This window comes from Hyperoodon ampullatus (assembly GCF_949752795.1).
Source record: "Hyperoodon ampullatus genome assembly, chromosome: 15".
NCBI classification, from domain to species: Eukaryota; Metazoa; Chordata; class Mammalia; order Artiodactyla; family Ziphiidae; genus Hyperoodon; species Hyperoodon ampullatus.
The window spans coordinates 68,345,672-68,409,481 of NC_136928.1; the positions used below are offsets into that span (position 1 = coordinate 68,345,672).

At 40.9% G+C, this 63,810-nt stretch overlaps 2 protein-coding genes across 2 annotated transcripts in view; both read right to left on the reverse strand.

Moving 5' to 3' along the window:
• The window catches only part of DRC1 (dynein regulatory complex subunit 1), a gene marked incomplete at both ends in the record, with an annotated part of 43,453 nt that extends 38,849 nt beyond the window's left edge, over positions 1-4,604 (reverse strand). Inside the window, one exon of the mRNA XM_079720726.1 lies at positions 4,450-4,604. Within this exon, the coding sequence (XP_079576852.1) occupies positions 4,450-4,604 (155 nt within the window). The remainder of the gene's footprint in view (positions 1-4,449) is intronic.
• A 10,015-nt stretch (positions 4,605-14,619) lies between these two features.
• On the reverse strand, positions 14,620-53,149 carry SELENOI (selenoprotein I; the record flags this gene model as incomplete). Its single annotated transcript, XM_079721362.1, has 10 exons — positions 14,620-14,718; positions 16,725-16,907; positions 18,106-18,286; positions 19,949-19,997; positions 25,344-25,452; positions 26,386-26,648; positions 31,898-31,972; positions 34,129-34,237; positions 34,708-34,776; positions 53,093-53,149. The coding sequence occupies 10 exons, from the start codon at positions 53,147-53,149 to the stop codon at positions 14,620-14,622; spliced, it is 1,194 nt and encodes a 397-aa protein (XP_079577488.1).
• Positions 53,150-63,810: the final 10,661 nt, after the last annotated feature.

Genomic DNA, 63,810 nt, shown 5'->3' on the forward strand with positions numbered 1-63,810 from the left:
TACGGGGAGATCCCACATGCCGCGGAGCGGCTGGGCCCGTGTGCCATGGCCGCTGGGCCTGCGTGTCCGGAGCCTGTGCTCCGCAATGGGAGAGGCCACAGCAGTGAGGGGCCCGCGTACCGCAAAAAAAAAAAAAAAAAAAAAGAAGTGACATCTCTCAGGAATTTGAAACGTCAACTGAAAAACTAGAGATTGAGAGTTTTGGGTACTTTAGCCATTAATCTTATTCTTTATCTTCATATGACATTTAATTCTGTTAACAGCTTCCCCTCTAAAACTACACCTCAATGACCCACCAAGGCCTAGGCAGTTAGGGCAGTGGGCACCATAGGCAATCAAGGAGCCCAAGGCTAATTTTAAAACAACACAACTGACTAAAGTCAGTCTGTTTTTTATTATCACCCTGTGCCAGCAACAAAACAATTCATAAAACACTCCTTTCTGAAAAATCTTTTGTTAATCTAAGTTCCAAACGATTGCTGCAGTACTGTTGATTTTTAAATCTTTTTTTTTTTAATTTATGTGGGTTTAAAATTTTTATTTATTTATTTTTGGCTGCGTTGGGTCTTAGTTGCTGCATTCGGGCTTTCTCTAGTTGCGGCGAGCAGTGGTTTCTCTTGTTGCAGGGCACAGGCTTTAGAAGTGCGGGCTTCAGTAGTTGTGGCATGTGGGCTCAGTAGTTGCAGCAAGTGGGCTCTAGAGCACAGGCCCAGTAGTTGTGGCACACGGGCTTAGCTACTCTGCCGCATGTGGGATCATCGCGGACCAGGGATTGAACCCGTGTCCCCTGCATTGGCAGGCGGATTCTTAACCACTGTGCCACCAGGGAAATCCCTACTATTGTTTTTTAATAATATATATGTAAGCGTCAATATAGCACCTTTCTATTTCTTATCCTTGAAGAAGGAAGTTAATTTGTAGAACTTGCAATTATACAGTTGGTCTCTGACACAGAGACTCAGCTACACGCATGTGTTTTGAGAGCACATTTGAAATGGTTCAGAACTGTCCCAGCTCACTTCAGCGCAGGGCACGTCCACAACCCCCCAGCTACTCTATATCCCAGCAGATTAGGGATTTGACATAAACAACACTAGCCAAGTTATTAGAAACATGAAGAAACTGAACCTGAGTTACCTCTATTCTGTCATTCTATCCACAACTCGTTCTCTAAGTCTTGCGAATTCACTCCTTTGGGAACATTTCTTCATATGCCTTTTTCTTCCTTTTTTTCCCCAAAACACATGTAATTTTTCTTTTGGCCACGTTGTGGGATCTTAGTTCCCCAACCAGGGATCGAACCCAGGCCCTCGGCAGTGAAAGCGCAGAGTCTTAACCACTGGACCACCAGGGAATTCCCCACATGTAATTTAAAAGTATTCATTGGGACTTCCCTGGTGGCGCAGTGGTTAAGAATCCACCTGCCAATGCAGGGGACACGGATTCGAGCCCTGGTCCGGGATGATCCCACATGCCACGGAGCAACTAAGCCTGTGCGCCATAACTACTGAGCCTGCACTCTAGAGCCCACGAGCCACAACTACTGAAGCCCCCACACCTAGAGCCCGAGATCCACAACAAGAGAAGTCACCACAATGAGAAGCCTGCGCACCGCAATGAAGACCCAACGCAGCCAAAAATAAATAAATAATTTTTAAAAACATATATAAAAGTATTCATCCATTACTTCTTTCTCATTTTGTATTGTAAATTTTATTTTTATTTTTAAAAAAATTACCGGCATGGTAATATAACAAAGTTCAATAAAAGAAAATGTTCATTGTCTGCTTTTCTTTTCAGGCTATTGTTATTATCTGTGTGTTAGAAATTATCTGCTCCAGGCGTCAAATTCATTAGGTACGCTACTGCACCTCACTTATTTGTTTTTCTACCAGCCTCAACTGGCCATTCTTTTGTGTGTGTGTGTGCGGTACGCGGGTCTCTCACTGATGTGGCCTCTCCCGCCACGGAGCACAGGCTCTGGACACGCAGGCCCAGCGGCCATGGCTCATGGGCCCAGCCACTCCGCGGCATGTGGGATCTTCCTGGACCGAGGCACGAACCCATGTCCCCTGCATCGGCAGGCGGACTCTCAACCACTGTGCCACCAGGGAAGCCCTGGCCATTCTATCTTATTCTCCTTGTCAGCGTTTCCTCTTCCATCAACTTCTAAATGCTGGGCTTTCTTAGGACTTTCTCATCCCTTTTTAATCCTCTTTCCCAGTGTAATTTAATTCATTCCTATGGTTTAAAATACAATCATAATGCTGCTGACTCTTTGTACTGGTCCCTCTAATCCAGATCTCTTCTGAGTTTAAGACCCATACCCAACTGCCTAGTGGACATCTCAATTTTAATGTCTTACAAAATTCGACTTCCCTTAATATGGACAAAACCAAACCTTTGATTTTCAACTCCTGCCTTACTGCCCCCATCACTGTCTTTACCATCTCAATAAAAGGTACTACCATCTATCTACCCAGCTGTTCAAGCCATTCTAGCTTTTCCCCTGCGTTTCATCAGCATGTCCAATCAATCAGTAAATCCAGTCAATTTCAGTTCCAAAATATGTCTGGAGTGCATCTGCTTTATCTCCAAACCACTGCCACTAACTAGTTCAGACCAACTTCATCTCTCACCTGGACAAATACAACTGCTTCCTAACTGGACTCCTTACTTTCACTTCTGGCTCCTCCAAACCATTCCCCAAAGAGCAACCAGAGTGATCTTAACATACTTAGAAATTTGAGAAATTCTCACACTAGGTCCTTGGCCTGTGGGTAAGAGCTATCACCATGTGGAAGGTCAAATGGACACTCCGAAACTTCACCCGAGTGCCTAAAAAAGCACTATTGTCAACAGGGGGAGATTAGTGTCACCCTTAGGGATCTCAAGGATTTGGGAGTGGTGGTGCCTATCAAATCTCCATTTAATTCACTGGTCTGGTCCTTGCAAAAACTGGATGGATCCAAGATAATAACTGTCAATTACTGCAAGCTCAACCAAGCAGCAGTCCTAATTGCAGCTGACATGCAGGTCGGGTGTCTTTGCTAGAGCAGGTTACTGTGGCCTTAGGGACATGGAATGTAGCCACTGATTGGGCCAAATGCATTATTTTCTACCTCAATCAGGAAAAAGGATCAGGAAGTTCACATTTACATGGAACAGATAATGTATACTCACATAGGCCTCTCACTCACAGAGCCATGTTAACTCTCCTGATCTGTCAAAATATAGTCTGAATAGATCAGGACCATCTGAATATCCCACAGAACATCACATTGATCTATACATCAGGGTTGGCACACATTGGCCTATGGGTCAAATCTGACCCATCTGTTTTTGTAGGGCTCACAAGTGAAGAATGATTTTTACATTTTCAAAAAAAATTTTTTTTAAGATCAAGAGGAATAGGCGGAGCGCAGAGGATTTTTAGGGCACCGAAACTATTCTGTACAATACTGTAATGGTGGAAACATGTCATTATATATCTATCAAGATCCATCAGTTGTAGCAAATGTACCACTCTGGTGGGGAAGGTTGATAGTGGAGGCGGTTATACATGTGTAGGGCTGGGGGTATATGGGAAATCTCTGTACTTCCACTCAATTTTTCCGTGAACCTAACACTGCTCTAAACTATGAAATTTATTAATTTAGAAAAAAAGATCTAAATATGAGGGATATTTTGTGACACATGAACATTATATGAAATTCAGATTTCAGTGTTCTTTAGTAAAGTTTTATTGGAACCCAGGCACATCACTTTAGGGCCCTTGTGTCCAAAGGCCAGCAGACAAGAAGAGAAGCACCATCTTGGCAGGGCAGCTGACCCTGACCAGCAGGACAAGGTATAAGTGCTGTCACACTGAGAGGGTGTTCAGGGGGTCACGCAGGTTCCCCTTTGTACCCCCTTAAGACAAGGCCACTCCGTCTGTGCATGGACAGGTGCGGCAACCCCGGCCTGAGAACGGTGTGGTTTATCAGCCTCAGAGCCTGCAGGAAAAGGGGTTTGTGTCACACACCCAGATAAGCCACTGAGACCAGCAGAAGTGATAGCCGAGGTCCACTCCATAACTACTTGTGGAAGGAAGGCAGGCTGGGAGGCACGGAGGAAAGAAAGACCTCGGCGGGCAGGTCATGGAGGCCGCCTCTTCAGCGTATGGCCCACAATGCCTGGCGCAGCAGGCTCTCAATGAACATGCCGGAGGGATTATGATTTCCGTCTTTGACTTTACTAGTGTGTTCAATGTTTTAATATCCCATGCTTTGTTTGAACCTTCTGGTAGAAATGTTTTCTATCTTATCAAGAAACAAGGCCGGCTCACACGTAGGGCAGGCCGCCCCCTCACCGCAGGGGCTCCGGCCCGGAGAAGTCACCCCTTCATCCCCGCACCGCCTCACCGCACCCTGGGCGCTCCTTGGCGGGACCCGCCCAAACCCAGCTCACCGCCTCCGAGCTTCCAGGCGCGCCGCGATGCGGAGGCGCCGGGCCTGGATCCGCTCCTGAGGGTTATCAGAATGTATCGAGGGTCCGAGAATCGGAGTGGCTAAATGCTCCTTCTCCTTCTCCTCCAGGACCCTCAGGGATCCCGGCGGATTCATGGCAGGTGCCTCCCGCCCCCAGGCAGCTCTGCCTGGACCACCGCCGGACTACCGCCTTGCTGCTATCAACAAGCCGTTGCTAACAAGCCGTTGCCAGGGAAAAACAGCCACCTAATCCGCATCTGGCGTGGTTGCGCGCGCATCCCCTCAGGCTCCGCCCACTGGTGTTCTGAAAGCTATATCCCAGCTTGGGGATTTATTCCTTTCTCCTGCAATTAGGGTAATCCCCACGAAGGCCCGGGGGTATTAACGGAGGCTGGAAGATTTAAGAGCTGCACCAAATTGTGATTCGTCACTTACTGACCCTGATGATTGATTCTTCATTCATCAAATAAATATTCCTCAAAATCATATTCATCAAATATAATCGAGTGCCTACTCTATGCCAATCACTGTGCTAGCGCTGAGGATACAAGCGTTGTCCTTTCCTCATGGAGCGGATAGAATAGTACGATCGCTCGGAAAGTTTGAACTAAAGTATACTGTATCCATCTACGCGTCGTCCATTCATTTTTGAGCTCCTATTGATACTTTGTGCATTCGGCCCCTATGTTCTCTAGAATGTATCCATCGAGGAATTGTCTTCTGTAGCGGTTTTCAGTGGGGCTGAAACCTAGGACAATCCCACCATCACCACCTGCAATCACATACTTACAGAAAGAGGAAAATGGTACGGAATGCAGGGGTAGGGGGGAGGGAAAGTTAAGAGCACAGAAGCACAATTAAACTTTTGAGGAGTCCCTTGAGAGGCACTATTTCCTGGGCGTTTTTGTGTGTGTGTCGCATTGCCAACGAAAAATTCATAGTGTTCTTACTGAGAATTAAACTCCTTTCGAAAACAAGCTGGATAACATTTGGCAGAACCCTATCCCACTGGCCTGAGGTTAACTCGGGAAAGGGCACTGGAGTAGTAAGAAAACGCAGGTCCTAAGCCTAGACCGGCCCTGCAACCTTAGGTATGCCGCAACTCCTTGCCCGTTTTCTCAGCTATACTGCCTGCCTACTCAAATCACAGGCAATTGTGAGGCCAAAGAAGATAACCGCGTTGTGAATAAGACCTACCCAGAGGCAAATGGAGTTTTCTTTTTTGCTTTCTTCATGAGCCTTTACTGGGTGTTCTGGGGGCAAGGGAGAGGTCCAGCCTCATAGAAATGAGGGGGGGTGGGTCTCAGGATGAACTGCTGGACTCCGTGATGCTCTTGGAATAAGTCACATCTTTACGTAGCCGCTGGGGGGGGGTCCTCTCTGGGTCTCTGGAGGTTCTGATTCCTCTCCCCACTTCAAGGAACCCTCTTGGCCTTGGCTGCCCAGAGGAGCCTGGTCCAGGAGGGACTCCAACTGCAGAGATGGGGTGACTGGGCCTGGGGCTGGGGCAAGATTTGGGAGCCAGATGCCGCTTGGGGGTGGGGAGCCGGGGGAAAGAGATCGAATAGAAGCTTTGGCCCTTCTGATTCTTGCTGGGGATGTCCAGCACCTTCCCCTCCACAGGCCATGCCTCACTCTTCCTTGGGGCCCTCCGGGGCTGGTATAGGGCATTGCTGTGGAGTGGATTCCCTGCGTCTCTGTTCCGGCAGGGGCGGCGGTCCCAGATCCGGGCGCCCAGAGCAAAAGCAGCCATGGCCACGGCCCCCGGTCACCAGCAGCGCGGAGAGTCCTGGGGAGGCTGTGGTGGTTTGTGGTCGGTCTGACTGGGGGCGGGGCACGGTGGGGGGGAGGGCGGGGCTGGAGGTGGGATCGGAATTTTCAATTAATTTTTCCAAGTATACAAGTGGTAGGGAGATTTAGGAGTGCCAAAATCTTGGAGCAGTCAAGAGCCCAACACCTGCCTGGATCCTTGTCCCATATCTAGCTGGGCTGAGGAGTCTGGAGGGCAGGGGAGGGGAACGAGTTTTCTTCGGGCCTCAATCTCTCTCTCCTTTAGTTGTGACCTCCAGCTTTAACCTTCCCTAGGGGCTGAGGAATCAGGGGCAAGATATATTTCTGACCCCTAACTCCTCTAGGTCCTGGCTCATGTCTCCACCACCTGTGAGAAGAGACACAGGTACATGCGTGTGTGCCTGTCTACAGCTGGGAGTAGGATACCACGAGAAAGTCAGTGGGAATAGGCTGTCACACAAGAGATGGGAGAGAGCAAAGGTACCATAAAGACTCATAAAGAGCGATCAATAAGCTGCTTGGCCTAAAGCCAGACATTTTTTGTGATAAGGGATCTGACTCCCTTTTTCGCTGTTTGAGCTTTTTAAGCCTCATACCTTTTTTCCCCTTTGCTCCACATCTGGGCAGCTGACTTAAAAAAAAAAAAAAAAAAAACCCTGGGTGCTCTCTCCTTTGGTGGGAGGTTCTTACTGTGTGTGCTGGGTACCCTCATCCTGGCCCTACCTCCCAACCATAATAATACCTCAGGCCAGCCTCCTTTCCTGGCTCTCTCCAGACATTTCCCAGCCAGCTGGGAGGTCTTTGCTGCTGTCACAGACAGCCTCAATTATATAAATAACAAACCTTTTTCATAGGTGTGGAAAAAAAGACACTCTCATTCACTGCTGGAAAGACACCTTTTAAAAAGACAGTTTGACAGTCGCAATAGTTAAATAAGCATATGCACTGAGTAGGCAATCCTACTTAAAAGAATTATCCTTGAGAGATAATAGGTCTAGGCTATAGACCTATTTGGCCCCCATGGGGTCAAAATTACATCAGTAATTTTTTAAGTTTATCAGTAACTAAACCCAAGCTGGTTACCCCTGCTGAGTGTCAGGCCGGTGCTAGGTGTCTGAGGTTTGCATTTAGAAGGGAGGGGATAACTGCTACTGCGACCAAGAAGTCCAAGAAGTTCGGAGAGCAGCGGATTAAGAGCACATAAGCCAGAGAATTAGCCTGGGTTAAAATATGGGACATTTCCTCCCTCACCTTCTTTAAACCTGTTACAGAAAAAAATTTTAAATGACCACTGCCAGAACTGGGAGATCAATTCTGATGTTAAAAAAACAGGAAGTATTCTCCTCAGAAGCCATGTTAGAAAATATGAGTTTTTATAAGAGCTTATGGTTTGTTCATATACTAAAGTTTAGGTGTATTAAGTGTGGGTTATTAAGTTCTTGTGGAATTAGCCTGGAAAATTAACAGCATACATTAACACTCTTTCTATGGGAAGATGTTTTTGAGTATGAAACAACCACCTTACAAGCTAATATAAGTGTGATCCAGTTGTGAGAACAATAAATATTGCCCAATACCCAGTTCTGGGAGAGTCGAGAGCAGTACATTATGAAAAGCTGTTACTGCCATCTTCCTAGTACTCTGCTCTCTGAAAGAAGTCACAGGACTATAGAACACCCAGGAGCTGATCAAACAAAACAAAACGAAACCTTTTAATGTTTTGCCCTAAATTAACCAATGATTCTCTGAGACAAGTGACTGGACATTATTTTTCTCCCCATAGCTCCCCTCCCCTTTTGCACCTACCAAGGAAAAACAAAGAAGACAATCTGAAAACAATTAAAAAGATTTAAAAATCATTTTCTCTTTACTTTTATTACAATAAATATTTATCAGTAACAGAATTAAACAATTTTAAGTTAAAACCTACTGCATTACTTTGTGTTTCACAGCAGCAGAAATGAACACAAATCCAGTTGAAAGGGAAAGGCTTCCAGAATCCAGTGGCAAGAAACAGTCAAGGTCTTGATTATCTGGGCTAGCAACAGGATCACCGATGACACAATACTAATGGTGAAATGCACAGTTGTACCCTATTCGCACATCGAATTATCTAAGACTTCACAGCATTCCAGCTAAGGAATTTAAGCAAATTGTGAAGCCCCATTTCCCGTAAGAGCTAGATTTCCACCCCCATCAAGCCCAAGAGCACAACTGCTCCAGGGGCTGCCTCCTGGCCAGGAATGGGCCCCATCATCATTCAGACCCAGAAGGCTCAACTCTGGTGGAAGCAACCATCTTTCTCAAAAGTTTTCTGGCTCACACAATCCCTGGTGAAAGGGAAGGGGAAAGTGACATATGTCAAGGGCCTTTCTTGGGGACTGAGATGAATGGAAAGTAGGAAAGACTATGGCTCCAGATAAGGAAGAGGCTTCACAGAGTTATGGGCTACATGCAGATTTAGCCAACATGAAGAAACAGTCTAGTAAAGGCTTACCATCTTGCTGATAATCAAGAGTAGACTGCATGTATATACGAATATATCATACATATATGTGCACAGAGAATATGTGTACATATTAAATATGCATATATACACTCACCACACATAACCAGATAAAATAAATGCTACATTATTTGCTATGAACACAGCAAGAGCTAGACAGACCAGTTACTAACATGTTCAATTAAACTACTGGAAAGGGAAAATAAGACTTTGCACTCCTTTCATCTTCTCTAATATATTCCACTTGTAGCAAACATATTCCAGTTACTTAAGTGGTATTGTTTCTAGGTACCTGAGAAGGGATGGAATCAGAATACTACAGAAAGCAACCTGCAACAGGACCAAGCTAAACAAATCAATAATTGATTCCACCAGGATTCCTGCCGCCTATTCTTAGTCACAGGGCATGAAACCTTACTCAGAAAAGTATCGATTTCATTTCCTACAACTGGCTACAAACTTAATCTATTCTGTTCCATGGGAAGGGAAAGGGAGAAGGCAGGCAGCAGGGAGTTTACACCTCAGCAGTTGTTCCCTGCCTTCTCCTTTACCCACAGGAAATGCTACTTTAAAAAACAAAACTGAAATTTGGAGTTTAATACTGAATTCTGCTTTCTTGGCACATTCCAGAAAGAGGAAATGATTACACGTAGCTGTGTCTTTGTCGCCTGAATGGCTGCTCTAATGTGATAAGTTATATAAACAAAATAACCTACAAAAAATGTTCATATTGTGAGCAGTCTTAATTAGTACTTATTAAACTAAGCCTGATACTGAATGATACCAGTAATTCAAACAGATTCATAATGCAGCATTCATAGATCTCGTAAAATAAAACACGAGCCTCCTATAACCTGATTAGTAACATCAAGTACTAAACTAAACATGCTTCTGGTCAAGAATTTACTCTTCAGAGATTAAAAAGTGCTTCTCAAGAATATCAGGATCTAGAATTCATGGTAAATTGTCTATGTTTCAATAAAAAGCCAGAATCAATTCCTATTCTAATTATTACCCATAGAAACTTCTTAAGAGAAGCCCTTAGCCTAAGAGCCATAAGGCATCCACAGCATTTAGCCACTCCTTGCATCTCTAGATGTAATCTAGATGTAATCTCTAATTACAATGTAGCATTAGGTACTCCATGGCCATTATCCATTTCACATGCTTTCAAAATAACACAACTCTGATTGAACCTTGTTTTCTAAGAATGATTCTATGAAGAGCAAGACAATGTTAATGGCCTGTGGGAGACAATACTTCTGTTGTGTCCAAATGGACTCTCCTCACGACAAGGCTTTGTTAAATTATTCTAGAATCACTCCATGTGCCATTTGCCAATTCTGGGGACCGGGCCTTTCTGACCAAATGCAACACAACCCCCTCACTCAGGCCACCTGTGAAAAAGGCTACAAATGGCAAAACTTCTTTTGCTACCCAAAATATTAGCTCATTTAAGATCTGTCTGTAAGAAGAGCAGGTCTCTGCTTAAAAACAGTCAATCAGCTAGATTACTATCTCTTGCATTTTTATTAAAAAGGAAAGCATTACTAGCATGTTTAAAAGGTTACATTTATTTTGCACTGTAGAAACCCTGGAAATAAATTAGCCAGTAAATCCAATTCCCATGGCTTCACACAAAGGAAAAAGTAAACACATTGCCACTTTCTCTGGAAAAGTTAGACAACCATGATTTACCATATACCCTGAAGTAACTGCCTGCCAATAAGTCAGTCACCTGCACCACTGTCAAAGACGAAAAGTAAAAGATACAAATCACATGGGTTACATAATTAATAAAGGAAAATCAGAAATTTACTTAAGCTTCCTAAAATGTACAGGGCATCACACTTTCAAGTTTCACAGTGATTAATTTAACACCATTTTACTGTTAAAACTGTCACTTAAAATGTACATGTCAAAGTGCTTCAAATGCAGCATACTAGTTAAAATTCTTCCTGGAAGGTTCAAGTACTGGCAGCTCACTTAAGGTTATTCACCCACAGGGTGTTCAAGAATGGGCATGCTGCCTTACAAGGACACCTCATAGGACAAAGAAAATTCTAGTCTGACTTCACAAATTTCCTACAGAGTGCTCAGGCAAGTCCAGAACTGAGGTCAAGATAAAGACCACTCTGAACATAAGAATCAACACGATCAAAGATTTCTGTATCTGTTTTTGGCTTATTTGGAGACCCGACATCAAATGTTCTAGTCCATCAGGTTTACTTTGTTCCCTCTGGCATGTTCCCAGTCCTTGACTAGTCAAGAGAGATAAGGCAATCGAGGAGATGTGAATGTGGCGAGATCTAGGGGCGACAGAGCAAGTGGGCGTCTCTGTCCTAGACAGTGGCTAGTTAAAAACCCAGGTGAAGAATGAACAGGACGAGTTACAAATAGGCTTCCTGCTAAAATATAAAGGGGAAAAGTAGCCTTTGATTCAGACACCTTCAGATTATCTTTTGATCCTCCAGAACTCAGAGAATCAAAGTCTGCTTAGGAAAGCAAGGTACATTTCAAATGTTTTTAGACTGACTACAAAATAAAATAATTCTTTGAAAACTGAACACTTAGGAGTCTTTCAAATTCACATTTGAACTTTAAGTTAGTAGAGGAATGATTAAGTTGTGACAATTTTAAACTGTGCACTGCAGTAGGATCATTGGGCACTAAAGTGATCTCTTCTTCCCCTTAAAGTGGATACTATGCCTGCTTTCTCCTTTGCATGTTCCCCCAATGCCCAGGCTCTAGGTCATGACCAATATTTTTTTGGTAACTATTTAGAATTTGGGCAACCCTAGACATACACTCCTCTTCCCAACAGCTCTATATTTTAAAAAATGAAATGTTGGTAATAGTACTATAACATTCTAGGCCATAATCAGCATTGAAACTTCTTTTTAAAATTACAATTAATTTAACCATGATATTATTAAAATGCCAGGGAAGACTATTTAGTTCTTTATGTGAAAGTTATTCACTCTATTACCCTTAAGACTAGAACACATAAATTATGTCTATTACACATTAAGGGAGGAATGTTGGCTAAACTGTGGCAATTTTAAACTATGTTACACTAGGATCATGAATGCTATTGAAGGATCATAAAAGGCAGCATTAACATACTCAGGTATTTTTTAAGATTCTTCTATCCATGCCTCCCTCAAATATAGGGGAGACAAGCATAAAGGACATTTTTCATACCATAACCTGAAAAGAAACTTCTTACAGGTCTAGGTAATTTTGGTCAGAAGAAACACAAAGCAAACCTCTGGCCTGACTAAGGCACTCTATTCTGAAATGTACAGAAAACATGCATGTATGACCAATCATGCCACTGCTCCCCAAAAGGCAGCTCAGTGTATGCTGGGAGAAAGGCTGGGGTGTGAACGCACTCCAAAATATCATGCATAAGCCTAAAAGATATTTTATACTTCGGAAATGTTATAGTAATTGGCAATGACGTAAATTCACAAGAGCTCTTTGTAATGAAGTCCTGCTTCGGCTGCTATATCACTACATAACAAATGGGGGCTGTCATGATGCACTTCAAGACAGCAGACTAAACCAAGAAAAAGAGTCAACAGTACACTAAAGATTCACAAGTCCACAGTATTCGGAAACAGTTAATTACTCACTTTTCATCTTTTATCTTCTTGACAGCCATCTTTCATCAAACGATGCCAATAAAACTGACTGTAGCATAATTCTTAACCACCATTGGGAAATATAACGTATAGGCACAAAACAATTTTCAAATAAACCGGATGCAACAGAAAAAGAGCAGAAACACACTTTGAGGTAAAACAGCCCCAAAATTACAGGACATGACCCTATGCCAGAAGTAAAGGGTTTTTTTTTTGTTGTTGTTGTTTTTACTATACTGTACATGGTAAAGAAAGCCTGTGGTCCACATCTGTCATTTTATAAATATTTATCAGTTCTTTTATAATACAGATTAACCTCATTTTTGTATACAAGGTCAACAAAACAATAAAATGATTAGCTCAGAACCTTAAAACAAAGCTCTGTTCCAGGCCCAAATTAACACTTTATCCAGTTCAATTTTACAGATGACACAGAACAAGGTATACAAAAAATAGTTACTTTTACTTAACTAGTTCATTCTCTGACCTCCATGATGGCAATTTATTAGCAAACATGAAATCACTACCCATATTTCCCTTCATCAATTTCTCACCTATTTTCAGTGTTCATTTTTGTCTCAGAGAAAGTCACCAAATATACCTCAACCTTTACAATTTTTTAAAATGAGTACAGAACCATGTGTTAGCTCCTTGGTGCCTCATTTCTAATAACCTGAATGACAATGATTAGACTTTACAAATTCAAAAACTGAAATATCAATTACATAGTTATTTTTACAAAGCAGCAGACTAAAATCCAACAGAGGAATATACTATAATTAAATTTGACGATGGTCACATTCACAGATAAATAATGATTATGGATTTAATTACATATCAACACAGTGGTGCCTATTTTATCCAAGTGCAATCCATCCAAAAAAAAGGGTTTAAGATACACTCTTCATTCAAGCACAAACTTCATTCAGTGGAAAATAAAAGAAAATCAGCCAGTAAATTTCATCACCACCAAATTAAATGGAGACAAAATTAAAAAAGGAATAGAATATCCACATTCACGAAAAGGTGTGATCATAAAACAACCATATTAAAGTCAAAGAGATTTTTATGTTTGTCAGTAAACTTAAAAAATTACTCCAAGTCACATAAAGGGAGCACATACTCAGTAAGGCATATATATTAAAAATTTTCTTCAAGTGGGGAAGTGAGCAAGTTGGGGAAGAGAGAATTTCTATTTCTTTATCCTGTATGAAATAAAAAACACAGCACTCTCTTCCACAGAAAAAGACAGAGGGAGAGAGGAAGGACAAATTAAATCAGAAAACTAATTTCATAGTGAGGTTCATGAGATTCCTAACTCCTAAGAAAATTTTTCTTATAAGGAAGTTTATCTGTGTTCCTCACCGGTAATTATTGTAAGACTGGGACTGTCACATGCATTCATATGATCATAGTTCATAGGCACCAAATCTCAGCAACTTGCAGCTGAGGGGGAAAAAAATGCCACATTTAAACAATGAACCATGCCAATGAGTGAGCTATAATTACAATCCATTCTCTACTAAGTCCCAAGAGAATATTTTTCTTTAAAAGAAAATTAAACCATTTATCAAGATCCGTTCCATAATAAAGAGAGCCAGAATACTAGAGAATCTAAATATATATATATGTATTTTAGCTCTCTTAGCACATGAGGACAAAAGGCATTTCCATGGGAAAGAGAAACCAGTATTTGGCAACTGTATATTGTTTTGTAATCATTTGGCATCTCTTGCTGAAGGTGACTTGCTCTTATCTTTTCCCTATGTTGGATTTGGGCTATTGAGAGCTTCCATAGCTAAAGACCTCCTACTACTTACCAAATATGAAAACATATTGGGTCTTCAGAATGTTATCAGTGTTCCTAAACAAATTTGGGGGTTTTAAAAATAAAAACCAAGGCATCTTTAACTCTGTATAAACCAAAACATTATGGACTCCTGAAGCTAAAATTACTAGGAACATTTTGCTGGTCTAATGTGTATTATGTTTAACCAAAACATCACATGGCTTTATAAAAAACAAAATAAAAGAAGCTGGGAGTTAGTAGGTCCAAAATTCCACAAGTTCAGATCATATGTATCACTCCTGCTGTCCAAGTACCACATACACTGAGTTCCCATGTCTGTTAAGCAGATCAATTTAGTTCAATGGTGATGGATGAAATATTTACAAGCATCTTATTTACAGTACTTCTTTCTGTAGATTACAGGCCAATATTCTTTTCTTCCATTCCTAGTCAATCCGAGTTTGGTTTCCTCAATGAGAAGGGGTAAATCTGAAAATGGTTGCTCAGCTGCTTTACCTATAGAAAACCAGAACATGAGGCAATGACAAATACATACGTAATTTTTTTTAAAAAGCATACAGAATTCACCCTCTGGAGACAACAATTTACTGGCATGGCAAAAATCATCAGAAATGAAGAGGTTTTTCTGGACTAGGATAGCTGTAGAGCTAGCTGGCTAAATGAGCACTAGAACTACCCTGGGAGAGTTAGGACTTAAACTTGGGTCTGCCCAACTTCAAAATCTAGTCTTTCCTGAACCCTCCAGACCACACAGCCTTACATTCAAATCTACTGAAAAATTATAGGGTTAGTTGACTTATAGTATCTGTCAGATCAAATATTTACATATATAGTTAGAGTTAATGTTCCCCCTTCTTGTAACACTTCTAGGTAATCATTCCTAATCTGATGAAACAGTAAAAAACTAGAGCTGCAAACTTTTGACAGTTTAAGCCGTATTAGTTAGGGTATCCCTAGTGGGTAGGCAAAAGCAAGGTAATGTGCCAGTTAGCAAATATGGTTTATTTAATCCTTCTTATTTCCATTTTTCTTCTTAATATTTACATTTCAATAGTTCAAGTGCATGTTTTTGTGTGGTCTAACAAGTTTGATCTTCTGGTCAGAAGTTGTAGAAGTGTTAAGAGAGCAGAAAGACAGACCAAAAAAAGACGCTCCTGGAATTTTTTTCAGTTAGTTTGAGCTTATATTTATTTTCCAGATTTTTAACAATGAAAATGTACTGCTTTTGTAACTTAAATGTGTTTTGGTTTAGTTTGGCGTGTGTATATGGTTTTCTAAAGATATGCTTCTGAGGGTTATAATAAGTTAAAACAATTATGAAAGACACTGGTTACTGTGCTCTACTTCATGCATATGACTGATGAAATATCAGAATAAAGGCCTCAGAGTGTTGATATAAAGCATATAACGTTAAACTTGCACAAACAGAAACATAAATGATTATGTCTTCATGTCACAATTCATAGACTTATCATGGTTTCTTTTATCTATTTTGTTCCAACAAATGTGGGCTACTTTGGGGAGAAACATATGCAAGGTATAAGAAGTTGTTATCAAGCATGACAGGTGCCCCCGTTTTAAAAATACGTCTGACAATACAGAAGTAAAGACATTTTGTTTCTCAAACTGATTCACAGCAGGGTTCCTTCCAAAACAAACATACCAAATAGAAGTATTTTTAAAGCCACAGAAATATGAATACCCTATTACATGACCCGATTGCTATGAAATTATCCTCAGAAAAAAGCAAATGAAGGAAAAAAATATTATTCCAGATAGTTCACTTCAACTTTATTTGTAATAGTGAAAATCTGGAAACAACCTAAATGATTAAAATAACTGAGTCATGGTTAAGTAAACTGATAATTATTAAGTAATCTCCTCAATGGAATATTGTACAACAATTCAAAATCATAGTTATGAGACCATGCTAAGATATGCAAAATAATTAGAAAAGAATGTTACAGTGTGAGGAAAAAGAAACTAAACTGCATGGTTCTGATTTTCATTTTATTATACCTATCTTAGTCCATTTGTCCTGAAACCCGTTTCTTATTTTAGAAGAGAATATTAAGATTTGCAGAATACTTCTTAAATCTACTCTCTTCTTTATTTCCCCTTATAAAAATGCCCCTGAAGCTAAAGAAGCAAGCATAGAAATAGATAAACAACAAATAAATGATTTTGTCCTATATATAATTAAAAGCACAAAAGAGTTTATAACTCTTTACCAAGAAAATGGTTTACATTTCTTCTCACTTATAAACAAGAACTAATTCTTCACAATAATAATCTAGCTTTGAAATTATTTGTAGTTACTACGACATATTCATTACAGAAATGATATATGGCATCACGCACCTGGATATTATCCAAAATTTAGAGAATATCCCAAAATTCTTCCAGCTACTATATTAAGCAAGTTTCTTCTGAAATTCTCCCTCACCTCCGTTCCACTATTTAAGAATCAAATGGAACCAATTTTGCTCTAGATTACTCACCACTCGTACTCCATAATGGATGTGGGCCAGAGTGAAAGCAGTTGTTAATGTAAACAGGAGAATGCTCTCAATGTAAGAGGCTACTCCTACATTTACCACTATGACAACCAAGAAGAGAGGAACCAGAAACCAATTCAAAGTTGGGCACCGGGTACTGCTCATCTGACAAACAATCAGCTGACACTTGAAGTTATTAAAAAAAAAAGAGAGAATGAAAATTTAATTAGCAAAGCACGAGTCACTCCAACATTTAAAAAGCATTCAAGTACCTGTACATTACATTATTATCAAGTTCAGTAATTCTCAACTGCTCAGGAGCCCAACTGGACCTCTACCCCAACCTCCAAACCCGTGGACCCTCAGACCGTGTGTCAGAAGAGACTGGAATATAATTTAGTAAGGATGCTACAGAAGGCATTCTTCTAGTGGGTAACAGTTTGGATAAAAGAAATTTCTCCCAATTTTAAGATTCTATGATATACAACAACAATTTTCTCAGAACACGCTCCCACAGCACCACACAACTAAATTTCTTCATGGTGATGAGGAGATGCTACCTCCAATCCAGTCATGTTATCATACAACACCTCAAAACCTCTTTGGCTCTCTTTACTTTCAACACCTTACTCAAATATAGTTTTATTCCTTCAGAGATACATTTTATACAATGCATTAATGTTTTCAGATCTTTAAACCCTACGAAACCAGTATGACTTGGGATAGTAAACGCAAGTTATACACATGGAAACATAAACTCAGTGGCTAAGTTAAAAAATAAAAACTTATTAAGGACCTGGCCTGAGCTAGAGCACAGGCTTCCTGGCTGTCAGGACTAACAGGGTCTTTTCTCAAGTCCTCCTGATCTTTCCTCCCTGTCTTCCCTCTTGCTGGGCCAGAGCAGAGAAAGGGATTTTTTAATGTATGTAGTATTTATTACAAAGTTTTTTATTGTATGTTATTAATTTAAAAATCAGTTGATTAAAAAATGTGTGTGTGTGTTTCCTCTCTCAAAAACCCCTCCCAAGCTCCCTAAATTAAGCGTTAGATCTGCTGCCATTTCAACCACACTATAAATAATATTTAGAGTCTGAAGGGAATTATTCCATGAATTCTTCAGCAGGCAACCAAAACAAAAAATTTAATTATGCCATGGTTCCAAAATACTACAGCAGTCCCCAAATCCTACTGGTTTCAAACAAAAAAATAAAATAACTTTCAGCATGTTCTGTCTTTGAGGTTATTAATTATTCTTTCAAATTTCTGATATAAGATCTTTAAATTAAAATCTGCTTATTCTAATACTATATAAGGTTTCTCAAACTACTGAATTCTGTCAAATATTTCTTATATGTATTACAATTTTTAAAAGAAAAAATCTTACTGTGATATTGGCAAAGCCTGTTCCAACCATTAAGTAGAATACTCTAGGATGTAACTCTAAAATATCTGAAGGTGACCGGAGGATCCATGCTGTAGACAAAATGAATAGCAAACATGGAGAAAAGAAGGGAACCATAGCTTCATAGACTGAATTGTGTTTCAAGGTGTTATTTTTATAGCTTCTGAAAAAAAAATCAAGTAATACAAAGAACATTATTACATATAAAAACACTGTACTTGTATTTCATTGTTTTTAAAGTACTTTCACACTTATTCTCTTATTTTTATTCACAATAACCCCATGGCAGAGGTAGAACCAACATTATTAATCCCATTTTAGAGACAGGTTAAGTGAGGATGTGAGAATTTAAATTTACATAACTGGCTACCAAGTGGCAGGGCCAGGACTAGAACAGAAGTCTTCTGACCCTTAGTCTCACTTTTCCCTCTGGAATGTAAAGATGAATACAACTTGGACTGTGTCCTATGAGATTATATTCTAATAGGAAAAATAAAATGAACACAAAACAATACTAGAAGAGCACCTCACGGTGCTACTATGATACACAGCTTAAGAGTGAAAGACTCTGGGGCTTCCCTGGTGGTGCAGTGGTTGAGAGTCCGCCTGCCGATGCAGGGGACACGGGTTCTTGCCCCAGTCCGGGAAGATCCCATATGCGGCGGAGCAGCTAGGCCCGTGAGCCATGGCCGTTGAGCCTGCGCGTCCGGAGCCTGTGCTCCGCAACGGGAGAGGCCACAACAGTGAGAGGCCCGCGTACCGCAAAAACAAACAAACAAACAAAAAAAAAAAAAAAAAAAAAAAAAAAGAGTGAAAGACTCTGAACTGAGACAGTCCACAGCGTATCTCAGTGGCTCTGGGCACACAGGTGGTACTCTCATATATGTTTGCTCATCTGAACTGAACCCTCAGTCCTCATCCCGGTTCTGCCACTAATTACATAACCTTAGGCAAAATACTGCCCAATCAGGACAGGACCTCAACTTTAGAAAAAGAGGAAGACATGACTCAAATCATCTCTAAGGCCTTCAGAGCTTTAAACTTTATGGCTTCTATGAATGACTGCCAGTGGCCGTAAAGAGGGAAGATTCATAGAGCTTGGCTTGACATGGATAGGACTGTGCAAGACAGATGTTGAGCACTGAAGGATGAAGGGGCCAAGTACAAGAAAGTGTTCCAAGTAGAGGAAACAGGAGTAAAGAGTGGGAGCAAAAGTACTGAGGAATGAAAGAACAAAATACATTCAGGTCACATAAATGAACTCAGTGTGGCTGAGCCAAAGTGGAGAAGTGCATATACAGACCAGAGAGATGCAGCTCCACCAGGGCAACTCCCCTCCCAACCCCTACACACTCCTCAGGCCGGAATTTCCATATGGCGCTCTTTGAGAAGAGGCGGCCTAGGTCCAGGATTTGGTCCTCAACTACACGAGTTGAGAAGTTTTATTGTATGATCATGCTAACTAAACTTACACATAATCAATTTATAAAAACTTACAATCAATTTATAAAAAGAACATAAACCTATCAATATTTGACAGGAACATACTCCCTCCTGATTCACTCACCAAAAAATGACAAATGAGAAGACTGTTTGGTGAGCCCAAAACTTTTACAAAAAAACTAGTAGTTCTGGGCTATGGTTGAAGTGATTACGCAAGCCACCACAGACAAATTATCCTAACCTCATTCTAGATTCAAAATACAGGTTTCATGACCTTTTCAAAATGCCCAGATTCCAAAAGAAAGAAATCCTAAAATTCACCTAAATAACAATTTCTAAAGATTTTCATATTTCTTGCCCAATTAAAAAATAAAATACTTACCTGAAAAAGTTTAACAAACTCATTGGAAGAGTCACACATAATGCACAACCTAAAGGGAAGAATATTTAAATTATCATGAATTATTATTCAAGCATCATTTTTATAATAATCAAATACATACAAACTATGTAATATTTTTAGGCCCAATAATTTTCAGGTTCAGGTTTACTTCTGTAATGAAATTGAACACATTTTTCAACAGCATTTACAACTCGAAGAGTGGCAGTACGGTTTGGTGATTCAGAGCAGAGACTCAAGGAGCCAGGGTGGGTTGAATCTCAGTTGTGCTACCAACTGGTCATGTGACTTCAGGCAAATTAACTTTTCAGTGCCTCAGTTTCTTCTTTTATAAAATAGAGATAACAGTAGTATCAACCCCATAGGGTTTTGAGAATTAAATGAGTTATTACATGCAAAGACACCTGGAACAGTACCTGGTATATAGTAAATTGCACAGCCAGTATAAGTTATTTATTGGAAGAGGGGACAATTAATAAATCCTGCTGCTTCCTTGACACTTATCTTTACCTCCCTAGCGTTCTTAATTTCTCCCCCTACCCTATACACTAATTCTTTCCCCTGAAACCTTAAAAGCACAGCCTTCCCAAGAAGCCTTACCACTGCTTCTGCTGCTGTCACTATCTACTTATCTTACTCTGCTATTTCCTGTCACTCACCAAACTTGCCTGTTGTCTTCATCTCCTCAGCATTCATTCATTCTGCCTCCCCTCTGCAGAAACTGTACTCTTGAAATTTATCAAGCTCTCCTAATAGTCAAATTCAGTATCCTGTCTTCATTCCTGACTTCTAAGTAAGACGACTTCGCTGACTACCCACTAACTGCAATTCTTTCCTCCCTTGGCCTTTGTGATTCCATTCACCCAATGTTCCTGTTAGCCGTCCAACCACTATATTTGGTGTCCTTTTTTGGTAATCTACCTCCTGCATATTCCTAACTGGATGTTTGACTGTGCATCTACACTCCCTCAGAGAATCTTCTCTTCAGCTTTAACCAAAAGCTACCTGCAGATGACTCCAAAATCTAATTATGTATTCTTGGGCAAATCAGACAATCTCTCTGACGTTCAGATTCCACAGGTGTACCATGAGGATGGTTTAAATGATTTTCTAGTGACCCCTGAATCTGATTCTGTGATCTATAGAGATGTAAAGTTCTAATCATTCTCTGTTTCAAACTCCAAATCAATATATGTGGCAACTTTCTGGACACTTCATTTGGATATTTCCTTGTCACTCAACATATTAGTCCATTCTGGACTCCTGGTGACTAAACTTGGCTTGGGGGGGCGGGGGCAGTGGTCAATGCAGCTGTGACCTTAAGGATCAAAGACAGAAGAACATTCCTTCAAAACAATTCTTAAGGCATCTTGCTAAAAACAGATGAAAAGGGGCTTCCCTGCTGGCACAGTCATTAAGAATCTGCCTGCCAATGCAGGGGACATGGGTTCCATCCCTGCTCTGGGAAGGTCCCACATGCCACGGAGCAACTAAGCCCGTGCGCCACAACTACTGAGCCTGCGCTCTAGAGCCCGCGAGCCACAACTACTGAAGCCCGTGTGCCTGGAGCCCATGCACCACAACAAGAGAAGCCACCCAATGAAAAGCCCATGTACCGCAACAAAGAGTAGCCCCCGCTCACCGCAACTAGACAAAGCCTGTGCACAGCAACGAAGACCCAATGCAGCCAAAAATAAATAAATAAATAAATAAATTTATTTTTAAAAAGATGAAAAAACTAGAATTCACTGAACAGAAATCTCATCTCAAAAGATGAATTACTCTACTACTTTCAAGCCCAAATGGAACAAAGTTCCCTCAGTTAAAAGATCTTAGAGGGAGTGGAAGAGAAGACAAGATGTCCTCAATGTCCTCAGAAATTTTTAGCAGCTCATTCCATGTCAAGCTGGGGAGCACACTGTTACGGAGGCAGGGCTAAATGAATTAACCCAGAATCATTTGTAGCTTTCAGGTGTTGAAAATAGGCTGAGAGAAACTTGCAAAAGATTTGGTACCAAGAGTTTTTTAGTTTAAAACATCCTAAAATAGCTTTATCTTAATTAAGTGCAGTAAGCGTGTAGAAAGCCTGAGCTCTATATAGGCTGCCAAAGAGAAACACTGTATCTTCTATTTCTTCTCTAAATAACACTCGATGTACTTTCTATAAAGAATATTTAGTGGTTAAATACTTGTCTATTAAACTCTATATGACGATAGTGATAGAACCCATATATATGTAGACCTGCTTTTCTTATTACCATAGGAAGGCCTAGACTTCATAATAAAGGAGACAACAGCTATAGAAAAATCGGAATAGAATTCATAAAAAAGGACTGATTAGAATGAGATAAACACCAAGGATAACATGGTCACAACAAATATTTTGGTTCCTCATATTTGCAGGCTTAAATAAAAACTTCAATGAAAACCAACAAGACAGGGGCTTCCCTGGTGGCGCAGTGGTTTGGAGTCCGCCTGCCGATGCAGGGGACACAGGTTACAGCCCTGGTCCGGGAGGATCCCGCGTGCTGCGGAGCGGCTGGGCCCATGAGCCATGGCCACTGAGCCTGCACGTCCAGAGCCTGTGCTCCACAACGGGAGAGGCCACAACAGTGAGAGGCCCACGTACCGCAAAAAAAAAAAAAAAACCAACAAGACAAAAAATACTTCAACGAAAGTAAAAAAGACAAACAACAAACAAGGGGGAAAATGTCATTTATATCAAAACAAAGATTAATATACCTAATAGATAAAGAGCTTCTAAAAATAAAGGAAGTGGTTAACAATCGTAATGCAAAAATTGACTAGAGATATAAAGAAAAAAGAAATATAAATGGCTCTCAAACACTAGAAAAGTTCATCCATAATAAGAGAAATGCAAATTAAAACTATACAGATATACCATTTCTTACCTATCACAGACTGGCAAAAATCCAAAAGTTTGACAACGTACTACATTGGTAAAACTAAATAAACAAGTACTTTCATTCATGGCTGATGGGAATTCAAAAATCAGATAACCCATATGGAAGGGAATATGGGAATATTTAGTGAAAATGCATACATTTGTCCTTACTAACAATTCTACTTCTAGAGACCTCTTTCAAAATACCCTGGGAAAAATATGAACAGACAGATATATGTACAAGACGATTTATTGCAGCAATTTGTACAACAGCAAAAGACCAGAAATAACACAAATGTCCATCAGTAGAAGGTTGTTTGAACAAACGATGGTACATCCACACAATAAAGTATTGTACCAGGCAGCTGTAAGAAGAAATGAGGAAGATCCCTAAACATCACTATGCAGTGATCTCTAAGACATACTATTATGTGGAGGGGAAAAAAAAAGAAGCACGTGTAGTAAAATATGTATAGTATGCTACCATTTATCTATGAAAGGGGGTGATAACCCCCCCACACACACACAAACTTACTTATATTAAGAAAGACAAAAATGAAAAGATAAACCAAAAAATTTAAAACTAAGAATAGTTAGCTATGAGGGAAGAAAAGGCTAGGGTAGTGATAGAGACTAGACTTCTTTGAATGTATCTTGTTTTATATATAGATTTGACTTTGTAATCATGTGAATACGTTACATAATTATAAAGGAAAAATAAATTTTAAAGGAAAAAGTAATCCATAAATATCAAAAGTAAAATGAAACTAACTTAAATGTACATATCCACAGATGGTGGCATAACCACAGAATGGGGACTTTAGACTATAATAACCTGACTGGGCATTCTCTAGTGGGATAAACCATAGGGCAAATGGAACTGCAAAAAACCAAAGTCTTCAACAATTTCCAGTAATCATATGTCGCTGATTTTGGAACTACATTCTCAGACTGTTGTGGGTATTTTATGGAATAACACAAATGTATAATTATTTTGTGTCGTTGAAAGCAAAGACTTTTGTCAGAGTTTAAAGGACATACAAATATAAGATCAACTAGGTTAAGTAAAAGATCTGTATCATCAAATATGATTTGGAGTTATCAGTATGAATTTATGAGGTACTTTATCAAAAAACAAACTTTATTCCCCTGGCTATCCACTGAATGAATGGATTCCTAAGCAATGATCATCAGCGACTGTTAGTACCACTAGGTGAAGAGTTGAGGCAGAACCTGGGAAGAGGTGGAACAGATGTACAATACCTCATCCCGCTAGTCATTACTGATACCACAGACAGAAAGACAACTAGCTATCGTGTGCCCCCCAATGTGATGCAATAGGAAGTACCATTACCTAATAAGTATTGCTGCCAAAAATTATAAATTACAAAGAAACTCATATGCCTATTAAAGTACCCACTTAACTTTCAAAAATATATCTCCTATGTCGGAGATTCCATTTTATCTTTAAATAGACATTTAAATGTAAAATGCAGCACACCTGCCAAAGGACAAGCTGCATAAATCAAAAGATTCACTCATGAATGATAGCTGGAGATGAAAAATAGCTCGCCTTTTCAAGGTAAAGAAATCAGTTTATAGAGGCACCCGAAAATGAACATTTGTTAGATTACAGCAGGGTTCCTAAAATATCTGCAGTCCAGAGCCACAGAAAATCCCGAAACTACTCCTTTTCTGAAAGCCAGTGCTTAATGCACCATCTTCCCAGCTGTTTCTAAGCCTTCAATTCCCATTCTGTAACCAAGGTTCACACACAGACGGAGGGAAGATTAATTTTTAGATAAGAGAACAGAGCAACAGCCAACAAGCTTTTTTCTTTTACTCTACAAAGGTCTTAGTGTCACTCCTGGTGCCCCCAATAACAACCCACGTTCCTCTTCCTCTTGGCCTCTCTCCATAAAAACACTCTCCCACCACTCAATCATCCTGTAGATATCCCCTTTGGCTAAAATCAGAAAGGAAACATTACCATGATCAAAACCTTTACCTAGCATTCAAAGGCTTAAGCAAAAAGGTATCTGAGAGGAACAGAAGCTCAATTTTTGGAGTGGATGTATTATAAAGTAAACTCTGTGTTTCATCATTCTATTTCCTCAAACTAACCATCTTCAATTTTGAGGTAAGTATTGAAATCAATACCGAACGTCCAACTAAATGTGGATCCTCCAATACAGTCTAGATTAATTTGAATAGTTAGTTTACAGGGTTTGTGTGATCTATTTCGGTATTGCCTTCTGATTAGAAATACCTTGGTGCTGAACAAAAACAAAACAAAGCAAAACAAAGCAACCTTATTTTCCTTAAGGGTTTGGCTGAAACCCTACAGGGTTGCGGGGTTCTGCTTTTGCTGCAGGGTGTGCGGGCAGGCAGGGAAGTGCTGCTGGTTATAATCAAACACTGGCTTTGATAACAAAGCGATGTTACAACAGGCTTCAACATGGAGCTTCTTACCAATGATCATTGCAGTGAATAGGTCTCTATATAAGAAATTAAACAGGAAAGGTTCATACCAGGCCTCAACTCCCACAATCGCAGTCACTATGTAGACAAAGGAAATAGTCTGGAAGGAAAATGCAGACAAAAGTATACAGAGCATTAACAGCTGGAAAGATCAGGGAGTCAATAACGCTTTATGCAGCATAAGTCTAGTAAACAGTTTTAGTAAAAGCAAGAAGTATGCTTAAATTCGATATGGTGGCAAGTCTTCTTGCCTTTAAAAATAGTTTTTTCAGCCAACAACACCATAAAATAAGTAACTTCTAGACAATGCAAACAACTGGCCTCATAAGGCACCTTGTAAATTGGTTTAGCCACACGACGTTCCAATTTGCCCACCCAATCACTTTCTTCAAACACACTCCAACTTCTGATTCTTTACTGGAGCCTTAGGTGTAGACGGGCAAAATGGCAACACAAAAAGCTGGGATTCTAAGGCAGGGAGAGTTAATAGCAAGGCTATAAAGTAAGAGGAAAACAAATCTCTCTACTCACTGAAAAGTCGGCAATGAAGACAAAAAGCCAACAATTTAATTGTAAGCGCCTTTCTTTATAAAATCAACAGTTTCAATGAATGTTTGTTAAGAAACCGTTCATTTTTTGGTGTAATAATGGCATTGTAATTATGTTTTTTAAAAAGAACTCTTACCACTTAGAGATATATAGTAAAATATTTATCACATAATACCAGGATTTTCCTTTAAAATAACTGGAAGGAGGGAGAGGAAGAGTACATGTGAAACTAGACTGGCCAAGTGTTAACTGCTCAAGCTAAGTAACAGGTACATAAGGGTTCACTATACTATTCTCTCTACTTTTGTACATATTGGAAATTTTCCATAAATAAGTAAAAATAATATAAAAGAAAAAAGAAAAAAATGTTAAAGCACCCATCAGTTCTAACCAAAAAAGCAAAAGGTCAATAAAGAAGGAATAACAAAAACTTTCCCCAAAATTCATGGCAATGTTGAAAATTGAAGGAAGAAGCCATACTTACCACCTGGCTAACGTCATATCCCCATGGCAGGAAAAGAATCCCTGTGTTATACTTTTCCCAGTGGGACAGGATGAAAGAAAATAAAACTACCCATAGCAGGAGATAAAGAACAAAAACACTGACACCAGATGGTCCTCGTCCAAAAATGGAATACACAGTTACAACAAAGTAAACACATGACCAACTATCCAGGCCATGGTCAAAAAGCTCCCCTAACGGGGTGCTGGAATTGGTTCTACGGGCTTGCTTTCCATCCACACCATCTGCAACAAAAACACATTACCACAGGAATAGGTCAACAATTGCACCAGTCTGGAGAAAGTCTTCTTTAATAAAATGGAGAGAAACAAAACAAAACAGATGAGCATATCATAGGAATGTTAATTAACTAAATTATAACTATCAGACAGTATTGTAAAAATCCAACCTTTAATTCCTACAATGCAAAGATTTCAGAAATAAAACCTGTAATTTCTCAAACCTTAATCTAAAAATTAAAATGTTAAATCACATTGAATGGTGTCTATTTTAGATCTAAGGAAGAAGCATTCTAGCTGGACTCTGAATTCCTCCAAATCTGCCTAAGAACTAACTGAGTTGTTCCACTAGCCGCAAATTCTTAACCCTCCAGAGAATATTCAATAGTTGTTCATTATAATTTATCTAACCATTCCTTGCTCTAGGATCCAAAAACACTCTGTTACTTCAGTCATAACACCTGTTTCATCTTGTTTGATATCACAGTTACTTCTTTACAGATGGACCACCTCCATAATTTTAAGTGCTTTCCAAAAAGGCTTTGCAACACAGTAGGTGTTGAGTAAATATAAGAATAAATTTATTGGGCTTCCCTGGTGGTGCAGTGGTTGAGGGTCCGCCTGCCCATGCAGGGGACACGGGTTTGTGCCCCGGTCCAGGAGGATCCCGCATGCCACAGAGCGGCTGGGCCCGTGAGCCATGGCCACTGAGCCTGCGCGTCCAGAGCCTGTGCTCCACAACGGGAGAGGCCACAACAGTGAGAGGCCCGCGTACCACAAAAAAAAAAAAAAGAATAAATTTATTGAATAAATTAAATTTATTGAATAAATTGGGAGATTGGGATTGACATATATATACTAATATGTATGAAATGGATAATTAATAAGAACCTGCTGTATAAATAAATAAAATAAAATTCAAAAAAATTTACTGAAACTGTACAATGCACTATTTTTTAAATTAATTTTGATTGGGGTATAGTTGATTTACAATGTTGTGTTAGTCTGCTGTACAGCAAAGTGAATCAGTTACACATGTACATATATCCACTCTTTCTTAGATTCTTTTCCCATATAGGTCATTACAGGGTACTGAGTAGAGTTCCCTGCGAAGCACTATTCTTGATGCTGTGAAGACTATAAAAATCTTAGAATAAACTAAGTTTGTGCCCTCAAAGAGTTTACAATTGAGAACGGAGACAAAACATGACAGTTACAGATATGATGTATCACAAACCAGAGAAGAGTACAGAAAAGGGATGAGTTCTCTTCAGGCTAAGATAAGCTAGACTGGCTTTCCAGACAAGATGAAATCTGAGTGGGGACATAAAGAATGAGTTGGATTTCGGTAGACAGGAGATAAAGGAGTGTGTCATTTCAAGAGGAGGGAGTGCTATCAGCAAAAACACCGAGATGGAAAAGCACATGTGTGTGCAGACAATGCCAAGTAGTTTAATTTGACCAGAAACTAGTATGTGAAGATGGCAGTCTAAAGGGCTAGAAGGAAGGTCTGAGCCAGTTTAAAGGTATCAGAGAGTCTGAGGAGCTACTACAATTATCTGAGTAGAGGATTATGAAGAGAAAAACAATGCAGTGCTTCAGGGAGACCCACTTGATATTGGTGTGAAGGACAGGCTGGGAGAGGAGCCCTACTTAATAGGCCTAAATTGAGATGGAATGCGGTGGGAATAAAAAGCTGGAGGAGGGCGAGATATTAAGAAAATAAAAATGACAGTGCAGGGCCTCCCTGGTGGCGCAGTGGTTGAGAGTCCGCCTGCCGATGCAGGGGATACGGGTTCGTGCCCCGGTCTGGGAGGATCCCATATGCCGCGGAGCGGCTGGGCCCGTGAGCCATGGCCGCTGAGCCTGCGCGTCCGGAGCCTGTGCTCCGCAACGGGAGAGGCCACGACAGTGAGAGGCCCGCGTACCACAAAAAAAAAAAAAAAAAAAAAATGACAGTGCAACAAAAGAGGAGCGGTGAGGTCGAAGCACAAGAAGACCATCTCCAAAATCTCCCGTCTGTGTAAACTAAGAGAGTGGCAGTATTAACAGAAATAAGAAAATCTGAAGGAGCAAGACTGATAGAAAAGATCTGAGTACAGTTTTAGATGCTGAAATTGAAGTGTTGGCAGGACATCCACATGGTAATGTCAAACAACTCAACCTAAGGGTACTTACTAGCAACTCAGAAGATAGATAAGGGCTAGATACTAACATGGGAGTCAACTCAATAGTGTTAAGGATCAGGATTACCAAGGGAATAAGGAAGGAAAAAGAGAAAGAGAAAGCACACTGGAACACCTTCACACAGGGGCAAAAACAGAGGAGCCGGGGCGGGGCGAGGTGGGGCGGGGAGGAAGAGGGGAAGAGGAAGAGAGAATGGTACAACCTAGTTAAAAAGGAAGAAGCGTCTGAATTATAAAAATTCGTCCTCCAAAGAAACAGTTTTGTGAATTAAGTGCATCAGAATTAGACTAATTGTAAAGATTCAGATTCAAGGAATTTAAAATTCCTTATCATTACTGTGTTTATCTTGCTCACCACAGTATTATCCCCAGTGCCTAGCTCAGTTTGTGGCAAAGAGGGCCTTTAAAAATGTTGTTGAAGGAATATATGAAAGGATGAATCTCAAACTCTTGCCCAAACACTGTAGATCTCTGTTATATAGGACTGGGAACTTTTCTGCCCCCAAGTAGTTAAAATATATCCTAAAAGTCTTTTCTTATTATTTGCTGACTTAATTTCCTATTCTCAGTGCAACTTCTGTGCAGTTATTACAAATATTATATTCATGAACTACATATTAATTAGGTTTTGTACATCTTCTCACTGAACCCGTTGTAGCCCCATAAGTCTGGGGTCTAGATAAGTCTCACAATGTTTTTTCATAAGAAAGGCAATTCAGTGCATAACCTATATATTATGAAAAAACCACCAGCAGAACCTACAGCAGCACCCTGTGATCAAACACACTGATATTTCTGCAGCAAAGCATAAGAATAGTCACATTAGTAGTATAAATGAAGACTATAAATTGTTGCTTCAAGGCAGGTTTTGCAACAAACAGTTCATGTTAGATCAGGATTTTTGCCAGAATTGTGGAGACCTGAAACAGGTAGATGGTACAGTACTTCAAAAGACTCTTACGGGGACTTCCCTGGTGGTACAGTGGTTAAGAATCCGCCTGCCAATGCAGGGGACACGGGTTTGAGCCCTGGTTCAGGAAGATCCCACATGCCGCAGAGCAACTAAGCCCATGTGCCACAACTACCGAGCCCGCGAGCCACAACGACTGAGACTGCGTGCCACAACTACTGAAGCCCGCGCACCTAGAGCCTGTGCTCTGCAACAAGAGAAGCCACCTCGGGACTTCCCTGGTGGTGCAGTGGTTAGGAATCCGCCTGCCAGTGCAGGGGACACAGGTTCGAGCCCTGGTCCCGGAGGATCCCACATGCCATGGAGCAACTAAGCCCGTGCGCCTCAACTACTGAGCCCATGTGCCATAACTGCTGAAGCCCACATGCTTAGGGGCTGTGCTCCGCAACAAGAGAAGCCACTGCAATGAGAAGCCCGCGCACCGCAACGTAGAGTAGCCCCCGCTTGCCGCAACTAGAGAAAGCCCGCACGCAGCAACAAGGGCCCAATGCAGCCAAAGATTTAAAAAATAAATTAATTGAAAAAAAAAGAGAAGCCACCTCAGTGAGAAGCCCACACACCGCAACAAAGACCAACACAGCCAATAAATTTTAAAAAAAAAAAAGACTCTTATGACATGCTGTTAAAAGCCAGAGCACACAGGCCACCCTCTCCTTTTCTCTATTCCTCCCGCAGTCCTTGGCAACCAAATCCTACAGCAAAAAAAAAATTTTTTTTTTTTGGCCACACCGCACGGCATGTGGGATCTTAGTTCCCGTGCCTGCTGCAGTGGAAGCGCGGAGTCTCAACCACTGGACCTCCAGGGAAGTCCCATTAAAACCAACTCATCTTTAATAACAAATGCACAAAAGCCTCTGTCTAAATGTAGATCTTTTAACTAAGTTTTTGCCTAATTCTTCTTGATTTCATTCTCTTCCTTCCCCAAACTCTTGCAGCTCTGGTCATCCACCACGTCAGCATTTAATTCTGTACCAAATTACCCTGGTTTTATGAATACAAGTCATTTTTATCTGAAGAGACCTAAGCAACTTTAAGTCAGGGTCTGCTACTTCACATTCATTTAAAAACCACATACTGAGTACCTCCTATGGAGCAGGCACTGTTCTTAACACTGGGTTCACAGCGAGCAAGATAAAGTACCCACCCTCAAGGAACTTACATTTTAGAGCAGACAACATACAAGGGGGTCATATGGTTTTAAGTGCTATGGAGAAAAATGAAGCAGGGAAGAATAGGAGAATGCAGGACAAGTCACGCAGATGATCCCAATGAAACGCACCCTGGGCAGAATACACGGTGTAGCCTGGCCCAGTGGACTTCCCTGACCACGCCCCCTCCACCAAATGAGAATTGATCACGTCTATATTTGTTCTTCCACAATGCTCTATTACAGCATCTCTCTCAGTATTCAGCAGTTATTTGATATGTCAGTACTGCTTTCTAAACTCATGGCAAAAATGATGTCTTATTCCAGGGTTGGGAAATACTTCTCGTAAAGGGCCAAACAGTAAATAGTTTAGGCACTGTGGGCCAAATGGCCTCTGTTACAACTACTCAACTATGTCTCTGCTGCAGGAAAGCAGCCACAGACATGTAAAGGAATGAGCATAGCTGCGTTCCAGTAAAACTTCACTTACAAAAACAGACAACAGGGGCTTCCCTGGTGGCGCAGTGGTTGAGAGTCCGCCTGCAGATGCAGGGGACACGGGTTCGTGCCCTGGTCCGGGAAGATCCCACATGCCGCGGAGCGGCTGGGCCCGTGAGCCATGGCCGCTGAGCCTGTGCTCCACAATGGGAGAGGCCACAGCAGTAAGAGGCCCGCGTACAGAAAAAAAAAAAAAAAAAAAAAAAAAAAAAAAAAAAAAAACAGACAACAGGCCAGATTTGGCATACAAGTGGTAGTTTGCCAACTCCTACCTTATTCTTTGAATTCCCAGCAAATGACAATATTTTTCACAGAGAAACTCAAGAACGTATTTATCAAATTGAACAGGATATTAATAAACCCTAGTTAAAATGAATTAAGCATAGGAGAAAATGTTTGGTGGCTATCCTTGCTGACAGTTTCCCCAGCCACTGACTATTTGCCAATTTCTTACCTAGAGTGTAGGCTACGAAGTTGAGGATGCCCACTATAATCCAAACCCAATCAGGTACATGCTTGTGACCTGGTGCTGTAAAGGAAAGCAACACAGATTTTAACACAGTCTAAGTACAACTGTTCTTACCATAGCCCACACTGCCAATGAGAAATGTTTCTATATATTAAATAGAAGCTGAAGTACCTTACAATATATTTCAAATGCAGAACTAGGTAAATATTAGAATGTATCAGCAAATTCTGACAAAACCACAGTAACTGCCCAACCCTCATAAACAATAGGCATTTATTTTGAGCTTTAATCGTAACTCAAGACTATCTTCACTTGAAAATTACTTATGTGCCTAGAATGAAAAATAATGTTTTTGGAATTCAAAAAATGCTTGTGTTTAATCTGATCCTTGTTGTTTATGATTATACTACAAACATGTTATTAAGCTTTCAACCTATACACTCTCACTAAATTATTAATTAGCTGAACAAAAGACCTTTTGATTTGTGTATAGGTAAATTACCTCAACTGGATGATCCTGGCAACAAAATCGTTCTGAAATGTCTAGACCTCACTTTTTCCCCCCCTAAGATAAAACAAGTGAGATTCAGGTCTGGGTTCTAGTCCTGGCTCTGTGACCAAGGAGCAGTGTGGCCCTGAATATACCATTTAACCTTCCTGTCTTCCATTTCCCAAATATACTGGGACTAGATGGTTAATCTGGGCCTTCAAGTTGTATGACTTGGAGAAATACATATAATATTTACGTATTTTTAGTTCTCTTAGTAACTAAGTAAATAGTCTTATTTAGTCAGAGAAAATACTATTTCTAGTTTCAAAGATAAACTTTCGAGGCTGTTCTGAGGATTAAAATACAATTTAAAAAACCCCCACAATATCAAAACCATGCTTAATGAAATTTAAGCATGGTAATGGTAATGATCTTCAATTACCATTTTATTACACATACAGAGGCTATGGCTAAAATTTTCAGTTGATAAAGTCAGGCATAGGTAGAGTTTCAATATTCATAATTCCTATAATATCAAAAGTCATTAAGTGTTTGAAACTCCAAATTCTCCTACAAAAACAATGTTGTCGGTGATTGTTAATTTCTCTAGGTCAGTGCACAAACGTCTGCTGAACCCACAACACAGATGAATTATAGCAGCGGTCCCCAACCTTTTTGGCACCAGGGACCGGTTTCATGGAAGACAATTTTTCCATGGATGGGGGATGGGGGGCGGTGCTGGTGTTTCAGGCGGTTAATGCAGGCGAGGGCAAGCGGCAGATGAAGCTTCGCTTGCCCGACCCTTGCTCACCTCCTGCTGTGCAGCCCGGTGGCTAACAGGCTGAGGACCGGTACCGGTCCGCGGCCCAGGGGTTGGGGACCCCGGAATTATAGTACTAAAACTCCTGACTACATCATTTATAAGTATTCTTATTGGAAAATATCTTCTAACTTAGAATGCAAAAACTACTCATCTACCTCCATCTTTCTATTCCTCTCAACTCCATCCACCAGCTGAGCAATAAGAATAAACTGTTTCCCACATATCCCCCCTCATCCCAGATGTGCTCCAGATTCTCTTGTCCAGCCGGTGCAGAAGCTGGGGTGTGGGAGGAAGTAAGATGGCAATGGGTCTGAAAGAAGACGTTGGGAATAAGCTGAAAACTGCCTCCAAAGGTGCATTTTGCCTCCCGTCCTCAGTAAGGGCCCAGACTTCCGTCAATAAATATCTAAGGTCTAACAACCATTTTCAGAGGAAACTGGGAGTTATTAAAGGTACGTACAAGTGCTGAGCAGAGGAAAGAGGGATCACATTGCCTTTAGAAAAGGGGGATTTTTATTCCATACCTAGAAAAGGGGAAGGGATATTTCTGGAACTGGTAGGTATGCTGGGCCTTGCTTATACTCATTTTCAGGCAAAACTTCAGAGTCCTAATTTTCCGTCTTCTTATAAATCCCATTACTCCTTATTTACAAAAACCTCATTGCTTTTTAGACAGCATATCTAAATTCAATAGCCAAATTGGTTTCTAGAACTTATTAGAAACATACATAACAGATTGTGAAAACACAACTTAACTTTTACACCCAATTCTAACATTTTACAAACCTTCTAATATTCAAAACTTTTCAGAAATGCAAGCATCTTAATAGAATCAGAAAATAACCATATCTCATTTTTTGCTATTTAGACATTTAAGATTTTATATTAAAGTAATAATCTTACCTGAAGCATAAAAGTCAGGATCAAAGTATGCCATAAGCAGAAAATTGAACACAACCAGCAGAAAGCCAGAAAAGGTTATCAGATTTGGAGCCAGCCAAGTAGGAAATACCTATTTTTTTCAAAATAATTACAAAATAATTACAAAATAATTAAAGTAGAGAAATCTCTCTGTCCACTACATACCACAACATGCAAATTTGTCAAAACAAAAACTATAAATTTGAAAGACCATATATACAGGAATTATATATATCAAATTATAAACCATAATCAGTTAATAGAAATCTATTTTCTATATTTTAAATAATTCTATAATCAACAAACTTTTATAATCATAACATTATATTTATTTTAGAAAAATTTAAGAAGCATTTTATAAATATGATAGATCTAGAGTATAAGCTTATACTTCAACGATGAGATAAAGCAAAAGGTATGTGACTAAAGGAAAGGAGGATGGGAGAGACAGGTTCTCTAAACGTCTTATTGAACTGGCAGTTGGTCTGTAATACTCCATAAAATAGTTTAAAATATTTAAAACTTACTAAAACCTAAGTACATGCTTATTAATCATCATACCTTTACTACAGTGTTCCAAAATGGATGCATGATATACAGAGAGAGCGGATTGGTATCCACAGCACTGTACTGTTAAGAAATGAAAAAAAATATTCAGAGTTAATCCTTGCATACCAGCGAGTATTTAGAACAATATTTCTCAAATGAAAATAATAGTACAGGGACTTCCCTGGTGGTGCAGTGGTTAAGAATCCTCCTGCCAATGCAGGCAACATGGGTTCGATCCCTGGTCCAGGAAGATCCCACGTGCCGCGGAGCAACTAAGCCCGTGCGCCACAACTACTGAGCCTACGTTCTAGAACCCGTGCACCCCAACTACTGAAGCCTGCACACCTAGAGTCTGTGCTCCACAACAAGAGCCACCGCAGTGAGAAGCAGCGCACCGCGACAAAGAGTAGCCCCCGCTCACCGCAACTAGAGAAAGCCCACGTGGAGCAACGAAGACCCAACACAGCCAAAAATATATAATTTTTTTTTAAAAAGAAAATAATAGTAAAAAAAAATCTAGAGAATATATCTAGTTATACAATGTCCTCTTCTAAATAACAGAACTGGAGAAGCAATATGAATGGGGCAAAGATGGCCAAGCACAGCCAGACAACTTTTTACTCAAATCAACTTTTATAATATTACAATGTTGCAGCAGAAAATTTTATATTGCTTTCAAGTGCTCACCTATTTGCAGGATAATGAGCACACTGTGTGCATTCACACACTGACTTTCTCAACCTCCTTCATCCCTCTCAACTAATGGGAATCTAGCTGTTTTACCCTTGACACCATTACTAATGCACTTATTAAACAGGAAGTGCTTAGAGCAGTACCTAGCCCACAGTTAGTGTTATATAAGCATTAGGTACCATTACTGTGTTTTGAGCACCAAAGGAATGACAGATCCCTTTACAGCTGGAAAATGGATTGCTTAAATAAGCAAAGGAAGAAAACAACAGGTTAGGGTGTTCAAAATGTATTCCCCAATTGTTGAGCTATTTAGTAAAACTTCAAAGAAAATTTTAACAAAATATCTGTATGTAATTATGTAATACTTTAAGAGTCATGTTGATGACTTATTCATCAGAGACACAAACACACACACAAACACACACACACTGGAGTGCCTGGCACGTAGGAAGCATCCACTAGGGGTGGGGAAGAAGGGATACAAAATGGGTAAGGGACAACTTAATTCTCACCCTCAGGGAGTGGGAATATTACCTAATTCAACAAACTGTCATTTAAAAGACGTCACACTAGTCAAATGCCTGAAAAAAGTTTCAACTGTGCTTTATATTTGTTTAGCATGAATATATTGGGGTGGCCAAAAAGTTCATTCGGGTTTTTCCGTTAAGGCCAACCCAAAAAATTAGTAAGTATCTGAGCAACTGATTTTTTTTTTTTTTTTTTTTGCGGTACGCAGGCCTCTCACTGTTGTGGCCTCTCCCGTTGCGGAGCACAGGCTCCGGACGCACAGGCTCAGCGGCCATGGCTCACGGGCCCAGCCGCTCCGCGGTATGTGGGATCTTCCCGGACCGGGGCACGAACCCGTGTCCCCTGCATCGGCAGGCAGACTCTCAACCACTGCGCCACCAGGGAAGCCCGAGCAACCGATTTTTTTAAAAATCATAATTAAAGATCAATATTTCTTCCTGAATGTTTTATGGATATGCAAGAAATATTTCTCATCAGTGTTTCAAGATTTAAAAGTGTGATGGAGCAAAAAAGTAAATAAATAGAAATAATTTAAAATACTGCTAGCAAAGAGAGTTAGCTAGTAAGTCACATGTTTACTCAACAGAATCCATGGCTGAGCGCCTCCATTTCTCCAACTCATTGTGATGAAATGCGATATCCTGGACAAAATATCTGAGACAGACAGTGGGAAGAAAATGGTGAAGGAGAACACTGGCCAGAGTGAGAAGCTCTGCAGCTGCATCCAGACTCTCAGCTGGAGCCTACTTAAATGAGTATTACTGTTCTCGCTAAAATCAACTTCTACGTGCATGGTTCTCTACAGCCAGCAAAGCTTTTCCGCATAACAGATACCATGACACCTGAACCTCTGTAGAATGAAGGAGTCCCCAACTGATAGGACTGCCTGAATTTAAGTTTTCAGACCTGAGGACATGCAACCAATATGAACCCTGAAAAGCTGCCAATGACAAGCCAGGAGGGCCATGGCCTCCTCCATTTCATCAAAGTCCGAACCCAGACCCACATGACGTAGCCAGCAGGTCAGATAAACTGGAAAACCACACATTTCAAGTCCACCATCTACTGCAAAGTACAAAAGTTGTAAGAAGTCCAAATCAGAAGAAAACAATTTAAGACATCACACGAATAGTTAATACGATGTACAAAGTACAATGCTCTTAATTCAAATGTTTGCTGAATGATTCTCATTCAGCAGCTTTCCATAATTTGAATTTAGATCTAAAAGAAGGTCATTTACTCATGGTATTTTTATTTGAAAAGCTCCTCTTTTAAATTCTGAAGATTTTTCTCTTTTTTAAATCTCTTTATTTCCACTATTATAACATTTCACCTTTTTTTTTTTTTTTTTTTTTTTTTGGCTGTGTTGGGTCTTCCTTGCCGCACGCGGGCTTTCTCTAGCTGCGGCAAGCTGGGGCTACTCTTCGTTGTGGTGCACAGGCTTCTCATTGCGGTGGCTTCTCTTGTTGCAAAGTACAGGCTCTAGGCGCGTGGGCTTCAGTAGTTGTGGCTCGCAGGCTCTAAAGCACAGGCTTAGTAGTTGTGGTGCATGGGCTTAGTTGCTCCACGGCATGTGGGATCTTCCTGGACCAGGGATCGAACCCATGTCTCCTGCATTGGCAGGCGGATTCTTAACCCCTGCGCCACCAGGGAAGTCCCCAAATTCTGAAGTTTTAACTCTAAATTTCTATTTCAGGAGACCAGTAGAAGTATGAAAAGATTATAGTACTCAATACAAAAAGGTCAGTTTGCCTAACTGCATTTTTTACACTTAATAATAGTAGCAGATAAGCTCAAGTATAACAAGGAAATCTAATATGAGATTACAAAAGGTAGCAAACAGTAAACCTAAAGAGCACTCTGTGCTCTAGCCTTACACACTTGAGTATTTTTCAAGGTCACGTATCACTTGGTATAAACAAAGAAACTTGAAACTGTCTTGTGAATCAATAGGAGGAAAGAAGAATGAGTCACACCTTCCACATGCCTGAAAAAATAAGTAAAATGTAACCTTTTAAAGGAGCTAGGGCCTCCCTGGTGGCGCAGTGGTTGAGAGTCCGCCTGCCGATGCAGGGGATACGGGTTCGTGCCCCGGTCTGGGAGGATCCCATATACCGCGGAGCGGCTGGGCCCGTGAGCCATGGCTGCTGAGCCTGTGCATCCGGAGCCTGTGCTCCGCAACGGGAGAGGCCACAACAGTGAGAGGCCCGCGTACCACAAAAAAAAAAAAAAAAAAAAAAAAAAAGGAGCTAAACTAGATTGAGTTAATGCCTGTTAAATATATTATTTTCTATTGGAATGATGTTTTGGTATATACCAGAATATCTGAACAAGGTAATAATCCCCTGTTTAAGGCCTGCAGGACTTGCTTGATCTACAATCTGTTGGGCCAGACTAATCCAGTGCCCTGGAGAAAGGCTTGAGAACCACAACCTGAGTTTGAGAATCATTCCAAGGCAAAATCTCAGAACCACAAGAGTTCAGGAGATATCTAGTTCTCACGTGCCTACCCCTCACCTATGTGAATAGGTAAAACAGTCATCTGGTCTCTTTATTTTTTTCTTTAATTTATTTTATTTATTTATTTTTGGCTGCGTTGGGTCTTCGTTGCTATGTGCGGGGCTTTCTCTAGTTGCGGCGAGTGGGGGCTACTCTTCATTGTGGTGCGCAGGCTTCTCACTGCGGTGGCTTCTCTTGTTGCGGAGCATGGGCTCTAGGCGTGTGGGCTCAGTAGTTGTGGCACACGGGCTTCAGTAGTTGTGGCTCGCGGGCTCTAGAGCGCAGGCCAGAAGTTGTGGCACACGGGCTTAGTTGCTCTGCGGAATGTGGGATCTTCCCAGACCAGGGCTCGAACCCGTGTCGCCTGCATTGGCAGGCGGATTCTTAACCACTGCGCCACCAGGGAAGTCCCTGGCCTCTTTATTTTTTTTTTTAATTTTTGGCTGCGCTGCGCGGCATGTGGATCTTAGTTCCCCAACCAGGGATCAAACCAGCGTGCCCTGCAGTGGAAGCGTGGAGTCCCAACCAATGGACCGCCAGGGAAGTCCCTGGCCTCTTTTTAAATGCCTCTGGTTACCAAAAAACTCATTACTTCTAGAAATAGCCCAATCCAATGTTAAAACAACTTTTCTAATGCTAACAAAATCCTCCCCTCGTCCCATATTTCCTATCAGGTTTTCAATTTCCCTAACAAAGCTAAGCAGACAAGGGTCCAATTTTTTTCCAAACAATAATGCTTCAAACATTTGAAGATGGCTCTCCCTGTCACATCTAAATCTTCTCTTCACCTGGTTAAAAAATCTCATGTTCCTTTTGCTGTTACTCTCTTGCCAAAGTTTCACTCTCTTCATCATCTAGGTCTAATTCTCTAGACCACAGGTTGGAAAGCTTTTTCTGGAAAATGCCAGAGAGCAAATATTTTAGGCTTTGCAGGCCAAATGGTCTCTGTAACAATACCCAAAACTGCCACTGAAGCAGAAAGAAGTCGCAGAAAATAAGAAAACAAAGAGGCACGCTGTGTTCCAATAAAACTTTATTCACAAAACAGGTGTCCAGGGGCTTCAGTCTGACCACCAGTGCTCCAGACAATCCATTTTGTTGTTAAACCAAAGTAAAAGTGTGATCCAGGGTAAAAGGAACATTTCAAGTGGTGCATGAGCACAAAGGAGAACATGACTATAAGGTCTTCTTCCTCAACAACTTATTTCTCTAACAGATGCTCAACACAGTATTAATTTCCTGAGGCAACAAAGTCATACTGCAGATTTACACACACCTTCACAGCCACCTTATCCCCTCAGGCCTTTCTCATACAGACTGCAAAGCCACCTTTCTCTGCATTAATATGAAGCTGACTGTTGGAAACTAAGTGTAAGACCCTACATTTACCATTTTAACATTTCATCTTGCTAGAGTCCACTCATCTTTCTATCTCCTCCGATCTCCTCAGGGTCAGACTCAGTTATCCAAGGTACCAGCTATGCCCCCCAAACTCTCAGCATGGAAAGCTGTCATGCTAGCAATGCCTCCACATAAGTCTCTGTAAAAATGCTGATCAAGGTAGAACTTCTAAACATTCCCCTCAAGATTGCTATTAATACATTTAGTCATTTTTATTTGGGTACAGAATTCCATACTGTCACCTATGGCAATTAGTCTATGTCACCCACGAGAAAAGATCTTCATAAAGTCTTAGTGAAATCCAGAATTATCTTAGATAATATTCTGTCAAATATTAGAAAGTTTCAAGACTTTTTTTTTTTTAACTTCAGTACAAGTCAGGAAATAAAGCAGAGTTCATTCTTCATTCATTCATTCAGTAAAGTCAACAAATATTTGTGACTGAGTGCCTACGATTGTGCCAGGCACTGTGCTAGGCCACCAGAAAGAGAATGGTGAACAAGACCAAAAAGTTTCCTACGTTCACCAAGTCCAGTCTAGGGTGAGATGGATGCTAAACAAGAAAACAAGTCATAATCACAAGATGTGATCAATACTGTGAAGGCAATAAACAAGGTGTTGTACCAGAGGACCAGGGGGCTGGGAATGTGCCTAGTCAGGGTGCTCAGAGAAAGCTTTTCAGGGGAGGGGACACTTAAGCTGAGTCCCAGAAGATGAGAAGACAGGTAAAGCATGTACGAGACAGAACAGTGGGTCAAACAAGGGAGACACCACAGAGAACGTGCTGCTGGAGATTCCATTTATATGACGTTCAAAACCAGACAAAATTAATTTATGGCAAAAAGAGGTCATAATAGCAGTCTGCTGAGAGGGACTAAATAGGGGCCCTCCGAGGTGCTGAAAATAATTCTTTATCATGGTGGTGGTTACATACATATACAAAATTCATCAAATTGTGCACTTAAGATCTGTGCATTTGTATATAATTTATACCTTAAAAAGGAGAAAGAAAGAATATATGTGTGGCAGTGTGCGTGTGTGTGTGTGTGTGTGTGTGTGTGTGGTTTATAGGTGTTGGGAGGGGGGCGTGCATGCCAAGATGCCCTCTAAGCAGAGAACAAAATGTGGAAGGACCACAGAGTGGAGGGAGGCCAATGGAGCTACAGCGTAGTGAGTGAGCAAGGAAGAGTGGGATGAAATGACACTGGAGACACGGGCAGATACCACCCAAAGGTCCACAGTGAGTTTTATTTTACCATAAGCCCAGTGCATATCCTGATTCATATTATTAAAGGATCCCACTGTTTACAGTGTAGAAAATGGACTGGAGCGGGGCAAAAGTGCAAAATAGTGATGAGACTGTTACAGTATACCAGGCAAGAGACGATTACGGGTTAGGCCAGGGGCAGTACGATGACTCTAAATTACTTCCAAAATATGCTATAAAGTGCCCATTTTTGAGAAGGGCATTAGAAATGTGCCTCCTCTTAATTTAAGAAGGAAATTGGCTCTAACAAAAGGAAAACTATGGAAGCACTTCCCTGGACCTGAAAGTATTTCCCTTATACATGTACTTTAAATCCCTTCTATATACTGATAAGAAAACTGACTGAACTGCCACACCCCTGCACTAAATACAGAGTTTTGGAAACTTATTAATTAGACTGAGGTCAGTATCCCGTCTAGTACTAATACAGATGGTAATACTCTAACACCTATCAACAGATGCAGGTTTCCCTTGCTTTGTCTTCTAATCAATATAAGGAGGATAAGTCTCCAACTATCAAATGATTTTTAATTCAAAGCCTGTCTTTACCCATTTGAAATATAAACTTTACACTTATAAAACATATTTTAGTTAACCACGGAAATCCATAAAGTATGGATTGAGTACAAGCTAATAATAGTTTATAAACAGCACTTAGTGTTAATCATTTCAGATGTAAGCAAACTCAAAATGATGTTTCTGACTTTTTTAAATGATTCCCCAAATTCTTGAGTTCCAAATCATCCATGTTTTTAGGAATAAAAGGCAGGATAGTCACAAAGAACCAATTTTAGTTCACAACTGGGTTCACTGTATGAAGTTATTTATTGCTCAGACCAACTTTCCAGACATAATGAAAGAAACACATTATCAACCTTTCTTAAGAACTCAGGAGAGAGAAAGGAAATGTCAACTCTCTTCTCTCCCGCTGCACAGTGAAGCTCAGTGTCTGGTGTGGTATTGGTATGGTATGGAGGTCAGTCCCTTGCTGACAGGTCTCATGACTCAACCATGTTTAGGTGTAAGTCTTTACAGGGGCAGGATCCATTGTGGCCAACACGTGCTCTACCACTCCAGGAGCAGAGTTCTTTAGCAACGGCATTCCACGTCTCTGGGCCAGTCACTTAAGCAAAAACCATAAAGCAAAAGATCCCAATTATTAAAAATTGTTATTCATGCAACAAATATCAAGGCAGTCAAAAGAGCTACCTTCACATACAAACGTGGGACTCACTGAGCACTGGTATTTAAAGAAGCAGTTAAGAGAACGGAGAAAGCTTCCCAACCTGATCCTTTCTGCATCTGGCACGTGGTAGGAGTTCAGTAAACATATCTGACTGTTTGCACATATGAATGAATAAATGCATGAACTACTCTGCATGTTTACTTAAATGGCAGTATAGAGTGACTCCAGCAGTGATGAGAGGAACTCTTTTCCCCCGGGAACGAGTCTACAGCAACTTTTCACTTCACAAGGGGAAGTTGCTCTTACTCTCCCCTTATTAATAACACCATGTCTACATTTGTATGTTTTATAGTTTCCAAAGTACAATTACATTTGTTCTCTTATTTGATATTGTAAAATAGATAAGGTAGATTATTCCTCCCTATTTTACAGATGAAGAAACTATAAAATTCAGGGATTAACAGCTAATAAACAGGAAGGTCTAAACTGTAAATCCTTTATGAATCATCTTGGAACATTTCTGTGAAATGGATCACTTTGCTTTAATCCAGACTACCCCCTCCTGGCTCAAATACAATCATAAGCTACCTAGATCCAATATACTGAAATTGTTATTAACATAGTATCCTCCAATACACATTTTTCTGTCTTCCAATTTGTGGCGGACACATCCTAAGGTAATCCCCAGTGAGTCAAGCCCTTGTATAATCAATCCCCTCCTACTGATGGTTCAGTCATTCCCCTGAGGGTGGAACCTGTAACTTGCTTCTAAGGAACAGAATATAGTGAAGGTGATCGATGTCACTGCCTTGACTGAGAGAACATTACATGGCAAAGGTGATGAGATGTCCCTTCCACGATATAGTTCATTACCTAAGGCTCCATCTTAACAGTCTGGAGAAGAGTCTCCCATTGACCTTGAAGAAGCAAACAGCAACGTTATGAACTGCCTATGGTGAAGGCCATGTGGCCAGAAAAGTGGGCAACTACTAGGAGCCGAGCGCCTCAGCCCTGCAACTGGAAAGAACTGAATTCTGCCAACAACCACACGAGCCTGGATGAGGACCCCAAACTCCAGATGGGAGCACAGCCCAGGTGACACCTTCACTGCAGGCTGGCGAGACCTCAAGCAGAGGAGCCAGGTAACTGGTGCCCTGACGCACAGAAACTGTGAGACAATAAATGTGTGTTGTTTTATGCACCAAGTCTGTGGTAATTTGTTATCCAGCGACAGAAAACTAATATCCAATACTGAAAGCACTGCAGCATTCTCTTTTCTAGTAAGAGATAACTTGAGGCGCCTATCCACAAAATCAAGACTACCTGATACTTGAGGGCTAATATATGAACATTACGGTAATATAGCTTCTTACTCCTTTACATTCGTTTCTTGGTTTTATTAACTGCTCTTCAATATAATGGAATATTTCTCTGATGAGGTGCTTCTCAAAATGTAGTTGCCAAACTGAGTGCAAATTCTTGGGCCCTACCCTAAATATACAGAATCAGACAGCCTGGGGGTAGGGCCCAGCAATCTGTCTTTTAACAAACGCCCCAGTTGATTCTGAGGCACCCTCAAGTCTGAGGGCCACTGCTCTGGTGAAAACAAATGTGAATGACACTCCTGCAAATTCCTCAGCTGAAGGAAAAGCCACACGATCAGCTTAGTGGTCAACACCTAAACCTCCTGATGGCAACTTCAAATACGGCACTGTGAGCAAGAGACAAGGTATAATAAAATTCAGCAGGTACTCACTAAATGCAAGGCACTGTGCTAGTAATAATCTACCAAGAAAGAAAAACACCAAATCGAACTGAAAATGAAAAAAGGGGGGGGGCATTACATTAACCCTAAGACAGAAATTTAAAGTTTCTTAAAGTACTTTTTAATCAATACAAGACTTTATGAACTACACCCACAGAGAACATGACTCAGTGGACAAGGAGATCCCACTTCCGTGAATACTGTCATTTATATCTGCTAACGAGTCAGAGGAGAGAAGGTGGTGAGAGACGACTGGAGAAGAGCTAGAGCAGTAAGACAAGAACAAGCATGTCCTGAGGACAGACGTTTGCTTGCTAGGCTTAAACAACATATAATAAACTAACGAGAGATGAGAGGATAAGACAAAAGGAGGGGTCATTTAGTGAAGGCACTTGAAATCCTTGCTGAGGAATCTCGACATCAAACACATGATAAATATGTGGGAGGTACTGCAGATTCATAAATAGGGAAGTGGTATTTGAAAAAACTTACTTACTCTCCCTTTGCTGAAACATCCTTTCTCTTGGTATAACCTCCCCGGATGTGAGTATGTGTGTATATGTTATATGACAGTTAATGTTCACAAGCAGAGAAGCACTAATGTCAAGTTTTATTTTTTATTTACTTAACACTAACACATCACTAAGTGCCAGGCACTTTACAAATATTAACTCATTCAATTTGACAATGATCCTATGAGGCAGGTACTACCCCATTTCACAGATGAGGAAACCTGGTTAGAGAGACTAAGTTATGCTCAAGATCGCAAAGCTAGGATGTGGCTTCTATTTAACTCAGTATCAGTCCCAAAGCTAATTAGTTAATCAAAAGCCATTTACCGCAATTAGAGCTAATAGTGAATGAAATGTTCTTAATAGTCAACTAAATATAAGACTAGCAAATACAAGCCCACTTGTCCCTACAAATAATTTAAAACTGGGGGAAGAGAAAACAAAGTCAGTTCTTCCTTTTTCACTGTACATTTTCCCCATCTGTAGACATTAGACACAAACCCAATTAAGCACATCACTGAAAGTCCTTATTCTAATGCTTATATCTTTTGCACAAAACACCCAGTAACTACAAAGCAGAGTTTATACGTCATTCTTAGAATTGAAAGGCAACATAGCATGAAGAACGTGGACGCTGGACACAGAATGCCTGGGTTCAAATCTCAGCTGTGGGACCTTGAGCAAGTTACTTAAACACTGTGTCTCAGTAAAATGGGGAAAATAATAGTACCTCTACCTCACAAAGCCCTTGTGAATATTAAATGAGACAATATATGTAAAGCACTTAAGGAAAGCCTGGCATATAGTAAATGCTACATAAATGTTTGCCATCATTATCATGATCACTATTGGGTATTTACAGTGACATTTCTCTTGCCATTGCAACTTCCCCTCATTGAGCTCATCAGGCTCAGCCTGGTCCCTCACACACCTTCCACTTCCTTGTGCCTCTAATTTAGCATGGTCCTCCCAGGCTCTGTGCCTTGGTTCCCATCAGACTCTGATTGAAACATCTTTCCCCTCTCTCCCTTATGTGCCGGGCAAATTCTTATTCAGCAGAGAAGTTCTTGACATTTAAGCATTACAGCAGTTACAAAAGCAAGCCATCAGCAGTGAACTGATATTTCAGAAAGCAGTTTAAGAACCAATTCGTTTCTTCCAAATAGTACCTAGAAATGGAGTAACCTTCTACCTAACAACCTCTCTCTCTCTCTCACTCTGCAGAAGTTTCCCATCCATTTTTCTCTCACTCCTTCTGAAAGATTCCTCTGTCTGCCAACTGCAAAATTAATTCTATGAGACATTTGTAAATCTATATCTAAGACGACTAAAATACTTTTCAAGCCTTACTAATGTACTTACAAGTGAGAGAGGCCAGTTTCCCACATCTACTTAAGGAGACCAAGGCACAACTAAAGATAAGTTATGCTTGAGTTAACTGTAACATATCTAGCTAATGCCATAATCAACACATTATATCGTAGTCGGCCTGCAGTCATAACAAGTGAAAATCAAAAGATCAGGAATTTCTCATGTTTCCCCTGTGACTCTGGAGGAAAAGTGTTCTAGTCTTTGAAATCATTACAGAAACAGTCCTCTAATGGGGGACATTTCATCCACAAATGATATTTCTCTAGAACATGAAATTTTCTTTGTTTTAATTCCAAGTCCAAAAACCACACCTTCCAAGAGAAGTCTACCCCATGGTCCTGTCCAAGAGAAGTGCCCTGTACAAAAGATTACTGTTATTCTGCCAGATTCAGCATCATTCATCATTTAAATTATAATTTTTCTTCTGTTCTGTAAGGACCAATCTCGTATGAGTTAGGTTGCTGATGAGATATTAATAAAATACCTCCTCACTGAAATATCAAGAGGATTAATTCTTAGACTCAACAAATGCTGGGTGCCATTATTACCAAAGAGTTAATGCTTCACAAAACCCCTACCTCAGTGACTGCTGCCTCTATCCACCCAATCATCCTCCTAGAACCTGACTCATCCCAGACTCCACCGCATCTTTTACCTTCACCCCTTCCAGCTAGTCAGTTACTGCATTCTGTCAATTTAAAATCTTAAATCAAGGATCACAATCAAATGTACATAGGGATCAGGCAGGTAAACTGAACAAAGCAGACATGCGTGGAGCACAGGGACTGGTAGGGAAATGGCACACTAGAGAGCAAATACTTTTTTTTTTTTAACATCTTTATTGGAGTATAATTGCTTTACAATGGTGTGTTAGCTTCTGCTTTATAACAAAGTGAATCAGTTATACATATACATATGTTCCCATATCTCTTCCCTCTTGCGTCTCCCTCCCTCCCACCCTCCCTATCCCACCCCTCTAGGTGGTCACAAACCACTGAGCTGATCTCCCTGTGCTATGCGACTGTTTCCCACTAGCTATCTATTTCACGTTTGGTAGTGTATATATGTCCATGCTACTCTCTCACTTTGTCACAGCTTACCCTTCCCCCTCCCCATATCCTCAAGTCCATTCTCTAGTAGGTCTGTGTCTTTATTCCCCTAGGTTCTTACCCCTAGGTTCTTCATGACCTTTTTTTTTTTCCCTTAGATTCTATATATATGTGTTAGCATACGGTATTTGTTTTTCTCTTTCTGACTTACCTCACTCTGTATGACAGACTCTAGGTCCATCCACCTCACTACAAATAACTCAATTTCGTTTCTTTTATGGCTGAGTAATATTCCATTGTATATATGTGCCACATCTTCTTTACCCATTCATCTGTTGGTGGACACTTAGGTTGCTTCCATGTCCTGGCTATTGTAAATAGAGCTGCAACGAACATTTTGGTACATGATTCTTTTTTTTTTTTTTTTTTTTTTTTGCGGTACGCGGGCCTCTCACTGTCGTGGCCTCTCCCGTTGCGGAGCATGGGCTCCGGACGCGCAGGCTCAGCGGCCATGGCTCATGGGCCCAGCCGCTCCGCGGCATGTGGGATCTTCCCGGACTGGGGCATGAGCCCGTGTCCCCTGCATCGGCAGGCTGACTCTCAACCACTGCGCCACCTGGGAAGCCCTACATGACTCTTTTTAAATTATGGTTTTCTCAGGGTATATGCCCAGTAGTGGGATTGCTGGGTCGTATGGTAGTTCTATCTGTAGTTTTTAAAGGAATCTCCATACTGTTCTCCATAGTGGCTGTATCACAAATACTCTTTTTGAAGAGGGCAAGCACTATTCAGCTTCAGGAGATTCTTGTCAGGAAGAAGTTCAGGGCCTATGTTATCCATTATTTTAGTTTTTCAAGAGAATCCAGAAATCTGGGCTTTTATGGGGAAGATACTAATTTTTGAAACAAAGTAGGTGTGAGCCAAATTAAATATATCTGCTGGCCAAATTCAGTGGGCAGGTTAACCAGTTTTGACTTCCTTTAGATTCCCATCTCCCCTTCTATCCCCACTGCTTTGATTCAAGCCTTCCTCATTTCTGACCCAGTTTTATCTGGGAGGATCCTAAAAGATCTCCAGATCACCCCTACCTCCCCTGCTCTCCATTCATTTTCTAGTTGCCAGGGTGAGCTTCCTAAAATTAAAATCTGATCCTGTTTAAAATTTGTAAGTGGCTCCCCAAATCTATAGCATTACCATGTACCTAAGAACTACCTGAGGTATGTGTCTAACATGAATATCACAGCGACCTACCCGATCTGAACCTCCCAAAATGGACCTAGAAATTGGCTAAACACTTTCCCCAGGTGATTCTAATGCCAATAGTCCTTGGACCACAGAAACAATGATCTACAGGGTAAAATCCAGAAATCCTTTACATCAAATCATCCCCCTCTGAGGGGGCCCCGCCTCCCTCTCCAGTCTCTTCTCTTGACACTCCACCACTAAGCCCCAACACCGAACATTTTATCGTTCCCAGAAAATACTCTCAGGCCTCAATCTCTGTGCACTCACCCCACTGCTCTCCAGTTCTGGGATGCCTTTTCTCCCCTCTTCACCTGGTAAGAACTGAGGCCTACTCAGCTTCATCCTCTAGACTGAGCTCTGCCTTCCCCTCCATCCCCTCTCTGAAGCCTTTCTCAGCTTTAACCCTTACTCCCTGGAGCTGCTTCCTTCTCTCCCACAGCACCCAACACTTACCTAACTGTACTTCTTAACTATTTATATCTGTTTAGTTCCTTGCCCATATGCCACCAAACTGAGTTCCTTGAAGTCAGGAATTCTAGCTTAGCTTAATTTTGCAGCCCCAGTGCCATGTCTGACCCAGAGCAGGCCCTCAATAAATGCTTACTGAATAAACAAAATCAAACTGCATGAACCAGTAAGGGTGCAGGCCAGATTCCAGTTCTTTAGCATTATCATCAAGATATATGCAGCCTCTCCTTCCCACCTAAATTCACAATTATCACAATTCCTGTAATCAGGCTATTGTTGACAGTCAAGTTAACTAACTACCATAATAGCAGAAACCAATTCATCATAAAATTATATTCTTGAACCCAAACAAGATATTGCACAGAACACTTCCTCTCTGAAGCAAAATGATATGATACAATTTGAAACTAGCTGCTACACTATCAATTAAAACCAAGCCTTCCTTAGGTCAGATTAGGTATACCACAATAGAAGTTTCACCCTTAGATAAGTGGGAAAATCCCTCAACTAAAGATAGGATAAGAAGAGAGAAGGAATGATAAGCCTCATGAGAGTGAAATCCCTCAACATAACTGTCTGCAGGTACATTAATAAGCAACAGAGAACAATGGTGGTTAAACTTTCGACATCTTCACATTCAAAATACAAAAGTATCCTTCCAATTTCCAGGAGATGCACAGCTCCATTTTACCATACTTCCAAAATGGTTTTTATTCTTTTACACTTGCATTCCTTCAACAAATATTTGTCAAATGCCTACTCTGTTCATGTGCCAGACCTTGGTCACATTGAACAAGAGAGCTGTAGGATGTGCCCTCCCAGAGCTCATATCCTAACAGAGAGGGCACTCAACTAATTATTCAACTGTTTGGTAAGGCTGGGGTAACACAATGAAGAACACAAGTGTTTAGAGAGCATATAACACAGAATCCATCCCATGCTTTCTTCTATACTCAAAATCAACTGTCTTAACAGTTTCTTACTACAGAAACCTAATTACTACGCTATGTGTGCGCTCCTTTCAGGAGTTATTCTGAATAATCGCCAGGTTTCCAACTGTAGCTCCTCAGATGTACCTCTAGGGAAGATAAAGAAATTAAACTGGTTCAAAAGTAATTTTTCCACCAGCTGCTTTTATAGTACCAATTTTTCTCTACAGCTCTTTGTTTTAATATACAGGGTCACATCAGGGAATAAAAATCTCTTTTGAGTGTTTTGGGTCTTTACCCATTTATGGGATGATCTTCCTCAAAAGCTGTTTTAATGCGATAAGCATTTACAAAGCACTCACTGTCGAAGCCCACATAATGGGAATGGGTGATCTTCAGGAAGAAAAGGTCTCTAGGTGCAATTCATGTTCCAGTTAAACTGACCACACAGACTTTTTTCCTTTGGACCTTTGGATTCATATTTTTTTTAATATGAACACAGTACTGAGTAAAGAACCTTCTACTAGAAGAAGTTTAGGTTATAAATTTGTGCCACACACCCCAACCCCCAGATTTTTAAAGGAAGCCTCATTATAACTAAAATAACATCAATAAACTACGTTTTAGTGAACACTGGATGATGGTTAAATTGACCTTTGTTTTCCAAGATGATAGGAAATCTGCTGTCAGACACAGGAAGTGAGTCAGATCACGGAAGAGGGAAAAATAGGAACGGAAAAATCACACTAAAATTTTCTGTAAATTAGGACACCTATCTAGTCGGAGATATAAATCTAGGAAAGACAGCTTATATATAAAAAAAGAAGAAGATTCCCTATTACAGACACTGCTGCAAATCAAACAGCTAGTCTATTGGCACCTACCAGAAAGCCAGATCCTAGTAAGGAAGAAAAAGTTTTGTATGTCAATATTTACAGTGCAGAAGAGGTAACAGAAAGGTGGTAGAGCTTAAGGGAAAACAAGAGGTATCTAGGTTAATAACCTTCTTTAGTGAAAGCTCTGCATTGGGTTAAATTTCGACTTAAAATTTTCAGACAAGTCAGCACCTCAGTTCAAAATGGTATGGCACAATATTGCTTGAAAGCAGAGAAATGTACTATGTGACCTTTTAAGGTCCCTTACAGTTATTCCAATTCCAGTTTGACAAGATCCACTATGACTCTTCTCAGTTATTCATTCATTCCACAAATGTTTACTGCATGCCTATGCACAGAAGCACTGTGCTCAGGTCATGGTGATCCATAAGACAAGTCTAACCACTTGGGTACCGCGCTCTAATGGGGAGACACCTAAAGAACTAATTCCATCAAGGAGCAGAGGGTACTGTGAGAGCACACTTAAGGGGAATGAGATACTTAGGGAATGCTTCTTTGAGGAATATTTAAGATGTGAAGATGAACATAAACGGGGAGCTACATTCCTGGCAGACATAACAACATTACTTGAAGATGTGAAAAAAAGGGGACGAGGGAGACGGCTGCTAATGTTGGGAGAGGTAGACAGTGAGTGGCATGACATGAAGCTGATGACACAGACAAGGGCCAGGTCATTCAGAGCCATGCAGATCATGTTCTGGATTTTTGGACTTCATTCCAAGAGCAAAGGGAAGACAATGGAGGATTTTAAGCAAAGGAGTGATGTGACCAGATGCACATTTTTTTAAAAGATCACTACGAAGCATAGAGAAAGAACTGGAAGGGCAAAAGTGGATGTGCGTAAGCAACCATATCAAGTAGTATTGGATTATAACCCAAAGTATAAAATAATTATCCATGAATTCATACTGATATAAATAAATCATTGAATAAATATACATTGGGAAGAAAAGATAAATCTTCCATGCAGAAATCCAAATAAATTATGTCAACGCTCTGCCCTCAAGGAGGTGGAGCGTAACTCTCCACTCCTTAAGTGAGGGATGCGCATACTGACTTCCTTTCAAAAAGAAATGTGACAAACACTACCTCAGCAAGGTGATCAAAGTCAACATCAACAGTGATAAGTCATGCCGATGACATGATGACATGTACTCTTCTCACCATGAGAAAGGCACTTCAACCCTGTGGTCTTCCTCCCAAAACCCCATGACCCTTGTCTAATCATGAGAAAAACATCAGACAAATCCCAATTGAGGGACATTCTACACAATACCTGACCAGAACTCCTCAAAACTGTCAAGGTTATCAAAAACAAGAAAAGTCTGAGAAATTGTCCTAGCCAAGAGGAGCCTTGAGACGTGATGAGTAAATGTGATGTGGTATTCTGGATGAGATCCCAGAACAGAAAAAGAACATCAGGTGAAAACTAAGGAGACCTGAATAAAGTATGCGCATACGTTAATAATAATGTGGAAATATCGGTTCATTAATTGTGACAAATGTACCATAAGATGTTAATAACAGGAAAAACCGGGTGTGGAGTATAGGGGAACTCTCTATGTACGATCTTCACAATTTTTCTGTAAATCTATTCTAAAATATTCTAGAACCATTCTAAAATGAAAAGATTAAAGTATATGTGGGGAGAGTGGTGATGGAACCATCTTTCTACTTTAGGCTAAAAATGACAGAACATACAGGACCTGGTGATTCACCGGCTGGTGGGTGGGGTAGTGAAAGCGACACAGGTAGCAAGGACGAAAGGTTACTGCTCAGATGTGGGGCTTGGGCGACTGACTGGACGGACAGTGGAGTCATTCACTGATAAGGGAGTCTTGGAGGAGAACCGTACGTTAAGGAAAGTGAACAACCAGCATTTACTGGAGGCCCATTATGTACTAGGCGCTTCTCCAATTCTCATAATCCTTCTGCACCGTAGAGACTATTATTTGGCCCAAAGCCAAATACAGAAATTAGATTCTGCTATCAGGTTCGGTATCAGGTTTATATGTACTCCAAAGCCCGCGCTCTTTCCACTACACAGTTCCAGTTCCTGCCTGTGCACACGTACTTCACTGGCCGCCCAGGCGCCTCTTTGCTGGGAGTGGAAGCGAGCGCATCAGCAGTTTGGCCCCAGCAGTCACTCTCCCTCCCCGGGCCTCATCTGCCAAATGATTCTCTCCATCTCCGAAGTTGAACGCAAGAGAGCCGAGTAGAAACTTCTTCATTAAAATGAAGACAATTAAGACATCACAGAAGGGAACTGCATCACCTCTCAAGGGACTAAAAATAATAATAATAATGAAGTAAAGAAGCGAAAGGAATTCTCTCGCTCCACTCTCGTCGACCGGTCTCCTAAGGAAAAGGCAATCCCCCGGGAGGGTACCGAGTCGGAGCGGCGGGCCTAGGATGCTCCCACGCTCCCCGACCCCAAAGCCCCAGCACTCGGCAGGACCCACGGAGAAACTCCCGCCAGCCTGCCCGGAGCCACGCGGCACAAGGTGACACGGACCGCGCCGGCTCCTTAGGCGCCTAGGAGAGGCCGGGACCAGCAGGGAGAGTGGCGTCCGCGGGGCCCGCGCTACCTTGTATTTATCAAAGCCGGCCAGCTGCTCCGGGCTCACGTATTCGTAACCAGCCATGACGACGCGAACACTAGCGCCCACTCGGCAGCGACGCTCCACGACGAGATGGGGAAACACGAGCACCACACCGGCTGGGCAAGACTGGGAAGACCTAGGCTGGCAAAGGAGCTGGAAAAACCGTGCTCCGCCCACCGCGCACGCGTAACCACCCCAGCCACTTCCGCTGCCACCCAGAGCGCAAGCGCAGCTTCCACTTCTGCCCGCCCACCGAGGGGGTGTAGCTAGAAGGCTCACGCGGTTCCCCCTTCGCGCCGTCGCAGTCCAATCAGCGTAGATCGGGAGCCACTAAGTTCCGCCTTCTAGGATTCCTCGTCGCTTTATTAGCTAGCGTCAAAATTGGTGAGTTGAGGTAAGGCAAGAGGGGAGGTGAAAGGTCAGTTTCCCAGGAGGCCTTGCTTTTCGTCTCTGGGGTGTGCCGGCGGTGATGTGGTGTCTGTGCCTGGGTAGAGATTTGGGGATACCTTTTTAGTCTTGGGGGGGGTAGGGTGATTGCGTGCGAATCAGTTCAGCAGTACCTCAGGAAACAGGGCTTAATTCCCCCAAGCCGTGAAGTAAAAGCAGACAAAGCGTCTGTACCCAGCCAGCTTCCAGCTCCTGGCACAGTGCGCTGCACGCAGTAGCTTAGTGAACGTAATTTGCTGTAGAGAAGCCAGTGCGAGGCTTTTTGTAGTCGGTAAAGGGGCGTAAAAGAGCTTTGGAGACAAGCTCCTAGGGACAGCGTTGTTTGTGAACCTTGGACAAACTCCGCTCTATTTATTGCTCTGTTCCAAATGAAGATTGCCAGTGTCTCCTGACCAGATAAAAACACTGATCCCTGAGTCTCTAGGGGTCCTTAAATGCGTTTGCAAGAAGTGCGTTTACGTAACTGGAGACAATTATGGAAAGAACACTAGATCTATGGCTAGTGTGTATCAGTCTAATAATAAATTGAATAATGGTAATAGTTGCTACCATTTATTTTTTTTCTTTTCTTTTTTTTTTTTCTTTTTGCGGTACGCGGGCCTCTCACTGTCGTGGCCTCTCCCGTCGCGGAACACAGGCTCCGGACGCGCAGGCTCAGCGGCCATGGCTCACGGGCCCAGCCGCTCCGCGGCACGTGGGATCTTCTGGACCGGGGCACGAACCCGTGTACCCTGCATCGGCAGGCGGACTCTCAACCACTGTGCCACCAGGGAAGCCCGCTACCATTTATTGATCGCCTTCTAGGTGGGGAAATTTACATAGCTTATCACCATCCCCTATAACAACACCGTGAGAAACGGAAGGCATTTTACCCACTTTGCAGATTAGGAAATCAAAATTCAGACTGCCTAACCCGACCAGGATCACTTAATTACACAGCTCGGAAATGGTTAACCCAAACTTGGTCTCTGGTATGGAAAGCCACCACATAAGGGAGCCTCTCAATCTCTCTGGGACTCTGAAACAAGGGCAATTATTTTGAGATCTCTTATGTTCTTTGCATTCATTCATTCAACAAATACTAATTGAGGACTCAATATATGTCAAGTATATTATTGTTTCTGCATATGTCTTACCTTCTAAACTTTAAGATTCTCACGAGGTAGGGACTTCCCTGGTGGCGCAGTGGTTAAGAATCCATCTGCCAATGCAGGGGAAACGGGTTCAAGCCCTGCTCCGGGAAGATCCCACATTCCATGGAGCACCTAAGCTCATGCACCACAACTACTGAGCCTGCCCTCTAGAGCCTGAGAGCCACAACTACTGAGCCCACGTGCCACAACTACTGAAGCCCACACACCTAGAGCTCATGCTCCGCAACAAGAGAAGCCACCGCAACGAGAAGCCCCCACTCGCTGCAACTAGAGAAAACCCGCGCAATGAAGACCCAACACAGCCAAAAATAAATAAATAAAGATTCTTACGAGGTAATAGATATAAAATATCTATCATCATACTTGGTACATGGTAGATGAGCAATAAATTTGGGTGTTATTTTCCCTCACTTGCCCTAAGGGGAGGATTTGTATCTTATACAACCTAATTTTCCCCATGTCCCATAGCCTAGCAGCTTGCAAATGGTACATGGTCAATACATTCTGTTGAATGAGTGAGCAAAGATCTCTGATACACTGTGAAGTGCCCAGCTTTGAAAAGGACATTGGAAATGTGAACCTCCCTTTAAGAAGGACGTTGGCTCTAATGAAACAAAAACTATGAAACCACCTCCTTATAAAAGTATTTTCTTTGTGCAGGTACTGTATTTAAATCCTCTCTGTGTATTAATAAGAAAACTGAATTGGAATTTTAGACATCTGTTAATCAGACTGAAGCTGTTCTCCCAAGTAATACACTATAGATTATGTGTTTCTTTTAATCGATATGGAGAGAAAAAAAACTTGTATGATTTTAATTTTTAAATTTTTTTATAGAAATCCACTTTTAATTAATTTATTTTATTTTTGGCTGCGTTGGGTCTTTGTTGCTGCACACAGGCGTTCTCTAGTTGTGGGGAGCGGGGGGTAACCATTGCAATGCGCGGGCCTCTCATCGCGGTGGCCTCTCTTGTTGCGGAACACAAGCTCTAGGCATGCGGGCTCTAGAGCGCAGGCTCAGTAGCTGTGGCGCCCAGGCTTAGTTGCTCCGCAGCATGTGGGATCTTCCCGGACCAGGGCTCAAACCCCTGTCGCCTGCAGTGGCAGGCGAATTCTTAACCATTGCGCCACCAGGGAAGCCCTAAATGATTTTTAGTATAAGGCCTGTGCTTATGGATCTGGCATATAAACTTCATACTTGTAAAAGATATTTAGTTAATTGTGAAAAGCCATAAAATGTGACTTGAGTACATGAACCTAATAGTAGCTCATAAACTGCAGTTACTGTTAATCACTTCAGATGGAAGCAAATTCAAAGTGACATTTCTGATTTTGTAAAATGTTTTCCTACCTCTCTAACATTTTCTTCAAAAGCAGTGTTTTAAAAAGAGCAGCTTTTAATTTTGTGAAAGCAGTTACAATTTGCTGCCTCTCTGCTGCAGAAGATTGTAACAAGTTTGAATCAATTATGAGTCAGTCTGAGAATTTCTAAACTAAAACATAACACAGAACTTTGTTTATACTTTGACATCTGTTACATACTGGCTGTGTGATCCTAGACAGCTTACTTCACCTAAACGTGTTCTCTCTCTTTTTTTTTTTTAATCACATTGAGTATTTAGTTAGTTAGTTAGTCAGTTATTGGCTGCATTGGGTCTTCGTTGTTGCGCGTGGGCTTTCTCTAGTTGCGGTGAGTGGGGGCTATTCTTTGTCATGGCGCGTGGGCTTCTCATTGTGGTGGCTTCTCTTGTTGTGGAGCATGGGCTCTAGGCGCGCGGGCTTCAGTGGTTGTGGCTCGCGGGCCCTAGAGTGCAGGCTCAGTAGTTGTGGTGCACGGGCTTAATTGCTCCGCGGCATGTGGGATCTTCCCAGACCAGGGCTCGAACCCTGTCCCCTGAATTGGCAGGTGGATTCTTGACCACTGTGCCACCAGGGAAGTCATATAACATGTTCTCTTTTTTAAAGAGTGGGCATTAGACTAAATCTCTAAGATCCTATTTATCTCTGAAATTTAATTAAACTATATCATTTAACTTCTCTAAGATGAAATCAACTGATCTGAAAGTGATCATAATTCTTATCCTACCTTATAGTTATTTCATAGAGCACATGAAGTGGTATGGCATAAGCCTGTTAAATTAAGCCCATACAAATATAAGATATTATTTTTCCAAAACCCCATGAATCCTGGACCTGGGTGAGTTTTACCAGGTACTCTCACCCAGGAAGAGAAAATTGTCGAGTAAACAAGTTTGCCTTTGCAAGTGAATCACCTTCCCGTCTCCTCTTTCCTGAATTCCATTTGAGGGCGCATTTATCCCTAAGGCAGCCCAGAGCTGCCAGGGACCACTTCATATTGGCCTGGCTAGTCCTTTCTATACCCCATGCTGTCTCTTCCTTCTGCACCACAGTACTGAGCACAGTTTGCTATTGCTTGCTTCCTTGGTCTGCCTCCTCATCCACTGAAGTTCCTCTCTTCTATATCTCATACACTCAGGGTCACGCTTTTTGCCTTCCAGAATGATAATCATAAAAGATATTTGTACTAGGACAATGTTATCAACTTCCTAATATAACCTGGGGTGGGGTGTGGGGAAAATGGTATAATTCCTACAATTCCTGTTTAACTTAGTCAGAAGTAAGATGGAGTCACATAAATGGAGATATCTAGAAAATTGGGAGTTAGTTAAGGACTGATACAGTTAGTAACTCCAGTATAAGTTATTAAAGACATAAAAATAGGCAAGACTTCCCAAGGAAGCTTGTAAAACAATACTGACTGGGTTTTTATTTTTAAACAATGATAAAGCCTTATATTCATAAACTCAAAGCAGTTTGACATCTCACTAGATCATCCTAACAACCCTGCACCGTAGCTGGGTAGTTGTTCTAATTGTACAGAACAGAACAACAGAAGAATTACATTTGGGCAAGTTTTTGGGAAAACTTGCCCAAAAGTTTATGGTAAAACTGGAATAAGAGAACAGGTCATCAAACTTCTAGTTGAATAACTTTTCCACTGCACCATGCTTCTACAAGTTACCATGGTAAGATGTTTTAAAAAAGAAAATTCACAAGTTAGTTTTTAATCAAGTCTGGAGGGTAGGGGGGAAACTAGGAAAGAACTGAACAGAGTCATTATGTTGCTCGTTGTTTCTTTTCTTTTCTTTTTTTTTTTTTTTGCGGTACGCGGGCCTCTCACTGTTGTGGCCTCTCCCGTTGCAGAGCACAGGCTCCGGACGCGCAGGCTCAGCGGCCATGGCTCACGGGCCCAGCCGCTCCGCGGCATGTGGGATCTTCCCGGACCGGGGCACGAACCCGCGTCCCCTGCATCGGCAGGCGGACTCTCAACCACTGCACCACCAGGGAAGCCCTCGTTGTTTCTTAAAAATGAAATTCCCTGGCTAGCGTAAACCTTCTCAGGTTGGGTTTTGTCTGCCCGGTTTTTGCTGTGTTTTACATTTTTCAAAAATAATCCTACTAGGTAAGAATGTATTGAGTACTCTATTTGAGTGGGACCATCAAATTCTTTATCACAGAAAAGGGCTGCGCAGTACACTGAGTTTCAGCCTAAAGTAGTGCTGCTCTGTACCTTCTACTTCCCATGTCAGTGGAGGAGGGTATTATCTCCGTGATTCTGTGACTCATCATCCCACCCACCTCCATTGGTTCTCCAGTTGTTCTCTGGCCATTTTTGTGCTCTTAACCTTTGAACACCAAGTCAGTGGTGTCAATAGTCATTCAAAACCAAAAGAAGCAGTGTAAAGATTCAGAGGGGCCTGGAGGCCCAGTGTGATATGAGGTGAGAATAAAATCCAGACCCTCTATATACTTGCCATTCTTGTTTTGAAGATGAGTGATTATTTCTCTTGTAAATCCATTATTCATGAGCATGACTATTAAATAAAAGGAGAATTATTTTAAAAAACTGATCTCAGCAAAGTTTTACAGTGGGCAAAGTCTTATAGTCAGCATTCTCTGAAGTTCTGATAGTGACCCAACATCTGTACTTTCTGAGCAGAGAGAGAATTGATACCTCTCCTACACACACATCCTCCTCCCCATTATTGCTACACTAAAATGGAAGTAAGAAATAAATAAATAAATATTTTTAAAAATAAAATAAAATGGAAGCAGAACTCTAGGTAAACCAAGTACTAATCATTCAGATGGGTAGCCATAGTGGTTTCACCCCTGTCATGCCTCTCTCCTTATTCCTGTTTGCCTCATCTAATGTTGGCTCTGTAAATATAACCAAATGTAACCACTATTCTTTTTTTTTTTCTTTCTTTCTTTCTTTCTTCAATTTGAACATACAGCCAAGCAAGGGACTCCATTTTTGGGAAGGGATCATTTTTGTCTTCATGAAACTTTGAGATAATTGGAGTTGAGATGGATGGTTACTTAGTTTGGGTGGAAGAGAAAGATACTAACAAAAACAAAACAAAACAAACAAAAAACCCTAAGAGGAGCAAGTGAGTAGGAAAGTTTGCTGTGATCCATTTTCCTGTAAGAATCCTCAAAAACCTGGGGCAGGGATTGAGGTAATAGTTGCCAACATAGATATCTACTACAGTAACGCTTTGAAATCTTTCCTGATATACCCAAGGCTGTGCAGGCTGCTTGACTAGAACTCTAGCAGAAGTTAGGGAACAAGACATACAAATATGAGACAATGTATAAAAATAGCAACTTCATTATCTCTTCATGTATCCTTGTTGAACATTAGCTGTGCACCAAATCCAGATACCATGACATACCTTGGAGATACAAAGTTGGATAAAACATGGACCCCAGGCAAGGAGTATATTACTACATTCTGTGAATGGCTAAGCAACAAGTAAGCAACAAGTGCTATAAAACTCTTCATATTCATGGACATAGTAATCCCACTTTGGATGAATATATTTCCAGGAAATAATCAGAAAGAAAAGAGTCTTCGTCGCAAAGATTTGTTAAGAGCCATGAAGGAAAATGTGTGAAGTCAACATTCCCAATGAAATAAGAACCCAGGGGCTTCCCTGGTGGCGCAGTGGTTGAGAGTCTGCCTGCCGATGCAGGGGACGCAGGTTCGTGCCCTAGTCTGGGAGGATCCCACATGCCACAGAGCGGCTAGGCCCGTGAGCCATGGCCGCTGAGCCTGTGCGTCCGGAGCCTGTGCTCTGCAACGGGAGAGGCCACAACAGTGAGAGGCTCGCGTACCACAAAAAAAATAAAAAATAAAAAATAAATAACCCAAACTGTAAACTATGGTAAATCAACGTGATGAAATATACAGTCACTAAAAGATAAACGAATGGGTGCATAAAACATGGGGAAAACTCCAGAAAATAACAAGTGTTGACAAGGATAAGGAGAAATTGGAATACTTCTGCACTGCTGATGGGATTGTAAAATGGGGCAGCCTCTGTAGAAAAATGTTTGACAGGTCCCCAAAAAGTTATACATAGATTTACCGTATGACCCAACAATTCCATTTCTAGGTATATACTCTAAAACTTGTACACGAATGATCGTAGTAGCATAATTCATAAGAGCCACAAAATAGAAACAACTCATATATCTATCAACTGATGAACAGATGAACAAAATGTGTAGATACATACAATGGAGTATTATTCACCCATAAAAAGGAGTGCAGGACTGATACATGCTATAACATGGATGAACCTTGAAAACATTATGCCAAGTGAAAGAAACCAAAAACAAAAGACCGTATATTGTATAATTCCATTTATATGAAATGTCCAGAGTAGGCAAATCTATACAGACAGAAAATAAATTAGTGATTGCCAGGGAATGGGGGTGAGGAGGATTGGGAATAAGTATTAACAGGTATGGGGTTGCTTTTTGGGGTGATGAAAATGTTCTGGACTTAGATCATGGTGATGGCTGCATATAACATTGTGAATATATATGAAAAAACCATTAAAATGTACCCTTTAGAATGGTGAATTTTATGTTAAGTGAATTTCATCTCCAAAAAAAAGGCAAAGTGGATTATTGGTGTTATAATAAAAAGAAAAGCACAAAATAACACATACATACTTCTTACAACCAAGGGAAAGACAAAGGAATATCATGAATTCGGGGTTTTTAATTCATGGGTTTTTATCATTTTCGGTAAAGCTGTTTCAAATTTAGTACTTTAAAAGGCATATCAGCCAGCACATTATAGCAAGTTGTACAAAGATAAAACTGTATAACTATAAAGTTCTAAAATATAGTATAAAACTGTAAATTTCTACCATTTTATAAAGTAGGAGGGAACAGGTCGTTGTGTTAACAGGGTGGTTATTAAGGATAAGCTGTGCTTTATTGGTGGGAGATGATCATAAGGGTTGGATGTGAGCATCAGCACATTACTCATATTGGATTTCTCTTCCTAGTTTGGCATGAGAATAGGAATAAGAAAGGCTAAAGGGATAATTTGAGAAGCAAGTGCTTGAAGTAGCTGCCAGCAAGTTCCCTCTTGAAAGCAGTAGGCAGATAATCAGGAAAAAAGTGAATTAACAGCTTCTCTAGAGAAATTGAAATAAAGAAGGGTGGCATTAAGATGGACTCTAGAGCCCAAATTGCTGTGAAGGAATAAGCCTTGCAAATAAGAAAATAGGTAAAAACCAAAGGGAGGATTAAGTAGGATAGAACACTTCTTATAGGTAATTTTTTTAAATGCCATCTTTGTACAGGCACAGCCCTTTAAATTTTATAAATTGCTAGAAGTAAAGGCTTTTCTTTTAGAAATGAAAGCCTAGGTGTGTATTAGAAGAAATACTTTTCTCATAAGAAAAGGCATCTGTGGCTGGGGTCTCTGAGGTGGCTGTTGCACTGTCCCCTCCCTGGAGAGGAATTGCTCTGGAAAGGTGCCTGAGAAGATGAGGAGGAGCTGGACAGGGACAAGACAGGAGCGAGGTGAGGCCACATCCGGGAGACCATGGCTGACAGAGATGTTCCCCGAGAGGCTCCAGTCCAAGGCAGGAGCCTCTTTTCATTTCTCTCTCCTTGTGGCTCCAATAAAGTACAGGTTTTGCAGAGCAGCCTTGTGGGTTGAGGCCACTTCCTTCCTGATCTGGGCTTTTCCTGTTGTCTTCCAGACTGAAAAGATGCTTCTAGGGCCCATCACAGGGCTGTCAGGAGGAATGCCTGGAGCTCTACCTTCACTTCCTGGAAAGGTCTAGATTGTTACTGCGATATCTGGAGTCTTGGTAGGAAACATTTGAAATTCATTAGTGTTCGAATTGCTGATTATTTGGATTACTTTTATTTCTATTTTATATGTTGACACCTTGATCTCTCTAAACCTGGTGAGGAGAATTCTCCCTACTTTATCTCACTGAGCGCGTCCCAAGCTCACCTGTGCTCTCCACACTGTTCTGACCAATATCTTCTGTCCTCACTCTGACAACAGAGTGCAGAGTGCAGACCAGTACTCCAGCCCTGGCCACCCACTCCTTTCACGGAATTGCTCCTAACCGGAAGATGTAGGGTAGGAGCTGGTACCAGCGGGAGGGATGTACTCTGCCCTTAATGACTCTTGGGTTTTTACTTTAGAATGGAGATGCTGGGGAGAGACATGCACACATTACGAAACAGACCAGATACATTCGAGTTTAGCATAAATCAGCCACTGTGAATGGAGAGGAGGGTGGGCTGGCAGCAGCGTCAAACACCGGATGGGACTGTGGGGGACAGAGCAGGAGCTCACTTCCTATGTGCGTTTTGGCTGTTAGACCTCTGTGCATGTGTTTAAAAAAAAAAAGTAGAAAAATAATAGAAAAAAATAGTCAGCACTCACTTTTTGTCTTTAAATATTAAAATGATTCAAACTGGAAGAAAAAAAGACATCTATGTGGGGTTTTTTTTTGACACCTATGTGTTTTTAAAGACATATCATATATTGCATCATATATTTATATATAATATATAAACATATATTTTAGCAGAAAAAGCATAAGGATGAATCAAATGCTGTCTTAACAGTCAAGGTCAAGACCAGGAAAGGTTCCTCATCCCTCTATCTAGCATCATCATCTTCATCATTATCCATCTTAACTATCACATATAGAAAGGAATATACTTGATATCCATATACCCACCACCAGTAATTAAGAGATGTTAATCTTTTGCCATATGGGCTTCATAGCTTTTTAAAAACTGTTTCAGCTAAAGCTCCAGCTCTGCAACATCTCTTTCCCATTTGTTCCCAGAGTTAGCCACTATCTTGTTGTTGTTTATTATTCCTATTCCTGTTTTATACTTCTATTACATATGTTCATATCCTGATTCAATATAGTACTGTTTTGTGCTTGTGTGTGTGTGTGTGTGTGTGTGTGTGTGTGCTTAAATACTATCCCGCTGTTCCTAACCTCTTACAATATTTTTTACACTCAATATTGTTTTGAGGTTGATCTATATCAATACATATAGATCTAGTTCATTTTAATTTCTGTGTGGTTTTAAAGTATGGAAGTAAAGCTATCTACAGTTTGTTTATCCATTCTACTACTGATGGATATGAGGTTGTTTTCACTTCTTGGGCCATTCTTTAGTACATTTCCTGTCTAAAATTTTGTTTGAATTCACGGACTCTCAAGAAAAAAAATCTGAGAACCACTTTCAAGTAAAAAACAAATTCTTTGCATATTTCTTTTTGTGTGTATATTTGAGAGCAACAAGAAAAGTTGAGGTCATTTCATTTTTTAAAAAAAAAAGGAGATCTAACACTTTTTCGGTAAACAACTCAAAAGCAAGGTATATAGTTTTGTTCATTTTATGACCAGAAAGGGAGCCATAAGTACTTTCAGTCTCTAAATTACACATTTCTCAATTGTTTTAGGTTTTTTTTGACAAGCCAGCATTGCTCTGATAATCCAAAATCAGAGCCACTTTAATTTTCTTACGTTGTTCGTTTGCTTACTTTCATATACATACATATATATATATATATATATATATATATATATATATATATATATATATACATTTTTTTTTTGGCCATGCTGTGCTGCTTGCAGGATCTTAGTACCCTGACCAGGGATCAAACCTGGGTCCACAGCAGTGAAAACATAGAGCCCTAACCACTGGACTGCCAGGGAATTCCCT